This window comes from Gymnoscopelus microlampas, assembly GCF_963454915.1.
Source record: "Gymnoscopelus microlampas genome assembly, chromosome: 14".
NCBI classification, from domain to species: domain Eukaryota; kingdom Metazoa; phylum Chordata; class Actinopteri; order Myctophiformes; family Myctophidae; genus Gymnoscopelus; species Gymnoscopelus microlampas.
The window spans coordinates 46,797,937-46,858,884 of NC_139951.1; the positions used below are offsets into that span (position 1 = coordinate 46,797,937).

Here is a 60,948-nt window from a genome sequence, read left to right on the forward strand (position 1 = left end):
TCACGTTTTTCCCAGTTAGAATTGATACCAATGAATTGATTGTAAACAAAAAACTGTTTCAGACTTTATGGCCAATCAGTAAATTCTGCAATGAGCTTGTCTGATCACGACGTGGTATCTTTATATACAGGATGTGGTCTTTCATGACACTATACTGCAGTCAAAAACATTGGCACATTCATGCTCAAGCATTTTTCAGGCTGGGACTTTCCAAGGTATGTTCATCTTATAAATGTATAATATTGCCCATACTTGGATTTTTGTATTATGTTAATGCTGCAATCCAGAATTACTGTAATTAATAACATGTTATTTTAACTAATCAGTGATAGAGGATGTCATTTACATTACAATATTACTAGTATATGTCAAAAACAAATATTTAACTGGTTTTAAAATGGGGCATTGGCAACACTAATTTAGCCACCATTGAGCAATCAGAATTAAGCATACAACCAAGCTGTGTAATAATACCAATAAGCATGCCTTTTCCCCCAATATATATATATATATATATATATATATATATATATATATATATATATATATATATATATATATATATATATATATATATAAATAAAGTTATGAATAGTCACGCTAACTCAAATAGAATTTTTGATTGAGTGATATTTTGTGTGACAAAAATACATAGGCCTATTGGAGCACTGAAGATGGAGCATCAATCCCCCATGATCTCATAATAATATGAATACCATTTGATCGTTTGATCGTGTGGTGGATATATTTTCCCCACAAGTGCTGCATATTATTGCATTTGATGGACATAACGTTAGAAAGTAGGTCAGTGAGTGCCAATAAGTGAAGGGTACATTTTGCAGGTTGAAATCATGCATACTTTACATTATTTCATAGTTTTCCAAAGCATTATTTTATTTACTTTTTCATATTTTGGAAACAATTGCCAATTTCTAAATGCAACACATACACAATACATGTTTGGTGTATGGCTGAAGCATTGCATTTCCTTGTGACTATTATGGTATGAATAGGACTTGTTGTGTTTGTATTATTGTGTGTTATTATTATAACGGTTCAGAAATGCATAGATTTCTATGCATTTCATGGTTTTGGGGGGCTGGCTCCCTATTTTTTTTTTGGATTTCATAGATCTACATTTTTTATATAGACTTCATAGATTTATATATGCATTTAAGGGGTTTAGGGGGCTGGCTCCCCAAAATAGTTTTGGCCCATGCAGACGTAATAAGTGTCCCTTATTTCATTTTCTGAAAGGTGGCAACCCTAAACTTGAGGAATAATCCTGAATACAGTCCTGAGACAACCATATAGTAGGTTACGTAATAGCCTACTATATCACTGCAAATGTATGTAAATTTAGGCTTAGGCAACCACATTATCGTTCTCGCTCTTATTGTTAAACATAACAAATCAAAATAACAAATCAATAAGGAGGGTAAAGAAGGTAAACAGCGTACGTTTTTCACATGTATGTACCTTAACAGTGCATCTAAGTGACAATAAAGTGAATCTGAATCTGAAATGAAAAAATGCGCAAGGCCATGAATCCATGCATTTGCATTGACAAAGCATTGTCAGATTCCGCCCCAAAGGTCAAATAAAAGTGCGGTGGGACCGCGCCCTTAGTAGTATAGTAGTATAGTTTTACTGAGGTTAGGTTTAGGCATAGTTTTACTGAGGTTAGGTTTAGGCATAATTTTACTGAGGTTAGGTTTAGGCATAGTTTTACTGAGGTTAGGTTTAGGCATAGTTTTACTGAGGTTAGGTTTAGGCATAGTTTTACTGAGGTTAGGTTTAGGCATAGCTTAGGTTGCATAATTTTACTGAGGTTAGGTTTAGGTATAGTTTTACTGAGGTTAGGTTAAAGCATAATTTTACTGAGGTTAGGTTTAGGCATAGTTTTACTGACCGGCAGCTGCCAATGCTGGTCAGTAAAACTATGCCTAAATCTAACCTCAGTAAAACTATGCCTAAATCTAACCCTAACCTTAACCTCAGTAAAACTATGCTGCCTATAGGCAGCTGCGTGCATGCTCATGACTCATGAGGGCAAATAATATCGTATATGCACTCTTATTGACATTTTGTACTTTTTATTCTTTTTTTTTATTTACCACAAAAATAATATTTAAACCTGACAAATTATTTTAGATATTACTACTGTAATATTATTTTAAAATGATTAGTACATGGTGAGGGATAGACACCCCAAATTACTTTTTCTTCACAGGCCACGGGGGGGACTAGTTTGACTGACGGACCGGACCCTCATTTGAAATAGTCCTACTGATTCCGAAAACAAAAACAAAAACAAAATTAAAACAAGACATTGTAAATGTTGAATTAATCAATGTTGTGCAACTGCAAATCAGAGCAATTTGCTCCACCGGCAGCTACCGCTGCCTCCCCGCCGATCGGCCCGGCAGCTAGTGGCGGTGTCACCGTGGCAGATACCGCTGCCGGAAAATTTACTTGCTCTTTCTGTTCAGCTAAAGCTGGCGTTCAGTCGCATTAGGAGAATGAAGCTGAGGTATAAACATCCTCTGTTTGTAACAGGAATCAACCATGGAGTCATCTAGTATCCTGGACATTCTGAAAGAGCTGTTAAAAGAGGAGTTTCAAGAATTCCGATATCATCTGGCATGGACTAAACCCATTGAAGGCATCCAGCCACTCCCAAAATCCTGTGTAAAGAATGCCGACAGGACGGAAACCGCCACACTGATCATGCAGACCTACCACAATAATCAAGCTCAGGTCATGATTCATATTCTGAAGAAGCTCAAAAGGAATGATTTAGTGGAAAAGATACGTGAAGGTAGGTGAAGGCAGCATACAACTTCTCTATACACTATTAAACTATTTTTATTTGCGAGTGTCTGCCCCTAACGCTCGCACCAAAATGATGTACACACCCGAAATGTACCAGAAATGTATTTATTTATCCATTTTACAGTTAATAAATATAATTACTGACAACTTCTTGTTGCTTTCCAAAATATCCTCAGTATTAGTTTTTGAGTGCTACTTCTGTATAATAGACAACACTGTAATTACGATGTCGCCAGAAAGACTCCTAAAACGAATGTTACACAGTACGACTTCATTGTGGGCTCGATATATAAGGCATGCACACTACCGTTATCCTCACTATTTATTATCATTTAATATTCTGCCCGTTTTTTGTCCCAGTCCTTGCATTTGTATTTTTGACATCTTTAGTACTTTTTGAGATATTTAACTTGTAATCACAAACAAAACAACAACATTCATTTGAATGGGAAGCAGTGAAAACAAACTTTTACAAACTCACTATGTCCTTAATTGTTAGACTATATAAATGTTTTATACATCAGAACATTTGCATGAATCCCCTGAATAGATGTATCTAAGCTGTGCGTTGTATTTTCATCAATCAATGTACATACGTTCATGTTCAATGTCAATAATAATAAAATATGAGACTTGGCATAAGTCACACATGGCTTCAATACACATATTATATGGTAAGAATCTTCTGATCATAATTTATTGTTTCTTATGTCTGCTTAGGTTCTTCTACTCAAGCTGAACCTGGCCCAGCTACAGAGACAACCCAACCAGAACCATCATCACATTCCCAAGATGCTACTGCTACTGCTGGTGGTGAGGGAAAATGAAGGCCCAATCTCGTTCTCCCCTTCACCCTACCTGTGATTCCGTCATATAACAAATTAATAAGTCTCTGCTGTCGGGCAGAAACCAAATCCAAAATGTTAATTTTTCAGGAAATGAAAAAAAAAAAGAAGAAAAAAAAGTGGAGTTAGGAGGTTTTGTTCATCATTGATAAGGACAGCTGTATGGACCTCCACACACAATGAGGTTGGAGGTCAAAAGGGGGTGGAGCCTGGAATCATCAAAACCAGCTAACTCCACCCCCTTTGATGGAGACAGCTGGTTTAGCAGAAAGTTTGAGGATCCAATGGAGTTAGCTGCTTTTGTCAGAAGCACTTTTTAATACTTTTCATTGCTTCAATATTTGTTTTACCAACACACAGACGTAAAGGGGGTTCAATAGCACTGATTTATGGAATAAAATGCAAAAGCGTCAAAATGGAGTTTCTGCCAGACAGCAACGATATATTCATTCTCATACAGTAAAGATATAAAGTTACAATATAGTATTATTATAAGGTAACAGTTTTCTGGTTATTATTCATTGTGTATTATGCTGTATGTGTGCTTTGGTCCTTATACTGAAGCTGAGCCTGACCCAGCTAAAGTGACAACTGAATCAGAACCATCATCACATTCCCAAGTTGCTCCTACTACTAATGGTGAGGGGAAATAATAGTTTATATAACTGTGTTATTTTACATCATGTGTGAGAATCACTGTCAGTCCTTGTTCCTTTTATGCCCATATATCTCGAGGGCACTCGAATGATGATGATGGAGATCCCTAATGTGAAATTCTCTTCAAAGGCCTGAATAAACATAGCGTATCTACAATGCCCTGCTTAAATTCATGGCAGTACTCAGCCTCTGATTGGACAACAGACTCACGTGACAGCAAGAGTAGGAAGCGGAGTTGGCACTATAGGAAGTAAATAGAAGCCGTGAATGAATCTAGTTGGCAGCTCGCTCGCTCGCTCGCGTGTGTTTGTGCGTGTGCTTGTGTGTGGGTTTGTGCGTGCGAGCGTGACACACTTGCTTCCCTCTGGAAATTATAGATGTATAGCTTTATAGCGTTCCAGATGTATGCTTCTTTGAACGGTGTCCCGAGCAAATACAGCCGATCTATAAGCTCACAACGCGTCGGATCTGCGTCGGATCAATGAACCGTGCAGTTTTCTTTATAGGCGCAGTGGCCAATGTAACAACATATGACATTTTATTTTTCTAATTTTTTGCGCAGAAGAACACAACCTTTATTCTACCACTGCATAAATTGTAACATTATGGCTAAATATATTTACATTGCAATTCATTTACAACTTAGACATTCCAATTATAATAAACATTAAAATGATCTCCCAGGATCTACGATTTTCCTCTGGATTCCAAATTTTGATGTTCAATCTGGCCCAGAAAATCCTAGAGATAGTCCAAATGACTCAAGTTAGTTCCAAGACAATATCAGGAAAATAGTTATACTCACTACTGTCTTAAAAAAAACTACCAGTAAGGAGCCCCCACTGGGAGAACGTAAAGCCTTTGCCTTACTCCTCCCGCCCAACACTCCTTGCTGATGTAGCAGTAGTGGCTCAGAGCCTCTGGGCCCCATACTGGGCCGAACTACACCCGCACCCGCGGCCCATTAGCCGCGAATTTCTGCCCATTACCCGTGAAATACGGATAAGGGAGCTGGCTCTGTCCCTGAACGCTATTTTGCTCCTGCTATACCCGCTATGCATTATGACAACTCCATTATTTGCGCATGGAGGTGTGCTCGTGGGCGTGTTGTTGCATTATCGCCAAAATTGCTATTTTGGCCACACACCTTAGGGAAAGCACATAGCGGAATCTAAAACCACCCACAATGCCAACTTGGTTTGGTAGGGTGCGCCTGCAATGGACAGGCGGCCAGGGCGCACAGCGGCACAACATTCATATCCCTCTCTTCTCATTCTCAACAAATCTCTGTGATTCAAATTTTCCTACAACTCGGGTGTATGTTTTCCAATAGAACTGGTTGCTAGTTCCTCTCGCACAATCTGGAAACACTCTCATGTTCCGACATGAACTCTTCAGCCGCACCGTGGGGATTTAATATTGGAAAACATACACCAGACGTTTGCTTTTTATGACACAAGGAATTGACACTCTCACTTCTGCTGACAGTGGTTCTCAAAGTGGACAGGCTGTATAGGCGAGCACAGCCGGAAACAAAGCTGCTTTGCAAACCAATCATGTCCACCCCAATATGAAGAACTGTAAAGTTTATTTTTTTCTTTTTTTAACTCTCTAATAGTAACAGAAGAAAAAGCAAGAAAAACCATCATCATCATGGATTGTCAAAAGTGTTGTCGTCTGCTGTTTCAAATTGGCTGTTCTCAAGGCTGTACACTGAATCCAAAGAAACAGTCGATAGTAACTCGTTTCATGTACGCTCTCTACTTCCTGATGGTCACCGTCGTCTGTGTGGTCATGATGTCCCTGACTGTGGAAACGGCCATGAAGGACATTCCTTCCAACTACGGTAAACTATGTGAGCAGCTTTCTGCAGGAGAAAACTGTAAGACTCTGGTCGGATACTCTGCTGTGTACAAGGTGTGTTTTGGGATGGCCTGTTTCTTCCTGTTGTTCTGTATCTTCACCCTCGGGAACAAGACCAGCACAGGATGCAGAGCTGCTGTCCACAACGGTTTCTGGCTTTGGAAGTTCATTGCTCTGGCGTTGTGCTGCACTGGAGGCTTCTTCCTCCCATTCACTTCCTCCAAAACATTCATAGAAGTGTGGCGCTACGTTGGAACCGTGGGTAGTACTTTCTTCCTCCTCATTCAGATCACTTTACTGGTGGAGTTCGCTCACAGGTGGGACGCAAACTGGAGTTCTAGAGTTGAGGGCTCCCAGCGGTGGAAGGCAGCTTATGTGTTTGTTACATTTTTGTTAAATAGCATTGCCATGGGAGCTGTCGTGTTCATGGCTATAGTCTACACCAATCCTGAGCCCTGTCTGCAAAACAAAGTTTTCCTGGCACTCAACATCATTCTCTGCTTGGGTGTATTGATCTTCGCCATCTACGTCCACATACAGACTAAGCAACCCACCTTAGGTCTTTTGCAAACAGGAATAATCAGTGTGTGCGTCATGTTTCTGACCGTCTCAGCTTTCTCCAACAAACCCAAGGTAGTGATTAACATAGAAGGGACCAACATGACAAACATGACCAACATGACTGTGTGTGCGTTTCCTGTAAACTCCAGCTCAGAGATCAATAAGAACATTATGATCTTTGTGGTAATTGTTTTCCTGATCGGCTCTGTGCTGTACTCCAGTTTGACCTCTTCCACTAACAGTAGTTTAGCAGCTCTGATGGGGCCTTGGGACAGTGGAACAGAGCCTGGGGGAGATGGCTTGTGCTCTTGTTTTGGCAAGACACAGATTCACAGATTTCATGACACAGATGATCCCATTTACAGCTACTCTTACTTCCACTTCATGTTCTTCCTGGGATCTCTCATGGTCATGATGACCATCACCAACTGGTTCCACTACGAGAACCATAAGATAGAGAAAATTGTGGAAGAGAGCTTGTCTGAGTTCTGGATCAAGATGATATCCTGCTGGGCTTGCCTCTTCATCTACTACAGGAAACTAACGCAAACAGATAAATAATCGTGTGACTGCTGATGACAGTATACGTTTTTTTCTTTCTGTTTTCATAGTAACAAAGTTCAAATTTTGAAAAACCTTGTCAAACAGTTCATTTTTACAGTAAATGTAATTTGTTTTTTGTTTTTTGTTAATACATTAGTATACAACAGGTAGTTCTGACCAAGCAATCTGTTTGGTTATACAATTCCTATAAGATCTGAGGCCATACAATTTGAAACATTTTTGAAAAGGCCTGTTGGTAGAATATCAAGGCAACAGGAGGAAGATGTATGATGTCTTCAAAGCGATTGATCAGATTAAATTGTGTCACTATAATTGAGTTAGTTTGACGAGGACACACACAGCCTGTACCCTTTCTTTTAATTATTTTCCTGTCAAGTTATTCTCTCTCTCTCTCCCAAGGGAACAATAAAGGTCTATCTATTCATCTCATATCGTCACCTTATTAAACTAATGGCCTAAGTCATTTTTTGAGGAAATAATATTTTTGCCTAAATCAGCTCCTCATGACACTGGCCACCTCTGGTAAAATCGCCCAACTCCTAATTGAAAAGGATCATGCTGTTCATGCCCCTTTTAGTATAAAACACGCCCCTTTTAGTATAATGGCCTAACTCCCTAGTGTGACTTAGGACAAAATAGGCCTTTTGTTTGGCCTAAGTCACATGTTTTTGTGACTTAAGCCAAATTATTTACTGATTTAGGCCATTTTGTAATTTGTTTTGCTTTTTATTTTGTCCTAAGTCAGATTTAATCCTATTTAAACCTATTTCAATCTCTTATGTTACATAACTGACAGTCAGTGTTATTTCTATTTAAATAGGCATAATTTGTTATAAACATTTTGGGTGAAATGATTAAGAAATATCATATAGTTTTGTTCTGGATCAGTTTTTTATTTTTCCTGAAAACCTTGAAAAAATGACTTAGGCCATTAGTTTGATAAGGTGACGATATGCGTAATGCAATGTGAATACTGAGTGAATCTGAGTAACATGGAGGACTAAGTTAAAGTGAATGCTGTGAAACTCTAGCAATATGTAAGGTGGAATGTGGAGTTACAATATGCTGTAAAATAGATCATGTTGTTCCCAGTTAGAATTGATACCAATGATTTGATTGTAAACAAAAACTGTTTCAGACTTCATGGCCAATCAGTCAATTCTGCAATGAGCTTATCTGATTACCACGTGGTATCTTTATATACAGGATGTGGTCTTTCATGACACTACTGCAGTCAAAAACATTACTTCCTAGGTATGATCTTATAAATGCATAATATTGCCCATACTTTGCCTATCTGTACTTTTCCTATGTTAATGCTGCAATTTCCTTGACCTCTAGGGAGTGTGCATACAAAGTTTTACACAGATCGGTGCAGTTATAGTTAAAAACACGAATCGGCCTGTTATAGCGCCACCATGAGGCTGATTTGAAAAAAATCAAATGGTAGTTCTTCCTCGGCCTAACGGGAATGTGCGTGCAAAATTTCACGGAAATTGCATGCTGTGTTCATGATTTGAGGCATTTTGTTCAAAACGGAGCACTCCTGCAAACTTTGGAAGACATTTTTAGCCAATCAGGATGGAATATGAGAAATCTGAAAGACCCGTTTTGTTTAATGACTACCGATTTGCGTGATTTTTGGATGAAATCTGTAGGAGTACTGTCAAAAAATATGCTTTGCACAAATCGGCCTCCTGGTGGCGCTATAAAAGGCCCATGAGAGGAATTTGGGGCAAAGGTTCTGAATTGGCATCCAGGGAGTGTGTGTGCACAGTTTTGCTGCGATCAAGACAACGGTGCCGGATATTAGCTGGTCACAGACGGACGGACGGACGGACGGACACACGGACGGACACACGGACGGACGGACAGGGGGAAAAACATACTCTCTCGCCATGCCTTTCGGCCTGGCGGAGACAATAATAACTAAATATATGAGCTCTACTGTACCTCTCTCTATCCTCTTCCTTCTCATGAAAACTACAAATGATGGAGCTTACACGAATGAAAGACTTTCACCCACTTTGACACAATAGGGTGTGATATTTACACCTGTGATAAAACAGACAGACAGACAGACACTATGGGCAGTTACTGCATGAGTAACATGAGCACCTCCTTCGACACCACCATAGACTTTTTTTAATTACATTTCTTTTTTCTATTAATGTATAATGTCAGAAGATCCAGCTTCCATCCAACATATAGCCAGTCTGGAGCTGTTGCTGTTGTGTGAGATGTTGGGGTGATTTGACCTGAAGAGCTACATCAGATCAGGCTTGGTGTGTGGGTTCTACTCCTTTAACGTTAGAGGTTGTGGTCAGTGAAAACAAGCCCAAAAGTAGCGACTAACACATGAGAAATTTCAACATATTCTGTACATCGGCTATTTGAAAATAGCAGATATACAAGCTCACAACGTGTTGTGAGCTAGCAGATCTATTTTGATATAAATCTAGATTTGTGTTTTAACAACATAAATCTGGTACGGGGGTCCCTGGCACAAGATGTTTTTAGATGTGGATACGTGGACAATTACATAGGCCTATTAATTTGGGGGTCCTTGACATGAAAATGTTTGAGAACCACTGGTTTAAACAACATCATAGGAAACAAGCCCAAATAAGCAACTACACTAGAAACAAGCCCAAAAAACACAACCGCAACAACCAATATTTACAAGCAACTTTACAGAAAAACAAGCCCAAAGTCGTTTGTAATAAGACATGGCAACACTGGTTTCAGTGACAATAACAGCAGCTCCAAATGAGACTGGCTTCAGTTCAAACAGTTTGGTGTCGGGGCCATAATTTTGCATTGAAAAGCCATTTGGTGAATGGTGGTAGTTCCTGCATCATTGAGCACCACGACAATCATTATTTGAATGTCACACACAGGTGTTGAAAACTAGCACTCGTGCTATACACTTTAAACAATGCATCTGGTTCGTCCAATGTGAATGTGATGTCCATGTCAAATAAATGAACACAATATTTCATGGGGAAAAAAACTAGAGCCTAGACTGCATATATAATGTCGGTTTAGTGTTTTCTTCAGAACAGATCATCTGAACCTAGAGGAAGCAGCAGAAGAAACACAACTCAACAAACACAATGACTACATTCCTTCGAAGGCTTAGGCTCTTCGGAGTCAGTTGAAATATTATGTTGACTTTTTATAGGGCCAGTATTGAGTCCATCTTAAGATACGGAATATCCAGTTGGTTCGGAAACCTGACGGTTGTGTACAAATCACAAATTACAAGACTAGTGAATATGGCGGGGAAGATTATGGGGATGTCTACCCCCCCCGATCAGGCCCCAGGTCATCTTTGAGCAAGCAGTAATAAGGCAGGCCCAGAATACTATGTCTGATCCCTTGCATGTACTGAACCCAGAGTATGATCTACTACCATCGGGTAGAAGGTATAGGACGTCAAGGTGGGAATATAATCGATATAAGTATTCTTTCATTCCTATGTCAATCCAAATGCTGAATCTAAGACTACAAAGAAGACTTTGAAATGTCTAGACGCACCTCGTTAAGGGAATATGTGCAATATATCTTGTCTATGTGTTTACTGTTGTATTGTTGTTTTTTGTATTCTTTTCTTTGATCTGTTGAATGTTATATGTATGCAGTGGGACTCTAACTCCAAGACAAATTTCTCCCTCGAAAGACAAAATAAAATGAACCTTGAACCTTGAACATTAATGACCAGGAGACAACAGGTGAGCAAAACATTGAAAGTCAAAGTAGGAGGCCTGAAAAAGCATCCATACCAGTGCTCTTCAAGGACATGTACATGTAGGGTCAATGACCAAAAATGCAAGCAGACACATGCAAACTCTGAACTTACAAGCAAACATTAATCATTCTAATAATATTGCAAACGTGCACACTGCAAGCATTTTTTCATACTCAACTGAGCGTAAGCTAATTTATTAGTGTGGCTTGAGTCGCCTAAACATGTTTGGATGTCTGTATTTTGTGATTTCAAAATGCTAATGCTAAGTTATTTATAATTTGTATTAGACCCTTGAGTGATTGGCAAATAAATAGCTAAATGTGAATTCAAAATGTCTATTTTATCGTTTAGTTTAGTAAATAAGCAGCGATTAAAGAGGCTGCTAGCTAAACTAACGTGGAGATACAGTATATCTTAAAGATGCAGAGACCTGCCTCTCCGTATGTTAGTAGTGGTGGTGGTGATAATTCACCACTAGGTGGTGGTACTGTCACATGCTATGACACCACCACCATAATTGAAATCTGATGGACTAAGGGCATATTTGCACTGAACGGACCACACTGGAATAAGCTCTCAATCTTTTTTAAAGATTTTTTTTAAAGCAGATTCCTCACGCTTAGTTCTGATTCTGGGGCCAAAAAGCAGGCCTGACGACCTCAGCTGTCTGGATGGTTCATGATGTTATAAATGTATTTTTGGCCCTAAACCATTCAGTGCCTTATAACAATAGTATATAGAAATACATTCTTTGACGGACAGGGAGCCAGTAAAGATCTAAGAACTGGAGTGATATAGCCTGCTCCCCTTTCTTGGCAGGACTCAATCAACAACAGCTTTCTGTTACAATAGTAGAGTCTGTACCGATGATGAACGAATGGACATGTTTATCTAAATCTTGCAGACATAAGACCTTTAATCCTAGATATATTCTTATGGCCACATTAACCCATTGAGACCTGAAGCCGATTTTACATGTCTCCTAAATCTCAACAGTTTTCTGAAAAACGTCAGTGGTGCTCAATCTTTTTCATGTCAAGGACCCCAAAATGATATGTATTTGGCCGCGGACCCCCATCAAAATATTTTGTTCCAGGGACCCCCCCAGAAGCAAAGATTTGAGTTAAAAATGTCCGCTTTAAAAAATATATATATTCAAAATTTTGCACACATTTTCACGATTTTTCAAAAATAGCAGATCTACAAGCTCGTAGTGCGGCACTCGGTGCCGCGCTATGAGCTTGTATATCTGCTATTTTTGAATAGCCAAAAGTGTAAAATAATGCTTTTTAGCTCAAATCTAAAAATGAGACAGTTCCAGGTCTTAAAGGACGACTTCACCACTTTTCAACATATCTTCATAGAATAGGTCCTCACTAATGCTCATGATAAAATGGTACCATTTCTTTCTACTCAGTCTGTGTCTCAGAGGAGGGCTGTAGACAGTTCAGAAACCCGTCTACCAGTGACATCATCGATGGGGAATTCAAGCTAATAGAAACAGCAGGTTTTGTATTCCTGGAAAGTTGCAATGCAATAATAGATCCCATTGTTCTCGCCTTAATAAAAATCTGAATAAAACAATTGTAATCTATTTGGAAAAAAAAAATCCTGCCTAACAATGATGTACCTGGTAGACGGGTTTCTGGACTGTCCACAGCCCTCCCATGAGACAAAGACCAAGTAGAAAAAAATGGTATCATTTTATCATGAGCATTAGTGAGGACCAATTATATGAAGATATGTTGAAAAGTGGTGAAGTCGTCCTTTAATGATAACCAAAATAGGTTTTCAAAACGCTAGGGGGCGGCAATTGCCATCCCCTGGCACCACGAATGACCCCCCTGCATCTGTTGTCTGTGTAGCAGGTAAGCAGACTGGGTTGTTCTTTTGTAGAATGACTTATGATGAGGATCAATCAAAGCATGTTGAAATGCCATCCAACGGGCAATCGTGTGATATATATGCAGCTATGTTTATTTTATTTGTCTCCTTAACGGAAGGTTTTAATAAAATGTATGAACACTTTGACTCTGAGGCCTGTTGTGAAAAGTGATTTGGACATGGGTTTGATACTATGCTGACAGGTGACACCACAGTAATAAAAACTATAAAGACGCGGTATATACCAGTATTTCAGGGGTCATCAACAACGTGTCCGTGGCAAGACTTGGCACATCTTGTATTTTGGTTATAATGTGTACATAATCCTAAATCTTAAATATTCATAATATGTTTTTTATATAATTTGCTTTAATGATTTTGGTGACTCGTAAAGTGTCGGGATGACTTGCTCATTAATTATGTTGCAGGAGATTTGTTGTGTTGGTACCCGTACATGATTGCATCAGGTGAGGATGCAAGACAAGACAGACAGCTAGAAGTAATGTTTACTAATAGCTGCCTTCATGCTTTCATTGTTTCACTGGCATACCTTGGCTTACATCATACCACCTACGCACGGTCTGAGACTTTCTCATCAACATCGAATACTTGTTCACCTTAATGGAAACCACAACCCTTGAAACTAACAAATGAGTGGGGCAGTGTGAATTAACACAGGATTGACCCTGGCAGCATATCAATGGTACACGTTTGTTACCTGTTTATTAAGCTACTACTATTTTTCAACTACATCTAATGAGACAAGACATCAGTTGAATGAATGAGTTTGGGAACTGACCTCATGAGACAAAAGACATAGTTTACAACACATTATTTTTGCAGGGAAAATGAATTGCAACAACTATGCAGGGGCGTCAATTGGGTATGGCAGGCTATTGCAGCTGCCATACCCTGGCTCTAGGGGAGAAAAAAAAAGAAGTACTTTTTTGATAATAAATCGGGAAAATCAGGCAAAAATAAGAATTAAATAACATAACCCTAACCCGAATCCTAACCCTAAAACCGAAATAAAGTAACCAAAAACTGGAAAAAAAACGAACCCAACCTGCCCAGAACCGCACAAAAATTTCGCGCATGAGGTCACGTGCATGCTGCCATACCCTAGCTTTTGCTGAACTGACGCCACTGCAACTATGCAGTAAGTGAAGAAAGGGAACTTGGAAAGACACTTTCTGACAAACCATAAATCATTTGACGAGACCTTTCCAGCAGACAGAGGACAGAGAAAAAGGAACTGAAATCTCAGCCATATGTATTTGTGTACCATACATGGAACTGGATAGAGCTCTCTCATCATTATTCTACTGTAAGTATTTGTCTCATCAGCAAGAACTGCACGTGATGTGAAGAAAGGAGAATGTGGAGAGACACTTGCGGACAAACCACACATCATTTGACTCGACATTTCCAGCAGACAGAGAACTGAGAAAAATAAATATATTAAGGAACTGAAAGATCTCATGCCCAATGAAACTGTTGGGGCACAGAGGGGGCCCTTCTATTATAACCTTCTTGAATTAGCACTCACTCACGACAAATGTGTTTTGTTGTAAGCTTGTAGATAATTTTTCTAAAAATATATACTCACACACATATATATACTATATACATTAGTTTACATTTAGCACTAGTCATTTGGGTTTCTGATAAAAATTATTGACCAGTTATTTTGTATGTCCGTGACAAAAAATCAAATATTGATCAAAATGTCTGTCACGAGCTGGCATGGTGATGAACCCTGCAGTATCTAACTTGTCCATGTGTCACACACACACACACACACACACACACACACACACACACACACACACACACACACACACACACACACACACACACACACACACACACACACACACACACCTTCACTGTGATGAAGGATGTAGATATGAGTTAGATTTTTTTACTCCATTCATGTTGTGACACCCCAAGTTCTTTGTGTACCAGTGACTTGATTGTATTCAAAAAGCTGTTTCAGACTTTATGGCCAATCAGTAAATTCTGCAATGAGCTTATCTGATCACCACGTGGTATCTTTATATACAGGATGTGGTCTTTCATGACTATACTGCAGTCAAAAACATTGGCACATTCATACTCAAGCGTTTTTCAGGCTGGGACTTTCCAAGGTATGCTCTTATAAATGCATATTATTGTCCATACTTTGCCTATTTGTATTATCTTAATGCAGAAATCCAGAACTTACTGTAATGCATATAATCGTATTTTAACTAATCAGAGGATAGAGGATGTCAGCTACATTACAATATTACTAGTATATGTCAACAAAGAATATTTAACTGATTTTAAAATGGGGCATTGGCAACACTTATTTAGCCACCAATGAGGAATCAGAATTAGCATTCAACCAAGCTGTGTAATAATACCAATTAAGCATGACTTTTCCCCTACATATACATAAATATATAAGTTATTAATAGGCACGCTAACTCAAATAGAATTTCTGATTGAGTGATATTTTGTGTGACAAAAATACATAGGCCTATAAAATGGAGAACTGAAGATGGAGCATCAATCCCCCATGATCTCATAATAATATGAATACTATTTGATCGTTTTATCGTGTGGTGGATATACTTTCCCCACAAGGGCTGCATATTATTGCATTTGATGAACATAAGGTTAGAAAGTAGGTCAGTGAGTGTCAGATGTATGAGCACTGTCAGATGTATGAGCACTCAGGGTCCCCAGTTCAAATATGATTATTTTTGGGGGTCACGGCCTGAAAAGGTTGAGAACCACTGACTTAGGGCCTGGTAGTGCATGTCTGCAAAGACTTCTGACCCCAGGACTGCTTCACAACTTCACTCATATTTGAAAGTGTGTCAATCCCTTTGAATTGGGCAGTTTTCCCCTCATATTTCAGAACTAAATGTCTATGATATTTTCATCTATAATACATTCTCTAATAAAGATTGTTTTTTTTTGAACTGTGAGAAATATATATATATATATAACAGATTCTAAAAGGGTTCACTTATTTTTAAAAATGACTGTATTTCCTAATTGAAATAGAACAGAGTCCGACACTGGATCAAGCTTAACAGTTATTCGTTATTGAGATTGTTCCACCCAGGTGACGTTGGTTGTCTGGTAGCTCTTCCTTAGAGCATGATCCAGTGTGACACTATTCTATTTTGATGTTTGTTTCTGCCCATAGCACCTGGAATTTTGAACTTTGGATGTGAGTGCTTCATTTACTTGTTTGCTGTATTTCCTAATTACTTACAGTATATTGGTAATATAATAGTTTTAAGATTTGTATTAGCAATTATTTTTGGTCAGATAGATACATGTATATTGTGGGCTTGTATGGTTGAAATCCTGTATCCATGAATTGCATTATTAGTTTGATTTTATTTTTTTCTCCTTTGGGGTGGGGAGGGGGGGGGGTTGTACATCCAACCTAAAAAATGTAACCCCCATCTTTGATCAAAGTTAGGAATCCTTGCATAATGTATACCAGTGGTTCTCAAAGTGAACAGGCTTCCTTGAGGGATTTCCAAGTGTACCCATAGTGGTCTGTATATACAAATCCACAGACGTGCTGGCTGTAGGCGATCATAACTGTGTCACAATGCGGAGAGGCAGCCGCTTGACTCCACAGTTATGATCGCCTACAGGCAGCGCGTCTGTGGATTCGTCTATAGGCGAGCACAGCCGGAAACAAAGCTGTTTTGCAAACCAATCATGTCCACCCCAATATGAAGAACTACCCAAAAACTGTAAAGTTATTTTTTTCTTTTTTAACTCTAATTATTTCCACCCAAAACAGAAGCAAAATCAAGAAAAACCTTCATCATCATGGATTGTCAAAAGTGTTGTCGCCTGCTGTTTCACATTTGCTGTTGTGAATGCTGTAAATTTAATACAAAGATACAGTCCATAGTGACTCGCTTCATGTACGCTCTCTACTTCCTGATGGTCACCGTCGTCTGCGTGGTCATGATGTCCCTGACTGTGGAAACGGCCATGAAGGACATTCCCAACTACAGCAGAATGTGTGAGCAGCTGTCTGCAGGAGAAAACTGTAAGACTCTGGTCGGATACTCTGCTGTGTACAAGGTGTGTTTTGGGATGGCCTGCTTCTTCCTGTTGTTCTGTATCTTCACCCTCGGGAACAAGACCAGCACAGGATGCAGAGCTGCTGTCCACAATGGTTTCTGGCTTTGGAAGTTCATTGCTCTGGCACTGTGCTGCACTGGAAGCTTCTTCCTCCCCAATGAGGAAACCTTTATGGAAGTGTGGCGCTACGTTGGAACCGTGGGTAGTACTTTCTTCCTCCTCATTCAGATCATGTTACTGGTGGAGTTCGCTCACAGGTGGGACGCAAACTGGAGTTCTAGAGTTAAGGGCTCCCAGCGGTGGAAGGCAGCTTATGTGTTTGTTACATTTCTGTTAATCAGCATTGCAGTGGGAGCTGTCGTGTTCATGGCTATAGTCTACACCAATCCTGAGCCCTGTCTGCAAAACAAAGTTTTCCTGGCACTCAACATCATTCTCTGCCTGGCTGTGTGGATCTTCGCCATCTACGTCCACAAACCGACTAATCAACCCATCGGTCTTTTGCAGACAGGAATAATCAGTGTGTATGTCATGTTTCTGACCGCCTTAGCTTTCTTCAAGAAACCCATGGTAGTGATTAACAAAAAAGGGACCAACATGACCAACATGACTGTGTGTGCGTTCCCAGTAAACTCCAGCTCAGAGATCAATAAGAACATTATGATCTTCGTGGTAATTGTTATCCTGATCGGCTCTGTGCTGTACTCCCGTTTGTCCTCTTCCACTAACAGTAGTTTAGCAGCTCTGATGGGGCCTTGGGACAGAGGAACAGGGCCAGGGGGAGCTAATGTGATAGACGACGATCCTATTTACAGCTACTCTTTCTTCCACTTCATGTTCTTCCTGGGATCTCTCTATGTCATGATGACCATCACCAACTGGTTCCACTATGAGAACCATAACATAGAGAAACGTGAGGAAGGGAGCTTGGCTGAGTTCTGGATTCAGATGATTTCCTGCTGGGCTTGCCTCCTCGTCTACTACGTGAAACTAACCCTAACACCTCGAGAGGAAGTTACCGGGGTCATCCCTATGTTCCCCGGGTTCTATGTTCCCCCACTAAGGTTAGGGTTAGTGACGCAGAGCAATCACAGCAGGATGGGTTTGCACTGTATGTAGTAAACAGCAGCAGGCCTCATTATGACAGGTTAATTATTCATGTTTAACATGCATTACAGTCTGGTGTTTGTTTGTCTTATTGTTATGTATTGTTGATGTCATGTCTTTAAAAAAACTGATAAAAACTAATACTATATTCAAAAAAAGTAAACAGCAGTAGACAGCAGGAGACTGAATGTAGTTTAATAATGCTAAGGCTGCAGAGCTAGTCCAGGCTGCTGCTGCTCTGCTACTGCTTTATGCTCTATATTTATTTTCACTACCACCCCAGGGGTCTAGCTATTTCATTACCCGTTTTATATATTTGGCATCTATTTGACATTTTCATATAATAATATTTGTATAATTATAGGGAATTAATTGAGACATAGCCTTGACACCAAACTATATATACTTATGCTTATAGATATGTATGCTCAATAGATTTATGCTCAATAAATACATGTATTTCAATCCAAGACTCAAATGTGTAGTTAACTTAGTTTAACACAGGTGCACTTTTGAGATATCAATCTAGATCACTTACATATTGTGTTTGCAGCAGAGATGTCCACGAGTCTCTGAGCTCGAGTCCAAGTCGAGTCTTTGGCCTCGAGTCCGAGTCAAGTCTCGAGTGTTTGAGGGTCGAGTCTGAGTCGAGTCTCTCGCCACGAGTCCAAGTCTCTTAAATGTCTTCTTTTTTTTTTTAAATAAGGTGTTTTTTTGTAGGGGTTATTTATTTATACGATGTAGCGGCAGCCTAAGGCTGAAAACAGTAATGATGGTCCACAAACCCAACCCGAAAATGAAAAAATGCACAGAATGAATGTTTATCAAAATAGTAGGATACATCAATTTAGCAAGCAGCATTAGTAAGCACAGGCTCACACACAGCCTGACCAAGGCTACTGCTGCTAGTTAGTCTACATATGTTTTATTAAGGAAGATTGACGACGTGTTTGGGTATACATCTAGTGCGCACTGCTGTGCGTAACAAGCTGTACTGCTGCGCGTAACGAGAACGCTCCTACAGTGTGGAGATATATCTCAAAGATGCAGAGACCTGCCTCTCTGTACGTTATTTTAGTGGTGATGGTGACAATTCACCACTAGGTGGTGGAATAAACCTACCCACAACAGATCATTTCACATACCTAGGCAGCGTTGTCAGTGCATCACAAGCAGACTCATCAGCAAGGCCAGAAACACTTTACAGAGGCTTAACAACGTCTGGAAGTCGGCCCAGTACAGCACCAACACCAAGCTGAGACTGTACCAGAGCTGCGTCCTGTCTACCCTGCTATATGGTTCTGAATGTTGGAGATCGACAGAAAATGATCTCCACAAACTGTCAACCTTCCATACCAAAAGCCTAAGGAAAATCCAGTAATCCAATAACAATAGTATATAGAAATTTGACAGACAGGGAGCCAGTAAAGATCTAAGAACTGGAGTGATACGGTCTACTCCAAGCCTGGTTCCAGACCATAGACCCCGCCCACTCTCTGAGTGGACTCTTGGTCTGGTGTTGTAAATGTGAACTAATAAGGATTTATTCGGAATAAAATGTATTGTCCAATGAGAGTCGGAGGTGGTGTTGGGGATCCCTTAGGATTGGTTTAGGGAAATTCTAATCGCCTCCCCCTTGTAATCACTTAATTACACTGGAGCCAATGTCAGACTGAAGCTCCACGCAGCTTCAGTCTGATAATCAGGCTAGTCTACTCCCCTTTCTTGGTAGGACTCAATCAACAACAGCTTTTTGTTACATTAGTACAGTGGTTCTCAACCAGTGGTCCGGGGACCACCAGTGGTCCTTGGGGGGGTTACCAGGGGGTCCCCAGCGAAATTAGTTAACATAGCGTCAGAATCATTTTAACCGCTTAGCTTTGGCTATTCAAAAATAGCAGATCTACAAGCCCATAGCGCGGCACTCTTGTAGATCTGCTGTTTTTGAAAAATCTTGAAAATGTGTGCATATCTTTTAATATATATATATATTCTTTAAATACATTTTTATTTTATTTTATCTAAATCTCATAAGACCTTTAATCCTAGATGTAATCTTAAGGTTGAAACAGCCACATTAATACGCTATGATGAGATGACCAAAAATAGGGACACCAGGTTCAACGTGGCTAATGGATGTACTGTATGGTCGCATACAAGAGAACACATGTCTATAACGTGTTACATGTAGATGGATGGAGAAAATATGCATAAAAATATACCGCTAGGGGGCGGAAATTGCCATCCCCTGGCACCACAAATAACTCCCCTGCCTGCTGTCTCTGTAGCAGGTAAGCAGACTGGGTTGTTATTTTGTAGAATGACTTATGATGAGGACCAATTAAAGCATGTTGAGATACCACCCTGTTGTATTTTATATTCATTATTACAACGGGCACTTTTGTGTGATATATATGCAGTTATGTGTATTTTCAGGCTGAAATGCATGGCGAGAGTATGTTTTACCCCCTGTCTGTCCGTCCGTCCGTCCGTCTGTCCGCGTGTCCGTGTGTGAACAGCTAATCTCCGGCACTGTTGGCCCGGCCGCTGCGAAACTGTGCACACGCAAAGCGAAACATCACGCAAAACGGTACATAGTATATCTATAGTCATTAAAACGAAATAGGTCTTTGAGATTTTTCATACTCCATCCTGATTGGATAGAAATGGTTTCCAGCGTTTGCAGGAGTGTCCTGTTTTGAACAAAATGCCTCAAATCCTGAACACAGCATGCAATTTCCGTGAGATTTTGAACGCAAATTCCCATTTGGCCGAGGAAAAAATGCCACAAATGTTCAAATCATTCTCATGGTGGCGCTATAACAGGACGATTTGTGTTTTTACCTATAACTGCACCGATCTGTGCAAAACTTTGTATGCCATTCCCTAAAGGTCAAGGAAAAACCATCGCCCTGCATTTTTCCTTTTATAGCGCCACCATGAGGCTGACTTATGTAAAACTCTTTTTTTGATATGACTCCTTCCGATTTTATCCAAATTTCACGCAAATCGGTACACATGATCTCTATAGTAATGTGATCAAGACGGATCTGTTAGAATTTTCATATTCCATCCTGATTGGTTGGGATTCACATCCAAGGTTTGCAGTAGTGGCTTGTTTTGAACAAAATGCTGCAAATCATGAACGCAGCGTCTGATTTTCAGCTGTTACAATTCCAAACATGCAATCATGACCCGCTTTAATTACTATAGTATAGTTATATTATTAGTTTAATTACTTTTTTTATGTCCAATGTATTTGTGTTTAAGTTCATAAAGTTAACTTAAGTATAACTAAATGCATTTGAAATTAAATAAAACATTTACTTTTCAGAATTCCAATTCCAAAATACCCCCAAAAAAATCCAATTCCAAAATAGTAAAAACTAGAAAATGTGCTCCACGGAGCACAAGTCTCCGCCAGCAGACTTGTGTTCTTCCAGAGAATGTAGCAATCTTTGCTGTGTCATGTTGTCAGCATTTGTGGCTCGTCTTTGTTTTTTGTCATTTAGGGATTCAAGTGGTCTTTGTCTCTGTTTCTTAGCTTTGGCTTTCTGCTGTCGGCATTGCGCCTTTGCTTCTTCATGAGGTTTCAGACGATAATGTCCTGCTTCTTCAGTTTGCGTAATGAGAGTTAGTTGCATTGTGTGATCTCAGCTGTGATCTCACTTTGTACTGGTGTGCTCCTCTATTCTCGGTGTACGCTCCTCTCTTCTCACTGTTCGCTCCTCTCTTCTCGCTGTACGCTCCTCTCCTCTCGGTACGCACTCCTCTCTTCTTGGTATGTGCTCCTTGTACTGGAAATTACTGGAAAGTACTGTTCCTTGGTATGTGCTCCTTGTACTGGAAAGTACTGTTCCTGACTGTTCCTGAGCACAAGTCTCCGCCAGCAGCAGGATTTTTGGTAAGGAATTTATTCCAAGATTGGAACTTTTTCTGCTAATATCTCCTGACTAAATGTTAGCTTGGCTGATAGCACTGATGTCACTTCGAAACATGCACCGCAATGTTTCGAAGTGACTCACCTATTTATAGGTATGTATTTCGCCATGCGTCTCGCTAGCCAATCAAAGCACACCCTTTCAACATATTGTCACGTGTCACGTGAAGCTTGACCAATGTTAGCTTGGCTAGGGGGGGGACACAGCGAAAATCAAACGAAAACATACTCTCCACCATGCCTTCGGCCTGGCGGAGACAATAAAAAAAAATGCAAAAATCTACAAGCTCAAAACGTGTTGCGACGTGTCTTGAGCTTGTAGATAAGCTATTTTTGCTACTTTTGTGTGACATACTAGAATGACGAAGTACGGCATTATTTTACAAAAAATGTTAAAATATGGAGATAAGAGGTTTCTGCCCAAAATGTCCAGCCTCGATGTACAGAACTTGATTATTGGCCTCATCACCACACACCCTCCAGCACATACAATCAATAAAACAATTAACCACATGAACCCCTATTCTGGGCATGGCATAACAGGCAAACACTTAAATTGTATAATATTCTATAGGAAAATTAAAGAAAAAAAAAACACATTATAATAAAACTATATAAAAACACGGCCCCCTCACGTATTAGAAGGACAATATCAGTCACCAGAACCAAGGACATGAGTTTTCAGTGAATCTATCATGGTTAAAATGGAGTTTGCAGTTACAATGGGTTTGTATAGGACTGATAGAGGTCTGATAGAAATTCATATCAAATGAATCAAGCAACTTAAAAACTGTCTGGGGTGCTCACACACAGTGGTGGTAAAAGTACTCACATTCTTTACTTAAGTAAAAGTATCAGTACTGCAATATATAAATACTCTGTTACAAGTAAAAGTCCGGAATTCAAAATGTACTTGAGTAAAAGTACAAAAGTATTGGTATCAAAAGAAAGTAGAAAGTAAGTTGGAAAATATTTTGAAAATAGCAGATCTAGCAGATAGATCGGCTATTTTCAAATGGCCGAAATGAATATAGGGCTGAAGTGGTTAATGTATGTTTTGTAATAATAATTAAAATCTACAAAGTAACTAGTAACTAAAGTTTTCAAATAATTGTAGTGGAGCAAAAGTACAATATTTGCCTCTGAGATGTAGTGGAGTAGAAGTAAAAGTACTGACTATTGGAAATACTCCAGTCACTTGAGTAACTGTACTTAGTTACTTTCCACCACTTCTCACACAAGAGTAGACGTTAAAATCTTTCTTTCTTTTTCCTTTATTTATTCAGGGAAACCCATTGAGAGCAAGCTCTCTTTTTCAAGGACGCCCTGATAACAAACATTTATGTCACAACTTGACAATAAAGCAAAAAAGAAAAGAAGAAGCATAAAACAACATTAAAATAATCGCAAAAGGCGGTGAATCAGACAATACAGTGAGGACATGGATAACAACACAGAGATTTAAAAATCAGATGCAAGATAAACAGTGTTAAATGAAACAGGTATAGTCACTATGTAGTGTGTCCTCAAGAAGCACCCTGAATGTCTCTATTGAGACCAATCGCACCAGTTTCAGAGAGTCCTGAAGTTTGTTCCATTTGTGTGGAGCTACATGAATGCAGTTTTTCCTTGTTCACTGCTCTTACGTGGACTGGTATATCTAATGTGTGTTTGTGAATGTGTTAAGTGACCATTAACCTTTGGTTCCAAAAAGCGAGGTTAGGTATAACCTCGCTTTTTATAATGACCCCAAACATGTTTGAAAGTGTAATAATATCCCTTTAAGTGTTTAAACAGTATAGACACATTTTGCTGGGGACCCCCTGGAACCCCCTAAAGGAACCCACTTTGAGAGCCACTATTCCAGGTAATCCTACAAACAGTAGGCCTGCCGTTACCTGTCGGCCCGGCCTATCCTCACAGCACCTCTGAGGGAGGGATGATCCTGGGCAGAGTGCCATATGCACTTTACTGTTTTCCCTCTTTGGGCTTTCTGTTACTTTCTCTTTCACTGCGTACAGTCTTGGATTTTACTGTTACTGTATGGACAGTGAATGTGTAGCTGCAGAGAGACTGAGGATTCTATAAAAAGACACTTATTTGTATGTGTAGGGTTGGTCTTCTTGACAGAGGACCAGCTCTGCTATTCTCATACACAGTCATCAGTTGAGTCAGCTCAATCGGTCCGTCTTTGGCATGGGGCCTGGGAAGGTGTTACTGATTATGGGTAAGTCTATATCCACACTGGTAGAACTAAGTAACTATAAGTACTTTTACTCAAGTTATGCACTTCAGAGCAATGTCAAAGTACTTTTACTTTACTTGAGTATTGATGTGTTTGAATATTTTATGCTTTTAATCCATTATATCTCAGAGGCAAATATTGTACTTTTTACTCCAGTACAATTATTTGAATACTTTGCGGATTTAGATTATTATTACAAAACCTACATGAACCTTTTAAGCCTATTTTATACTTGGCGATTTGAATATGGCAGATCTACAAGCTCACATTGTAACACATGAGCTTGTAGATCCTTTACTTTTTTTTATCGCTAAATTTTGCGAAACATTTGTGAAATGGGACATTCTGCATGAGGAGCCTACTTTTACGTTAAATACAGTATATTTGATGCCAATACTGTTGTACTTGTGTTCAAGTAACATTTTGAATGTAGGCCCTTTACTTGTATTTCTACATTGTGGTATTGCTACTTTTACTTAGGCCTAAGTAAAACTAATTATCTGAGTACTCTTCCACCATACAGTCTATCAGTGATTATCAGTGATCAGTGATTATTAGTCCAATTTAGCTCCCTATTTTACTGTGAATGTTGTATCCTACACAGTATAAGTCAGTTTATGAAGGGTTAAAAGAGGAGATATCTTCAGAGCTCAAAAGCTGAGGATAAAAGGCGGGGTGATAACTAAAGCCCAGTTCAGATTAAGCTGGCCTTAACCCTTTAAGACCGGGAACGCATCTGTGTTATTTTAAGATTTCTTTGGCTATAAAAAAAAATAGCAGATATACAAGCTCATAGAGTGCCGCGCTTTGAGCTTGTAGATCTGCTGTTTTTTTTAATGTATTTTTTTTTAAAGCAAACACATTTAACTCAAATATCTATATATATTATATTTATATATATATATTTTGAGATGGTGGTCCGTGGCCAAATACATATAATTTTGGGTGGTCCTTGACATCATGACATGAAAAAGGTTTTAAGCACCACTGATATTCTTCGCGGCCCTCACATCTAGGCCCGATCCGAGCATGGTCCAGAGGTTGGTCCAGACTGGCCTAGTCACTCTGCACACACGTCATGCTAAGTCCGGCCCCTCTGGCCCCTCCTCTCCTCTCGGCTCCTCTCCTCTCCTCCCTCCCCGCTTTGCTTTGCGGCCCTAACCTCTAGTCCCAACCTCCCAACCTCGGTCATTAGGCCGCCTGTACTGTGGGTAACCATGGCCATCATGAGGCAGTCGAGTGTTGTCACAGAAGTCTTTAGGGAAGCTGTTGTTGACCATGCAGGGGCTGTTAGGGTTGGCTGTCCCACAGGGTCCATGTAGCATGGATTGACGCAGAGTGACGCAGAGTGGCTCCTTCTGTGGGTCAGGTATGTCTGCTAGTACACCGCCACTCTTTGAGTTTGCCGTAATTGTGATAAAGAGGTCAAACTTCCTGTATATGGTTGCTATGGCAACCTGCCATATCAGGCTGAGGGTCTGATAGGCAAATCAGAGAATCAATCAAGCCGAGAGATCGAGGTGGGGTAAGATGCCTAAAACATAGTCATAGCTCTGATCAACAGTCTGTGGCAAGTTTTGGGGCAAATGGAGTGATCCTGTGCTTGCTTACCCCGGGCATAGACAGGTTTCTGCACGTCTAGGGATGAACACAGCACTCTTTACATAATCTGGAATGCATCCTTCTAACTATTAACAAATCCGTCAGTCATAACTGTGGTGTTGTGGTGTCGCAGCTATGACTGCCTACATGCAGCGCGTCTGTGGATTGGTCTATACAGGTCTTATCTAGTTTGAGACGCTTAAGGTGACGTGATCACCATCACACACTGCAGCTCATGGCTCTAGCTGACTCTAATCAATACGTTTATTAATATCAGCTGTGCACGTTTGTTTTAGAGTGGTTTTGCACCCTGAATGTGCACATGCCCAGTTATGTTTGTAAACAAGAAACCTGTCTATACTGTACATCATCTGTGTTGCCCACAGAGAGTGAAAAACCAAGAAGGTAGAACACAGTAAAAACAAATCCTCAGTCTTAATTTAACTCCGCAACTGACAAAGTGACAGCTGAGCCGCGGAGAGGTCAGATATGCATGGCTGGGCGAAACAAAAAAACTCATGAAAGAGAGGGGTGCACCTAACTTTTAGTTTTCCAAATACTTAAAATGTACAAATTCGGGAGTTCTTTTTGATATTTTGTGTTCTATAAACAATACAAAAATATGTACAATATATATATTTTTTTTTAATGGATTTAAGAACTATTAAATATATATAGATATAAAATAATATCATGTATATATAAAGATATGTCATCATCAGTCAGTCAATCTGATCCACCAAAGCTGCACCTGATCCATGTCCATGCTATATGAACAACCTGATGGTATGAACCATAGGTATGAACAGAGTGTGTGTGTGTGTGTGTGTGTGTGTGTGTGTGTGTGTGTGTGTGTGTGTGTGTGTGTGTGTGTGTGTGTGTGTGTGTGTGTGTGTGTGTGTGTGTCTTAACACACAGTCCCCAACTGTGCTGTGCAGTAGCGATCCAGATAAATATGAAACGTGTTTGAAAATGGTCAGAGCAGCACCGACCGTCCTGTGAGCAACTCGGGAGAGTTAAGATTGGATCTTTGAACCCTCACACTAGACGATATTTATGCCTGAGATTCGCCCCCGATCTAGGCTGGGGTACACACGCCCCCCCCTAATACTCGGGAGGGTTGTTTCAGACGCAGTGTAAGGCCACCTTGAGGGTTAGTACATAATGCTGGATATGTGCTCCGATTATGCTGTCGGGGCCCTTTTTTGGTGCTCGCCGACAAAACCCCAGATCTGACGCAGATCGAGAGAGAGAGTGCGTGCGTGCGTGCGTGCGTGCGTGCGTGCGTGCGTGCGTGCGTGCGTGCGTGCGTGCGTGCGTGCGTGCGTGCGTGCATTTCAGCAGAAGGATAGTTTGCAAAAAAACTGCACAATGGCACAGATTCAAACAAAATAATGCTAAAAGGATAACCCAGGTAGGCCCTCAGGGCTTGTTTCCATGAATTAGGTCTTGTGTAATCGAGAGAGAGAGAGAGAGAGAGAGAGAGAGAGAGAGAGAGAGAGAGAGAGAGAGAGAGAATGAGAGAGAGAGAGAGAGAGAGAGAGAGAGAGAGAGAGAGAGAGAGAGAGAGAGAGAGAGAGACATACAGAGAAATAGAAAATTATATAATGACAATATAGCGTCCTGTCTCGGTCTCGTGCATATAACACGGGAGCCTTGCACGTTTTTGTGAGACAAATGTAACTCTTGCAGTGTGATCCCATGTCGGCGATCAATCGTGTAGTAAAAAGCAAAACAATATATGACAGCCGATTTCAAGACAGAGACTTGTGTTGTGTGAAATGCTTAACGGTCAGATATCTAACACGCTAATAAATAATCCTTGTGAAAATATAACATTTTATAAACTCATTTAAACAATCTGCTTTAACAGTCATTCAGATAAGATTGCAGATCTGGCTGCATTGGTTATTTGAAAATAGCAGATCTACAAGCTCACAACGTGTCAATGTGACACGCGTTGTGAGCTTGTAGATCTGCTATTTTCAAAATATACGAGCACTTATGCGAGAGCATTTTCGGGAGATTGGACCGGCGCAGCGGCGCCGCTGTTATCTTTTCATGGCCACCGGGAGATCGGACATTTAACCCACGGTCCAACAAACACCAGCCTTCATCCATTAATGTCTCTTCTCAAGGCTATCTATCTCTCATTAACGCGGCACGGGAGTCGCCCGTCCGAGTCTCACTGGGAAATGGGAATAGCCTACATGAGATGACTGCTTTATTTTAGTGTAACTCGAACGCGCACTGCTCGGTATGGGTTAAATAAATTAATATTCAAACGTATTCCATTTATGGCGATCTCATAATCTGTCATTCATTTAAGCTACAAGCCTACTTGATTGACAAAGATTGTACCGTTACGCAGTTGGGCTTGCAAGTAGGTCCGTGTGTGCGTGTGTGCGTGCGCGCGTGTGCACGTGCGTGACTTGACAGGCAGCGAGGCCCGGCGGATCTCTTTCTTATTGGGTTTCCATGCTTGGTTTGGTCGTATTATGGTTCTTCATGTCGTAAAATCTGTGCGTTTCGAGAATATTTAAGGGCGTGTTATTTAAATGACACTCGTTTTCAGACGTCACCAAATGTACGCTAGGATTGGCTCTATAGGATCGCTTCATAAATGTGACTTTGACGTTGCCCTATGGCCAAATTTAAGGCAAAAAATACGCAGTTCTTTACGCTCCATTGATAAATGAGGGCCACAGCATTTTTGCGTAGCCTACTGCTGTGCTTTGGAGATGATCGATTGGTATAGGAATTGAGAGTTGAGATTGAGAATATGGTATCTAGTTCAAATGTGCGATGGGCAAATGTCTCTGGATTATTTAGGCTGGTTTCTGCACAAAGTCTAAGCTTATCACCAGAAATGACCCCCCCCCCCCCAACTGTTTACTGTACATATTTGCCAAACTGTTAATAATGTATTCAATCAATCAATCAATCACGGAGCATAACAAACACATTATAAAAGGACATTTACATTCAATTAAAATAAAAGAAGTATAAATAAAGCAGAAAGAGTAAAATGGTGGTGTAGAATAAAGAAGTGGTGGGTTTCAGATGTTATAACATTAGCGGTTCTTAGCATCACTTTGTGATTAGAATGTGTGTGGATATACTGCACTGTGACTGCTTGTCATGTGGTGTGAAAGACATCACAAATTCATAAAGTCTTGTCTTATTCCACAGGGTTACTGTGTGTGCTGAAAACATGTGACTGTACAGGTACTATGTTTTATCTATTGGGCCTTCTGTGCCTTTTATACATATGAAGCTTTTCTTTAGAAACGTTACTGTGGTAAACATGTGTAAATTAAAGCATGAACAGTACATAATAATAGTTGTTGTTGTTGTTGTTGTTGTTGTTGTTACATACAGTATAGCATGTTACAATATCTTTTAACTTTATATTTCTATCCTCAGGTTCTCCACAGGTAAAACTTGTGAATGGTCCTGATAGATGCTCTGGTAGAGTGGAGGTTTATCATGAAGGCCAGTGGGGAACAATATGTGCTTATTATCACTGGGATCTCCATGATGCTCAAGTAGTGTGTAGACAGGTGGGCTGTGGAACAGCTCTGACAGCCAAAATGAGGGCGTTCTTTGGTGAAGGCCTTGGTAAAATCTGGTTGTATGGTATGGAGTGTTTGGGCCATGAGAGGTTCCTTGATGACTGCAATCACATTGGATATGGAGGTCATGATCTCTGCTCCCATGCTATGGATGCTGGTGTGATCTGTTCAAGTAAGCTCCATGTTTTATTGTCTGTCATGGATTATTTATGTTGGTCCCTTCTGTTTATGTTTCATGTGATTCACTTGTCGACCAGTGGTGGAAGAAGTACGCAAATTCTTAACTTAAGTAAAACAGTGGTGGAAAGTAACTAAGTATATGTACTCAAGTACTGTACTTAAGTACAATTGTGAGGTATTTGTAATTTACTTGAGTATTTCCAATTTCCAATATTTTTACTTCTACTCCACTACATCTCGGTGGCAAATATTGTACTTTTACTCCACTACAATTATTTGAAAACTTTAGTAACTAGTTACTTTGCAGATATAAATGATCACATTATAAAACATACATTAACTACTTTAGCCCTATTTTATACCTTGGCTATTTGAAAATAGCAGATCTACAAGCTCACAACGCATCGCATGGCGACGCGTTTTGAGCTTGTAGATCTGATATTTTTAAATATTCTAGTACTTTTACTTTTGGTACTTTAAGTACCTTTTCATACCAATACTTTTGTACTTTTACTCAAGTAAATTTTGAATTCTGGACTTTTACTTGTACCAGAGTACTTTTACATTGCAGTATGCTTTTACTTAAGTAAAACATTTGAGTACTTTTTCCACCACTGGAGTTAATGAATGATATTATTCTACACACAGTAAGTTTGCTGTTGGAGTTTCAGTCTCAACCGTTTTCAAAGCAAAGTACACTTCATCATGAAGTCATGTGCTGTTAACCCATTCAGACCGGGAGTGTCATTTTTTGACTTCTTTGGTCTATTCAAAAATCACACCTGTGTGAAGGTAGCGGCGCCTTTGATATATTTTGTCATAGATATGTGTTTCTACTAGAGAAACAATATTAAAAGGCTTCCAGTGGCACTAAATAGTGCCATTGGAAGCGAATCACCAAATGCATTCCAAGGTAAGTGGCAAAAACTGATCTGTCATAGCTGATAGAGTGGGTACCTAAAAAATAAACTTTAGGTACCCACTCTATCAGCTTCTATCTTCGTAGCTTTTTGTAGCAGATATACAAACTTCGCGCTCTATACCTTTAGGTATAGAGCGGATATTAGCCCTCTATACCTGGCTTTTGCGTCAACGTTCTGATTGGTCAGGCTCGCCAAGGTTCTGATTGGTCAGGTCCGTCAACGTTCTGATTGGTCAGGTCCGTCAACGTTCTGATTGGTCACTATTCATGACATCACTATGTTACTATTCATGACATCACTATGATGTCATGAATAGTGACCAATCAGAACGTTGACGGACCTGACCAATCAGAACGTTGACGGACCTGACCAATCAGAACCTTGGCGAGCCTGACCAATCAGAACGTTGACGGACCTGACCAATCAGAACCTTGGCGAGCCTGACCAATCAGAACGTTGACGCAAAAGCCAGGTATAGAGGGCTAATATCCGCTCTATACCCAAAGGTATAGAGCGGCTAGCGCCGCTAAAAATAGCAGATATACAAGCTCATAGCGTGGCACTGAGTGCCGCGCTATGAGCTTGTATATCTGCAATTTCTTTGAAAAATCATGGGATTTTTTTGCAAATCTTTGAATATATATATTTTTAAAGCGAAATTTCTACAATTGTCTTCTAAATCGTAACAAAAAATCAAAGAAAAAACTTGTTGTTGCTATAATATCAGTGGTTTTCATGTCAAGGACCACAAAATGATGTATTTGGCCGTGGACCCCCATCTCAAAATATGTTGTTCCAGGGACTCCCCAGAAACAAAAATTTGAGTAAAAAAAAAAAAGAAAATGTATTCAAAGGTTGACAAACATATTCAAGACTTTTCTAAAATAGCAGATCTACAAGCTCATAGCACGGCACTCTGTGCCACGCTATGAGCTTGTAGATCTGCTATTTTTGAATAGCCAAAGGAATCTTAAAGTGACACAGACGCATTGCTGGATTGAATGGGTTAAATTATACTGCTCCATTTTTCTAGCCACTACTGGACCCTGAAAACATATTTTCAGCTAAAGTCATGTAAACATTCCTTCATTCCTTGAACGTTTGCATTTCTGACACTTTTTAATGTGTTTTTTACTGATTTCCAGGCAAAGCCAGGCTGGTCAACGGCACTGACCGCTGCTCTGGTCGAGTGGAAGTCTTCCACAACGATGAGTGGGTGAAACTGTGTAGTAATGGCTGGAGCTCAAGCAAGGCTGTGTTGACGTGTAGAGAGCTAGAATGTGGAGATCCAGTCAGTCCCCAAGTAAAACCTTACTTTGGTGAAAGCAAAGGGCTGAGAGGGTTTACAAGCAGGTGTTTGGGTAATGAGACCTCTATCGCAGACTGCTCACTTCAGACCCACCCTGCAGCATGTGACAATGTTGCTCTGGAGTGTACAGGTAGGGTTAATCATTTCATCTGTTGGGCCTTCTGTGCCTTTTATAAACATGCAGCTGTTCTTTAGGAAGGTTACTGTGGTAATCATTTGTAAATTAAATCATAAACAGTACATAATAATAATAATAATAATAATAATAAGGGTAATAATAATAATAACTAGAAAAAGTGCTCCTCGGAGCACAAGTCTCCGCCAGCAGACTTGTGTTGGGAATGTTGGGAACACAAGTGTCCTATCCGTCTGTATAACTGTCCTATCCGTCCTGTCTGTATAAGTGTCCTATCCGTCCTGTCTGTCCTGTCTATGTAAGTGTCCTATCCGTCCTGTCTGTGTAAGTGTCCTATCCAATTGTTACAGTATCCGCCATTTCTCAGCCATTTCGTGATTATTCCTGTCTTACCTCACTTTGAAAGAGGCACAGACTCTTTCAAAGTGACACATGTATTTATAGGCCGCTATACGTCACTAGCCAATCAGATCACACTATTTCACCATATTGTCACGTGTCACGTGAGGCTTGACCAATGTTAGTCCCAGTTTCAGAAAGTGAAAACAAACTCTCCTGGCGGAGACAATAATAACTAGAAAAAGTGCTCCTCGGAGCACAACTCTCCGCCAGAAGACTTGTGTTGGGAATGTTGGGAATTTTCTAATTCTTATGTTCTAACTGTCCTATCCGTCCTGTCTGTATAAGTGTCCGATCCGTCCTGTCTGTATAAGTGTCCCATCCGTCCTGTCTGTTTTTTTTAACAAAGACGAGTGTTCTTCGTCTTTGTTTCTCAGCTTGGTCCTTCTCCTGTTGGCGTTGCGCCTTTGGTTCTTCATCGGTTTGCACATAATGATTAGCTTCTTCAGTTTTCATAATAAGAGTTAATTGCACTGTGTCATTAACTGTGATCTCAGTTTGTACTGAAATGTATTGTTCTCGATTAATCCTGTCTAAGCTATTTATAATACATATTGTGATGACACCAGTGTGTCTACATGTTGTAATGCTCCGCCATTTCTCAGCCATTTAGTGATTATTCCTGTCTTACCTCACCGTATTGTCAAGTGTCACGTGAGGCTCGACCAATGTTTGCTTGGTTGACGGAAAGTGAAAACAAACTCTCTTGGCGGAAAAAGTGACTTGTGCTCCTCGGAGCTCCTCGGAGCACAAGTCTCCGCCAGCAGACTTGTGTTGGGAATGTTGGGAATGTTCTAATTCTTATGTTCTAACTGTCCTATCCATCCTGTCTGTATAAGTGTCCGATCCGTCCTGTCTGTATAAGTGTCCTATCCGTCCTGTCTGTATAAGTGTCCTATCCGTCTTGTCTGTATAAGTGTCCTATCCGTCCTGTCTATGTAAGTGTCCTATCCCTCCTGTCTGTGTAAGTGTCCTATCTGTCCATTTCTCAGCCATGTCAACTCGAAATCATGCTCGCTGGCTTGGGCGCTTAGCTGTTAACTAAGCATTTGTAGGATCGAGGCCTTCCCATCTAGAGAGGCTTTAGCTTAATTAAAGTATCTGCTTTGCATGCAGGATTGTTGGAACTGTCTTACCTCACTTTGAAAGAGGCACAGACTCGTTCAAAGTGACGCATGTATTTTATAGGCCGCTATACGTCACTAGCCAATCGGATCACACTATTTCACCGTACTGTCACGTGTCACGTGAAGCTTGACCAATGTTAGTCCCAGTTTCAGAAAGTGAAAACAAACTCTCCTGGCGGAGAGAATAAGGGCAATAATATTATTATTATTATTAATATTATTATTATTATTATTGTACATGTCATGTTTTAATATCTTTTAACTTTATATTTCTGTCCTCAGGTTCTCCACAGGTAAAACTTGTGAATGGTACTGATGGATGCTCTGGTAGAGTGGAGGTTTATCATGAAGGCCAGTGGGGAACAATATGTCATAATGACTGGGATCTCAATGATGCTCAAGTAGTGTGTAGACAGGTGGGCTGTGGAACAGCTCTGACAGCCAAAACGAAGGCGTTCTTTGGTGAAGGCCTTGGTAAAGTCTGGTTGGATGATATGGAGTGTTTGGGCCATGAGAGGTTCCTTGATGCCTGCAGTCACTATGGATATGGAGTAGATTACTGCTTCCATGCTAAAGATGCTGGTGTGATCTGTTCAAGTAAGCTCCATGTTTTATTGTCTGCCATGGATTATTTATGTTGTTCACTTCTGTTTATGTTTCATGTAATTTACTTGAATTAACAAGTTATCCACTTGGATTACAGTTTATCTGAAATTGTAAAATATGTTTTCAAAAGACATCAGATCTCTTTGGATGACTATAGGTATTAAACCATCATAGAGGCTTTTGGAGTACTATATCCTAACTTTTAGACACTAAATTGGTCAATTTGAACAGGAGTTAATGAATGATATTATTCTACACACAGTAACCAGTTTGCTGTTGGAGTTTGTCTCAACCGTTTTCAAAGCAAAGTACACTTCATCATGAAGTCATGTGCTGTTAACCCATTCAGACCGGGAGTGTCATTTTTTGATTCCTTTGGGCTATGCGAGTGCCGTGCTATGAGCTTGTTGACTTTTTTACAAATCTTTGAATATATATAATCATTTTGAAAGCGAAAATGTTTAACTCAAATCTTTGCTTCTGGGGGATTCTACAATTTTATTCTAAATCCTAACAAAAAATCTAAGAAGAAACTTGTTGTTGCTATAACATCAGTGGTTTTCACGTCAAGGACCACAAAATTATATGTATTTGGCCGCGGACCCCCATCTCAAAATATGTTGTTCCAGGACCCCCCAGAAGCAAAGATTTGAGTATTGTTTTTTAATTTCAAAATAATGTATTCAAAGATTGGCAAACATATTCAAGATTTTTCAAAAATAGGAGATCTACAAGCTCATAGCACGGCACTCGGTGCCGCGCTATCAAATCCCACATGAATGCAGAAAATGCTCCAAAAGGTCGGAGTGTCTAATGTGAGCTTTGCCATGATAGACCATGACTGTGTTTAAATAATGTTCTCTGTCTCCAACCCCCACCACACACTACCTCCACTCACTCCTGCACCATCCAGATAAAGATGAATGTCTGGAAGATGGAGACATTTGTGGCGTGAAGGGGACTTGTGAAAACCATGAAGGGAGCTACTGGTGCAATTGTTCAGCTGGGTACAGTAACTACGGCAACGAAAGGACCCCATGCTCAGGTGAGATCCATGACACCATTAGGATTTATAAAACTTAAACCCTTGTTGACTGGAGTCCCCCAGGGCTCTATACTAGGTGCCCTCCTTTTTGTCTCCGCCAGATCAAAGGCGTGGCCGAGACTATGTTTTGCACCCTTTCTGTTTGTCCATCCGTCCGTCCGTCAATCCGTGTGTGTGGTTTAGGCTTGGGTGTGCCTGTATGTGTGTGAGTGAGTGATGGGATTCAGGTGTGCCTGTCTGTCACACACACACACACACACACACACACACACACACACACACACACACACACACACTTGCTGCAGTTAATTGTAGGAACATATCTTCCGCATAGCGCAGAGCGTTAAGTAATTTAACAACTGCGTCGGGGGGGACGATACCGAATGCACCTTGTACCCGGCTTTAAGGGGCATTGCGCCACATTGCACCGGGCAGAAGATAGGACCCCAGAGTTAAATGAACACTCCTGAACCCTGACTCTCTCCATCTCCCCACCAACATTTGACCCTGTCCATGATACCACTACTTCCTATCCTCTCCAGTAGGGTTTAGTGTTATAGCTAATCTATCTCACATGAATCAAATCCCACATGAATGCCGCAAATGCACCAACAGGTCTGAGTGTCTAATGTGAGCTTTACCATGATAGACCATGACTGTGTTTAAGTAATGTTCTCTGTCTCCAACCCCCACCACGCACTACCTCCACACCATCCAGATAAAGATGAATGTCTGGAAGATGGAGACATTTGTGGCGTGAAGGGGACTTGTGAAAACCATGAAGGGAGCTACTGGTGCAATTGTTCAGCTGGGTACAGTAACTACGGCAACGAAAGGACCCCATGCTCAGGTGAGATCCATGACACCATTAGGATTTAAAAAAACGTAAACCCTTGTTGACTGGAGTCCCCCAGGGCTCTATACTACCCTCCTTTGTGTCCCCCAGGCCAAAGGCGAAAAACTAGTTCTGAGCAACTATGTAATGTCATAGTCATATAGTGATGTGTTACTGTATAGCTCTGATCAGTTTAATGTCTTCCATGCAGAGGTACAGTGTGACCAGTTCAAAGCAGTCAGTACACAGGTGAGTTATATCTACAGTATATTCAATCATTAGATACAGAATCACCATATGCATGTATGTGCGTGCATGCGTGCATACATATGTATGTATGTTTGTTTGTACGTATGTACGTACAAACATGTTTACTTTCTGTGTCTGTCTGTCTGTCTGTCTGTCTGTCTGTCTACAGTCTTCATCAGGTCTGTCTCATATCTTGTCCCTGATGTGGAACAGCTGCACTGACCTGTCTGAAGGAAAGCCAAGTCATGGAGATGTACTACTAAAGGTAGCAATCAGGAATGACACACACACGCACGACACACACACACACACACACACACACACACACACACACACACACACACACACACACACACACACACACACACACACACACACACACACACACACACACACACACACACACACACACACACACACACACACACTCCTTGTATGCCATCTCCTCTCATCGTGTTGTGTAGATGTTTACAGCAGTGCTGGAGTCCCCCGCTCACCTCGACAACAGTGACAACAGTGACAACAGTGACAACAGTGACAACAGTGACAAGGTGACTGGGTTGCTTCAGATAGTGGAGGATGCTGTGAGGCTAATCGGACCTCAGCTCCAAGACAACTACACCCATATAGAGACAAACCAGACAGGTACACACACACACACACACACACACACACACACACACACACACACACACACACAAACACACACGTACACACGTACACACACACGCACGCATGCACACACGCACGCACACACGCACGTGCCTGTCTTAGGTGCAATGGGAGTTTATTCCAAGCCGTAGGCCCGTAGAAGCAGAATGCTTCTTCACCGTGCTTTCTATATGACATTTCAGGCACTTCGAGTAGGCCAGCATAGATGTAATACATTATAATAATGTCATAATGTATTATAATCACTGTTATTATCAGGGGTGCACATAACTGGTGCGCAGGTGCGCATGCGTCGTCAAAATGCATGCTGCGCGGCACATCAAACGAAGGGAGGCGTTTTCGCGTACCAACAGCTGAGACCGCTGAGACCGCTGGGACAGGAATTTACTTCCTGAAGCCACACTCACACATTCACTGTGACGCACGCGTCCGCCCCATACACACCCATGGGTGGAGGCGGAGGGGATGCATGCTGCACGTGTGTGAGTGTGTGTGTGTGAATCCTCGAATCCTGACACAGCCAGTCACACACAGAAAGCTGCTGGCAGCGTTACACGCACTCATCACCGATGATGAACGCACCGTGATGTGGTGCAAAATATGCCGTGAACATCCCAATCTGGCGGATACAAGCAGCGCCTTTTCTACAGGGACAAAGAATTTCAGTCACCCAGCTTTTGATAAGCATGCGAAGAGCACATCAACATAGTGCAAAGTCTGCAAACAATTGATAACAGGAGCAGCCAGGATGGGAGTCGCACTCTTGACAAGGCTTGGAGTTAATGTCGAGAGTGCCTATCATTCACGAGAAGCAGGGTCCCGCATCACACAGACCATTGCACAGACAAGTTATCCATGTATCCCTCTTTTATCCATCCTGCGAGACGTGTCGCGGCAAAATGTATTTATTTATTTATTTGTTTTGTGCGCACCAAGTAACACATCCAGGCGCTCATCTGAGAACTACACCAAAAAAGTTATGTGGTTATAATGCATTATAGTGTTAAGGACTATAAGTGGTCCCTGGTAATGTAAAGTAATGACATTCTTGGAGGTGTAGGTAGAAACGTTTTGTGTTGTTCTTTAACACTTTAATTAAAGCAACCAATGACCACTTATAGTGACTTATAATCACACTATAATGCATTATAAGTATGAGAACCATAATACACTTGATCCTGGCCAAAATAACATGTCTGTGAGTGAGCACTGCAGTAATTATGAAGTCATTATGATTCTTGATCTTCATATGTCATTATAGAAGGCTTTATAATGTGTTATGATTGCATTATGTGTTCTTATTCTTCCTTTGACCTCATACTGTAAGTCATGATGAAATGTTTAATAATGTGTTATGATTATAGTTATAAACTCTAATACGGTTTATAATGCGTTCTAGAGATTTCATAGGTTTCATAGACTCACTGAAATGGGTTTTGTGTTTGAATAGAGGCGGAGCTTGCTGTGAGGAAGGGAAAGACTCCGCCCACTGGACCAATTCATCTGAGCAGTCACAGTCACAGTGCTACTCTAAACACTGACTGGCAGACATTCATTTGGAATGGAACATACGCTGGTAACCTCTCCTCTCCTCTCCTCTCCCCTCTGATGTCACGCTCATGTCACCATGACTCAGCCATAACCATATAAGGAGTTTCCAATACAGCTAGGCCCAAATATGGAGTGTGTTGTCTAACCTCAATGTGTCGTCATGGCATCAGGCGCAGACAAACATATCACTCAGCTCCATATATGGGCACAAAAGTGTGCTTGCCCATATATGGGAATATGCTGCATACATACATACATCATTCTTATCAACAGAGACTTGCTGATTTCTCACAGGTTTTGCGCTCGCTGGGTTGGTGAGCTACACGAGTCTGGAGAAGTCCGTTAACCACTCCTTTCAGCTTCTCAGAGAACACCAGGAGGATGGTGTGGATCCTAACTACCAGGTCTACTCCAAAGTGGTGTCAGTGGTAGTGTCCACAGAGCTCCTGGACAAGCCTGTCATTCTCACTATGAGACACCTGCAGGTGGGCCAATAGCAGCAATCTAGGTGGAGATGTTGTTACCAGTGGTATAAAGTAACTAAGTACATTTACTCAAGTACTACAGTACTTAAATACACCTTTGAGGAATTTGTACTGTACTGGGGTATTTCCCATTTTCAATAATTTTACTTATTGTTCCAGACTTTTACTTGTAACAGAGTATTTCTACATTGCAGTAACGATACTTTTACTTAAATAAAAAATTGTGAGTACTTTTTCTACCACTGGTTGTCACCTTGTCATCATCCTGTCAGTGGTTTAAAAAAATAAAATAATAATAACACTGCTAATAATAATAATAATACTAATGGGTGTTTATTGTGTATTAGGAGGAGAAGAATACTTCTAAGGTGAAGTTCATCTGTGCATACTGGAAGTCTGGACCACAAGGACAGGATGGGGAGGAAGGGGCCTGGGCCACGGATGGCTGCACTCAACAATCTACCAACGCCACACACACCGTGTGTCGTTCTAAACACCTCAAAGGCTTTGCTGTGCTCATGGCCCTCTACCACCTGGAGGTTAGGCACAGGGGTGGATATTTGCACTAGGCAGACTAGGCACTTGCGTGGAGCCCCCACGCAAAAAAATATTAAAATAAATATATATATTATCTCATGAAATTACATTACAACGTGAAATCGCAGAAAGGCACACCCGGCTTCATGTTTTGAGGGCAAAAATTATAATGAATTAATAAAAAAAAAAAATATATATATATATGTTTTTTTTCCGCGCGCGCGCGCGCGCACACACACACACACACACACACACACACACACACACACACACACACACACACACACACACACACACACACACACACACACACACACACACACACACACACACACACACACACACACACACACACACACACACACACACACAGTAAACCTGCTCTCTTTCCCTGTGCAGGAGCTCTTTGAGCTGGAGGTGCTGACCATGTTGGGTCTTGTCGTCTCTCTGCTGTGTCTGGCAGTGTGCATCTTCACCTTCAGCTTCTGTCGCTCCATTAAGGGAACCCGCACCACCATCCACCTCCACCTCTGCATCTGCCTCTTTGTCGCTGACTTGATCTTCCTCGCTGGCGTTTCACAGACTGAATCTGAGGTTTGTATAGGGACTAAGTGTCCTATTTACTCGATCTGTCTCTAACGCAGGACGGATACATTTTGTCGGGGTGTGTCCAACTCCGATTGTGGTAGATAGACGGTCCATGACCTTAAGAGTCTAGACAAAAGTTATTTTTGATATAATATTTCACTGGTACATTATTCACAACTAGAAAAAGTGCTCCTCGGAGCACAAGTCTCCGCCAGGTCAGGTAGGTTATTTTGGCCTCCTGGTGGCGCTATAATAGGCCAATGGGAAAAGGGTGCCATTTCTTCCTAGGCCGTGCACGGCAATCGGACACTGCATTCATGATTTGAGGCATTTTGTTCTAAAAATGTGTTTTGCTAAATTCGACCTGCTGGTGGCGCTATAACAGGCCAATGTGAAAAGGGTGGCATTTGTTCCTCAACGTAGTGCAAATGTGCGTTCAAAGTTTCACCGCAATCGGAGGCTGCGTTCATGATTTGCGGCATTTTGTTCAAAACGGGCCACTCCTGCAAACTTTAGATGTCAATCTTAGCCAATCAGGATGGAATATGAAAAATCAAACAGATCGGCCTAATGGGAATGTGTGTGCAAAATTTCACAGAAATTGCATGCTGTGTTCATGATTTGAGGCATTGTGTTCGAAACGGAGTACTCCTGCAAACTTTGAAAGACAATTTTTGCCAATCAGGATGGAATATGAAAAATCTGAAATCAGCCGTTTCTTTTAATGACTATAGAGATACTGTGTACCGATTTGTGGGATTTTTGGCCAAAATCTGTAGGAGTACTGTCCAAAAATGTGTTTTGCACAAATCGGCCTCCTGGTGGCGCTATAAAAGGCCCATGAGAAACATTTGGGGCAGAGCTTCTGCTCTGGCATCCAGGGAGTGTGTGTGCACAGTTTCGCTGCGGGCTAGCCAACGGTGCCAGAGATTAGCTGTACACAGACAAGACAGAATGACACACACACGGACACACGGACGGACGGACAGACGGACGGACAGACGGACAGGGGGCAAAACATACTCTCTCGCCATGCCTTTCAGCCTGGCGGAGACAATAACCATTCCACATAAATGTGTTTTGTACAACTTCTCTAAACACTATTAAACACTATTTTAATGCACACACCAAAATGACATAGGCACTAGAAATGTATCAGAAACGTATGTAGTTTGACGTTAATGAATACCACTTCTGAAGTTGACGTGTACGTGATGTTTACGTTCCTAAATCATCGACCATCTGCAGAAACAGCATTAACTAGAAAAAGTGCTCCTCGAAGCAAAGGTCACCGCCAGGTCAGGTAGGTTATTGTGGGCCAGCTATGTTGGGAATGTGCCAATGAGGATGGAATCTGTAGGAGTACTGTAAAAAATCACACCCAGTGTGAAGTGGGCGGTGTGGTCACAGTGGTCATCACAGTGATGGAAGTGATTCACTTAAAAAAAAACCAAAGTGTTTTTTTAAGTCCATACTGCTATTCATAGGGCTGCACATGTGTCATGTGTTTCGCTAGCCAATCACAGTCCTGAATTTGCAAAGTCAGCCAATCACATTACAGCTAGTGGTGATGACACTAGGTGTAATGTGATTGGCTGACTTTGCAAAAGTATAGATTTGCGTTGACTGTGAAAGGGTTAGCGTTGCAGACTGCGTTGTAGACTATTGGCCAATCACGGTGCAGGATTGGTCAGTGTCCAAACCTCACTTATAGGGGGAGGTTACACCGCCCCAAAAAGTACTGTATGATGCTATAACCCATATAACCAATTTGAAACAATTGGGGCAGAGGTTCTGCTCTGGAATCCAGAGAGTGTTAATTTTGCTGTTGAAAACGTGGGTGAAATAATGTTGTCTTTCAGGTTGGTTGTAAGCTTGTGGCGGCCTTGCTCCATTACTTCTTCTTGGGGACATTTTGCTGGATGCTGTTAGAAGGGGTCTTGCTCTACAAAATGGTGGAGGTGGTCTTCGCTCCCACCATTCGACATCGGTACATGTACAGTGTGGGGTATGGAACACCCCTGGTCATAGTGGTGATATCTGCCATCAGCAGGCCTATGGGATATGGCACTGAACGACAGTAAGCGTATGTGTATGTGTGTGTGTGTGTGTGTGTGTGTGTGTGTGTGTGTGTGTGTGTGTGTGTGTGTGTGTGTGTGTGTGTGTGTGTGTGTGTGTGTGTGTGTGTGTGTGTGTGTGTGTGTGTGTGTGTGTGTGTGTGTGTGTGTGCGCGCATGTGTGTGTGTGTACCTACAGTATGTCTGTATCTCTTACAGTAAGAGTGAACATTCCTATAGTGTTTGAATCCACATTTAAACAGGTAAAACTCAAATATTGTGATATCTTGATGCCTTGACTTCAACTAAAGGACCTGCAACCGTGCCTTCATTGTAAAACACTAAATGTCCTCTGCAATGGCAGCGGTTATCCGCGGCAACCGCAGCTAAAACCACGATCCCCGCATCTATAAGATTAGATAGATAGATAGATAGATGTGACACACACACACACACACACACACACACACACACACACACACATACACACACACACACACACACACACACAGTATGATGATACACAATCCTCTGTCATTTACAGTCATTGTCATTGTGTTTCCTTTGTTAAATGTGGGCCTGTGTGTAAACCACTTTGAGACTTTGTGCAAATTGACGTGAATGTGTTCTTTCTTAGCCGCCCTAACATGAACCCCTGTGTCGTCTCCTCCCTGTTAGCTGCTGGCTGTCACTGGAACACGGCTTCATCTGGAGTTTCCTTGGTCCCGTGTTTGCCATCATCGTCCTTAACGTGTTCTTCTTCATCGTCACCGTCCGGAAGCTGGTTCAGAAACTACCGCGCTGTTCTGGTTCTGACACACCACGACACACACCCAACCAAGACCACTCCAACCTGCACGACATTAAGTCAGTCTGTGTGTGTGCGGGTGTATGTGCTCGTGTGCGTGCGTGCACATATAGAACCATTTGTACACTCTCAGACTTACAGACCTGTAAGGGTTCCTTTAGAACCCCCTGGACCCCACTTTGAGAACCACTGATCGAAAATAGAATTATTTTCGCCCCAGTCAGGGGGCGGGATTAATGGACTGTGACATCAAAGTCCACGGGCCAATCACAGCACTTATCTGAGCCTAATTATTGAGAAAACCCCAGACCACAGAAAATACTATGAATGTTCAAAGTTAATTTAAAAAAAATAAAATAATAATATAATTTTATGACATGAAACCTTTAAGTAAAGTAAAGTATACATGATTAGAACATGCATAAACATTTGACAATTAAGGTCTAATACTGTATATACAGTTATTTTGGGGTATAAACAAGAAGTTGAAGGATAAAATGAAGTCTTATAATGATGTACTGTGCATGTTCACATCATGTATACTTTACATTACTATAATATTAAAAATGTTTACATTTTGGACAAAATAGCCAATTTGACATCGAAGTGCCCAGATGTCCCTAGTGCCCACCCACCTATCCTGTATCCTTAGAGCCTTGTTGGGGCAGCCTGATAAGGAATTGTATTATACCGTACATGGACTAGTTTTAATGCATCTTTTTGGGAGAGGATGAGCCTGATTGTTACAAAGGAGAATTTCACCCAACCGTTTCCTTACCTTTATTATGATGTTATGATATCCTAGGACGAGTGGTACAGTACAGAAATGTCATAACGGGTCCGCCGCAGTAAGCCGCGCTTACGGTGAGGAACATTCAAGAGCGACACGTTGTATAGTGTTGTGTCACTATAAACATCAGATCTCTCGCGAAAAAAACTAAAACTATTAAAATACGCAATTTAAAATAAGCACCGTAGGCTGCAGGTTTTTAACTGCGGTGGACCCGTTATGGAGTTATGACATTTCTGTACCGTACCACTCGTTCTAATCTAGGATATCTTAACATCATAGTAAAACGTAAGAAAACGGTCGGGTGAAATTCTCCTTTAAATATGGTTGTTTCATCTCCTCTCCCTTGCTTCCCCACTAGGAACTTCACAGGGTCAGCTATAGCTCTGCTGTGTGTGCTGGGTCTGACGTGGGTGTTTGGGGCGTTCCTGTTTGAGGACGGGACAGTGACAGTGGTCTACATCTTCACCATCCTCAATAGTCTACAGGGGGCGCTGATATTTGTCTTTCACTGCCTACTGTGTAAGCAGGTAATGGGTTTTGTTTGGTACAAACACGCACGCACGCACGCACACACACACACACACACACACACACACACACACACACACACACACACACACACACACACACACACACACACACACACACACACACACACACACACAAATCACTTGTATGTTATTGTTTAGTAATCACTTGCATGTGTGTGCATATACTGTATACCAGGGGTTTTCAGGCCAAGGACCCCCTAGCTGAGAGAGATGAAGCAGGGACCCCCTACTCTATATTGTATGAAATTGTGTTTCAGATGAAAGTTTTTTTGTATTACTTAGTCTGCTCTTTTTTCCCCTCTACACCTCTAGCCTCTTTGCCAAAAATAGCAGATCTACAAGCTCTCAACGCCTCGCGCTGCGAGGCGTTGAGAGCTTGTAGATCTGCTATTTTCGGCTAATGTTCCCCTCAGAAAAGGAATTCTAGGGTTCAAGTGGCTAATTTAAAAAAACTAAATCCTATCACACAAAGATTTGGTGGACCCCCTATAGTAGCCCTGAGGACCCCCTAGGGGTCCCGGACCACCTGTTGAAGACCCCTGCTGTATACAAGCGATTACTAAACCAGAGATAGATATAGAGGGGACATTCTACCAGAAAATAAATTCTGGACAAATTGAAAGAATGGACCTCATACTTTCCCAAACTTATGGGGACCGTTTTAAACTACTATTTTGTCAAATGTATGCATAATGTAATGTTTTTTTGAATCAACTGATGTGAATGACAACAACTTAAACTTGGAGTGCTGGTGAGATTGCTCTTCATCAATGATCTTACGCTGCCCTCTACAGGTAAGAGAGTGGTACATCATCTGTACACGAAAGGGGAACCATTCTTCCAGTCGATCACAAGTAAGCAGTAGTGGTGGAAAAAGTACTCACATTTTTCACTTAAGTAAATACTGCAATATAGAAATACTCTGATACAAGTAAAAGTCTGGAATTCAAAATGTATTTGAGTAAAAGTACAAAAGTATTGGTATCGAAATGTACTTAAAGTACCAAAAGTAGAAAGTACTCATTATGCAGAATGTCCCATTTCACAACTTTTCAAATGTATAAATCTTTTGAAAAAAAAAGCAGATCTATAAGCTCGATTTGACACATTGTGAGCTTGTAGATCGGCTATTTTCAAATGGCCAACATGCATATAGGGCTGAAGTCGTTAATGTGTGTTTTGTAATAATAATCAAAATCTACAAAGTAACTAGTAACCAAAGTTTTCAAATATTACAGTGGAGTAAAACATTTGCCTCTGAGATGTTGTGGAGTAGAAGTAAAAGTATTGAAAACTGGGAAATACTCCAGTAAAGTAAGAAATATAGAAAAAATTGAGTAAATGTACTTTCCAGTACTTTCGACCACTGGTAAGCATTAATACAGTGGAATATCCTGTACCCTCAAATATTCACACACATGCACCCACACAATTTAGCTTGACTATCTCTCTGTGTGTGTGTGTGTGTGTGTGTGTGTGTGTGTGTGTGTGTGTGTGTGTGTGTGTGTGTGTGTGTGTGTGTGTGTGTGTGTGTGTGTGTGTGTGTGTGTGTGTGTGTGTGTGTGTGTGTGTGTGTGTGTCTCTTATTTTAGGAGAGTCGGAGTGATACGACAACAAGAGAATCAATCCCTCTTGCCCAACGTTAGCGATCGAAGGCACTTGAATGTTGGAACCCTGTTCTGCTGGTGTCTAATCTACGGTAATCTGATCTAGGGTTCAGTTCAGTTCATTTTTATTTTCGGATATTTGGACACATGACATAAAAGTGTAATATATTTGTCCAATAGCCTGTGATTCACATGCTGCTACTGCAGCATTGTCCAAGTGTCAGACATAGACATGGGCTATACATATTCAGTGACAAAAAACACCCCAAAGAGTAGGGACTACATTTAAAAATATATTATTATTATTTGTATTATTATTATTACAATAATATATGAATATTTGATGTAATGATTATGGATGAAATATCAACCCATTACAATATAGTGTAGAATAATATGACATACAATAACTGGTGTAAATAAATTGATAATATGTATATATTACGATCATATTAATTATCTGGATCAGCGCTACTAAACCTCTATTTTATGACAGCTGCATTTTTTATTTTAATGATATGGTTTTTGGTTGTTGAACAAAGTAAATGACATTTCACTTACTCTTTTACTGGCTCTTACATTATGTTATATACAGTAGGTAATCTGTGACTAAGGATATCGTATAGGTTCATTCTACAGTATAGTATCGTAGTGTAGTCAGTCATGGATCCTCCACTGTGGATGTCTGTGTCTTTTGTCTCCCTGTCACCTACAATAAAACTTTTTCTTTTGCAATTATTTAGCCTGTTTTTGCAATGAAAGTCCTGTATTCAGCCTGTGTTGTGCTTGTGTGACGATGATTTCATAGTTTACAGAATGTCATAAAATCCTCACCGTCATAATGGCTTGTATAGTAGCTTACCTGTTTAAGTGTGATAAATACCTAAGTTGGATGAGCAGGATGGCCCAGAAATGTTTGGGTAATATCACATATCACAATGTATTTTGGCCACTTAAGAGCGTCTGTTAAATGCCTGAATAGTAAATTGTTGACCTGGCATCCTATAGTTTGTATACTGTAAGTGGCTCTGGATAAAGAGCCTCCGCTTGGGTGGCAGAGTGGTAAAGTGCATAGTGTCTGCCCAGTGCCCACCACAGCGGAGGCTGGGGGTTTGAATCCACCCCATGGTGCGTCCGGCATTGTCGAGTGTCTACACACAATTGACCCGTGTCCGGGGGAGGGTAGCCGGGTGGGGACGGTGATATTTGTCACTGCATGTACTTCTACGGGCTGGGGGTCCCTGCATTTGTCAGCAGGGACCGTTAGACCATTAGGCCGGGGGGGGAAATGGGTGGCAGTTCTTCCTTGGCCCAGAGGGAGTGCAGAATTGTTCATGATTTGTGGCATTTTGTGTTGATCTGACATGACTACAGACACAATATATAATTTGGCTTTGATGAAGCAATTTCTACATTTAAGGATTTTAGCATTAATGGATGTATCAGACGCTTTTTATCCAGAGCGACTTACAGTAAGTTAAATGTCAGTGTAGCTCACTTTCTGTGTGCAATCTTGCACTTACCATTATGCCCATTAGCCACTTAAACCCCATATGGGGACCCACAGTCCCATATGACTCAAAATGAGTGTCTTGGGTTATTGTGGGTAAAGCTTTCGCTGAAAAAAAGCCGATCGACAAGCTCACGGCTTGTGAGCTTGTCGATCGGCTATTTTCTGTGAAAGCCTTCCCCTCAATAAGGACGCTGGGGTTTAAGTGGTTAAGTAAGTGGGCCTCTGTTATCATACGTTTATTACACTGACCATGACTACAATGATATGTATTCTGCCCTGCCCTCCTCTATCATGAACCAGAGTCGGGACTAGAAACTGTTGATTTAAAAAAAGCAGCAACAGATACAATTTAGCTCAGAGGAGAAACACACACATCTCTCCACACACAAGTTATAATGTTTGTTCATTTCACTTTCCTTCTCATCTTCACAGGTAAGAGACATTTATGAATAACATAATGTATGTATGCACTGTCTTGTGAATGTGTGTCCCTGTGTTTTTTTTGTATTGCATGCTAAAACACTTTCCCAAACATAAGTGATGAGTGAAGTCTATATAGCTTGGTCAAATCAATCTGCTTTGCATTTTCTGTGTATTGACTAATCTAGAACTTAAACCCTCTACACACTTAGGAAATTAATCCTTTATTCAACAGGGTTGGTTATGTACTTGGTCCGCTCTTTTGTTTCTATTTTCGGCATTCAACAAGATTTCTTCTGAAGGACCACAACAAATTAGTTTGCTGAAAATAGCTCACAATGCCTTGCGCTACGACAGACTGTGAGCTTGCTTGTTAATCGGCTATTTTCAGTGAATGTAATCTGTGTCATTTTAAGATTTCTTTGGCTATTCACAAAATAGCAGATCCACAAGCTCATAGCACGAGTGCCGCACTACAAGCTTGATGTAGATAAGTCTTTGAATATATATATATATATATATATATTTTTTTTTTAACAGAACATTTTAACTCCAATATGTGCTTCTGGGGGTCCCTGGAACAAAATATTTTGAGATGGGGGTCTACGGCCAAATACATATCGTTTTGGTGGTTAGTTAAAAATGTTTGCTTTGAAAATATATATTTAAAGATTTGCACAAAATGTCACTATTTTTTTTTTTTAAATAAATAGCAGATCTACATTTTCTACTATTTTTGAATAGCCAAAGAAATCTAAAAATGACAGATGGTAAAAAAAAAATGAATAAAATAAAAAGCACTTTCACAGGAAACCAGGTTCAAATCTGGAGTAGAAGAGGACAGTTAGTATTACATTTAAGCAGCTCTAGAGGAAACTGTGAAATGATCTCACATCTAGTACTCAATCTTTCCAACATATTCAACATATTCATAGTATGAAGAATGTTTTGCTCTTTTTCTGTCAAAATGTAATCAATACAGGCTAAATTGTGACCAGCTAGTATCCATACTAAACTAAACTGTCCCTAGTGCTAGGCTCAGCAGATGCATTAACTGCAGCACCCATGATGCCAAGCCAGACCCCACCCACTAACCTGATGCCAACCAACCACAGCCCACCCACTGACCTGATGCCAACCCAGACCCCACCCACTGACCTGATGCCAACCAACCACAGCCCACCCACTGACCTGATGCCAACCCAGACCCCACCCACTGACCTGATGCCAACCAACCACAGCCCACCCACTAACCTGATTCCAACCCAGAGCCTACCCACTGACCTGATGCCAACCAACCACAGCCCACCCACTGACCTGATGCCAACCCAGACCCCACCCACTGACCTGATGCCAACCAACCACAGCCCACCCACTAACCTGATTCCAACCCAGAGCCTACCCACTGACCTGATGCCAACTGAAGGAGGTGAGTAGAATTGTGTTGACTTAAATCATGAAAAGATTGAGCATATCTTTGAATATATCCACAAGTTTCCTAGGGCGTTGTGGGCATCACTTCCTGTCAATTTGATCCAATCAAATCCCATCAAATCCAGTCCAATCAAATCGACAGGAAGTGATGCCCACAACCCCTAGGAAACTTGTGGATATATTTTTAAAGCAAACTTTTTTTTACTCAAATCTTTGCTTCTGAGGAATCTACAAATGTCTTCTAAATCCTAACAGGTTTTTTTTAAATGTTGCTATAGTATCAGTGGTTCTCAAACTTTTTCATGTCAAGGACCCCCAAAATGATATCTATTTGGACCCCCATCTCCAAATATGTTGTTCCAGGGACCGCCCAGAAGCAAAGATTTGAGTTACAAATGTTCGCTTAAAAATGTATATATATTCAAAGATTTGCAGAAAAAATAGATTTGCAGAAGACATTTTTCAAAAAAAGCATACAAGCTCATAGGAGCTTGTAGATCTGCTATTTTTGAATAGCCAAAGAAATCTCAAAATGACACAGATGCGTTCCCGGTCTTATAATGGATTAATTTGCTCTACTACGGAGGGCACCGATCTCCTCGGGAACTTGTGTTGATGTCACCCCCCCCAAAAGAAAAGGGTTCTGTTCTACAGGGAGGCCCTGTCACATGTCATTATGTGTGCCAACGCCCATGCTCTTACAATGCATAATGGCCTCTCCATGACCACAGCTAATGGACAGTTAGTTGTCCCCGGTGTGTGGTGCATGGCTTTGCAGACTTAAGGGCCGTTCACACAGAGCACTATAACTATGTGAGAGTGTGGTCTAGGTCAACTCAGGACTCCTGGTTCGCTGCCCTCCACACTCTCCTATGTAGCATCAGGGTCTTGAGCTCTACAGTGTTGTTAGCTAAACTGTCACCATAACAATAACTATAACTATTAAAATACAGTTTTAAAAGTCAAGTGGATGGCAGAGTTCACACCAACTATTATTTTAAAAAAAAGAGTTATAGTGCTCAGTGAGAACGGACCTTTATTTTTAGAAGCTTTTACACTGAAAGTGTCCCATATGTGTGAAATTTAGGTGTGTGTGTGTGTGTGTGTGTGTGTGTGTGTGTGTGTGTGTGTGTGTGTGTGTGTGTGTGTGTGTGTGTGTGTGTGTGTGTGTGTGTGTGTGTGTGTGTGTGTGTGTGTGTATGTATGTATGTATGTGAGTGAGAGAGTGTCTGTCTGTGTGTCTTTTCTAATGGCAGACCCCTGAACAGCATTTGTGCCAGGTTTGGTGATAATTGGGACAACAGTGTGCCCTGTGGCTGCTGGGGGCCCCTGACGTGGCCCCTATAGTGTGACTATTCTCATGGTCGACCCCTGAACAGCGTTTGTCCCAACTTTGGTGCGGATCGGAGCGACGGTGCGCCTCGCAAGTCCGGTTGTTACGTTTGTGGCGTCCACCGTCCGCCAAACCCTCTGGACAATTCTAATATAGGAACTAAAGATACTTCCTCTCATTCATAGTTGTTCTACTCTGTTTCTGCAGCTGGTGTTTCCTCTGAGAAGGGCTGTAGTTACCGTGATGTTCTAACCCACCTGGACCTCGACAGCCAGCTGTACACGGCAACACGACCCGTTCTGCACCACAAAAGACCCACCGAGGTTTACTTGATCGTCGCCGTTGAAGCTATTTTAGACGTGGTAAGTGAACGTCGTGTTTTCAAGGCATCTTGGTAATTTCCCCTGCCATAACTGTACACATTGCAATGCCATGATTAAGAGTGAGTCATTTTTACATCCGCATTCTGGTAAAACATATTCTGTCAAAGGTAGGATTTAATGCAAAAACAAAACATGTTGTGTATCTTTTGAAATGCACCCCTGGGTTAAGTTATGTAGGGAAAAAACGGGTGCATTTCGCCTTTCCGACATGTCGCCTTTCCGACGTTAACGAACCCTATACCTAACCCTAACCGCACACGGAAGCCACTAGTCGGAGTGGCGAGATGTCGGAATGGAAGGAGCACCCCGGAAAAACCATTAGAGAAATGTTTAGAACACAAGAGCTCCATCCGGAACAATGATGAGAAATCCTCGGGGGTAAGGCATTTCAAGGCTGCGGGACAGGTCATGATGTCTGCACTCTGAGCTTTCAGGGGAGAGAGACGGTCGGGTCAGCTAATTAAAGAGAGGTGGTGATAAGGACAACGTATTACTCCAGAGGGATAGGCCTATACTGGATCCACACACCAACAGATGAGGAGCTTCATTTGAGCAATTTTTTTGTGAATGTCAAATTGGCACAATCAAAATGAATAGAATTGACACATTTCAAACACGTCCATAGGGGGGCGTGTGTTAATAGTACAGTGTGTCTAAAGCAGGGGTCATCACCATGCTGTCTTGTAGTGGACATTTTGGTCAAAATGTAATTTTTGCCACGGACATACAAAATGAGTGGACAATAATATTACCAGAAACACACAAAGAGCTAGCCCTGAATGACCATATAACAGGTCTGTAACTCTGAGAGTACACAAATGGAACTCTGAGAGAGTACAAATGGAACCAAATGGACCCATTTACGGGTCCATTTGGTTCCATTTGTGTACTCTCAAGAGTTATGGTGGTCCTTGACTCCTTACTAATAAAACATTTGAGAACCACTAGTACTAGTATAGGACTCCTAATGTGCCATAGCCTACATATAGTGTCATATAAATCAGAGTCATACATATTCTGAAGAAGACCTGGAGACTTGACATTCAGTAATTGGGTCTTGTGATCAAAATAAGAACATTATAATGGTGTGTAAATCAAAGATTTGCCACGGACAAGACCAAGTCTTTTCCACGGACACATTTGTCTGTGTACGGACATATTGATGACCTCTGGTCTAAAGGCCTCCTTCCCATGTTTGTATGCGTAATGTTGCACTTTTTATAATGTTGTATTTGTCATCATGTACTTTTCAATCTCATGAGTCACTTGCCTGCTAGGTTGTCTAACCTTTCAGGCAACTAACAGGCCCTGCAGTGGCCTGTATAGAGTGGGCTCTGTGTGATCATCTTACAATGTTGTATCTGTAATTGCGTTGGTATTTCACATGGCATCTGTCCTTTCCTGGCACCCTATGAACAATATCCAGTCTTCATTGTTAGCTTTCAAGGTGATGACAGTTGGCACCTGTATTAATTTGGACCTGATTGCATCATACACTATCTATACCTCACTTCCTGTTGTCTTGAGGAAGACCTGTTAGGTTGAAACTAGTCTCGCGTGGCCAGACTGTTGCCTCCCACAATTTACAAATGTATCATATATGATACATATATGAATATAATGATAAACAATCCTCGCACAAATAACATGAATCTACCTATGACTCTATGCTTCCGCCTCGGTTCTGTTTCCACTGGGACTACAGGTCCGCGGGCACCGCGTCTTGATTGGTCGAATGTTTTTCCGGTCTGAGTAGCTTCCGTTAAGCAGCTTTCGGGAAATGGAGTTCCAGACTCTATATAGCATTCAGAGATTGTGGAATAGTTGTCTGGTGACGCGAGACTAGGTTGAAACACATCCGTTGCTCTGTCCATGGAGAGGTAAATACATGTAAAAAGCCTTTCACTGTATTGGCTGTTTTCTCAGTATCCTGCTGACATTGAACAATGAAGATGGAAGAAAGTGATGCTATGTCACCCCAGGGCTCTATACTTCATGTTCCCCTCTACACCGGCATTATCTTTGCCAAATATACCTGATCTACAAGCTCACAATGTGTTGACGTGTTGCAACATGTGAGCTAATGTTCGCTCCATAATAGGGATGCTATGGGTTCATTTGGTTAATCACCCCCAGCAAAATAGTAGATCTAGTAGATTGTGAGCTTGTAGATCTGCTATTTTTGGCAAAGAGATTTGGGGCCCTATTCTTGCCAGTACCTTACCAACTATCCCTAAACTTCTTTGCCATTTTTTTTTTTACTATTTTTAACAACATGTTCAAATAGTTCATATACAGTAGTTCAATAGTTTCAAATGTGTGTGCATGTGTGATGCCTCGTCTGGCTTCATCATTTATATGTGCATCTGCTTATATCTGTGTATTCTGCTATTTTCAGTTATGAGTTGTGATTGTTGACTGGACAATCTAAATATGTAAATATGTTCATTCGTAGGTCGAGAAAGAGCAGAAATTGATGTCACGCGTCTTTATTAAAATGGTGAGTTCTATTATGTACGTATATTACATCTCCACAGTCTTTCCTTCCATGTCGTCACCTTTCCCCTTCAGGTTTTCCAGCCACGGTATAGTTTGAGGTGCAGTTAGGGGAGCAGTTAGTGGTTAAGGGTCTTGCTCAAGGACACTTTGACCACAGGAGGAGCCAGGGATCAAACCGGGAACCTTCAGAGTACAATGGACCACAAAGGGCTTTTTGTAACATCCTTTTAGCATCCTGCAGCTGTTTTAGTTTTTTAAACTGTACTACTGTACTGTTTCCAAACATGCTAATAAACTATTCAATCAATCCATCAATTGTTTCCATACAACGGTACCATGATAAATGATTCCTTTTTTCTCGCTTTATATAATTGTAATCAATAAATAATGTATTAATGATATAATAGGTTCCAAGGGGCTTTGTCTCCACTGATGTGATGCCATCATAAACAGTACTGTAGCTTGTAACAGTGGACCCACAATGGCAGCATCTCTATTCACCTCATTATTAGCTCAGATACACCTCTCTATTTAACATTATTCCTGATGATTTGTTTGTGATTTTCATTCTAATGCAGAGATGGAAAGATGAGTTCATATCCTGGGATCCCTCTGAGTTCTGTGGGATTCAGCGTGTCTCTGTACCCAGTGAATGGCTGTGGAAACCTGATATCACCATCGATGAGAGGTGGGAATACACGTGTACTGTAGGCCATGCTGTACACGCCACAATCAGACTATGACTAAAACTTCATCAAAAAAAACTGCTGTCAAAATCAACACTTTCTATGGAGGTCAGAATGATCTCAAATGAAGCATAGCGTTAGTTCATGCAGGACACGGAAGTCTTGCACGCCTCAGCTGTAATCGTCTGTCGATGTGAACATCAGCCTCCCACTCCCCATTCACAGCTCTGCTGGTCATTACGCCACACATTCATAAACTCCAATCAGAGCTCACGCCTTAACAAAGAGGTTCCTTAGACCTGGAGACAATTCTAAAAACGGCTTCTAAAACCTAACCTAAGTTTTTTGAAAACTCTACTCAAATTCTTACTCAAAAAATAAATAAAACATTATTTTGCTACATGTATAGGAACAACTAATGAGACACAGAGGTGGCTCCCGGATTGAAAGGTATAACAACGTATAGGTTACAACAGGTCTAAATGGGTTAAATAAGTCTTTGCATACACTAGGTCTCTGCTTGTCTTGCTGCCAGCTTCACTGCTGCTTAGCTGCCTCCTCCAACCCCAGCCTCCACCTTTTGATCAGAGTGTGGCATAGGCTCAAATACACGTGATATTATAACTGCAAATTCAAGCTAATATGTCAATGTATTGCTTATTGTTTGATATTGTATCCCTATGGGGGTTTTGCTTAGCATGATGCTTGGACAAAATTCCACTTAAACCCTATACTGACCGGGGTAAGGGACCATGTAAACACCACCCCCTCCTTTTTCCCTCTGCCCCCCTCTCTCTCAAAAAAGCTGATCTATGAGGATCAGGATGCACATTGATAATGTTATTGATGTTACACAAATGTGAAATATGTGTGTGTGTGTGTGTGTGTGTGTGTGTGTGTGTGTGTGTGTGTGTGTGTGTGTGTGTGTGTGTGTGTGTGTGTGTGTGTGTGTGTGTGTGTTCCAGGTTAGAGGATTATGCTGCTCTAGAACCCTATGTCCGCCTTTACTCTGATGGGAGAGTCTTTGTTAAGAAGGCGGAAATGATCGTCAGCACCTGCAGGATGAACGTCTACAAGTTCCCCTTCGACACTCAGTCCTGCAACCTCACGTTTGCCTCTGGGATATACAGATGTGAGGGAGTCTACTGTTTCATTGTCATCTAGTGTGTGTGTGTGTGTGTGTGTGTGTGTGTGTGTGTGTGTGTGTGTGTGTGTGTGTGTGTGTGTGTGTGTGTGTGTGTGTGTGTGTGTGTGTGTGTGTGTGTGTGTGTGTGTGCGTGCGTTAGAGGATTGATTTTATTTTATTAAGGATCCCCATTAGCTGGTGCAAACCAGCTAGTCTTGCTGGGGTCCACAGAAAAATGTAGTACAGTTGCAAATACAAAATTATGAATATATATATATATATATATATATATATATATATATATATATATATATATATATATATATATATATATGTTAGTGTTAAATACAATTTAAGATATTTTTTTAAAGTTAATGCAATGTAAATGCAGCAGAGGTTTCGAGACAGGTTATTCCAAAGAGTCAATAATCTAAAAAATAAAAGATCTCCTTAAAGCGTTGTTTTTTGGACCAGGCAATTCAAGCTGCCCATTACTGGAACCTCTAGTGTAATCATGCACAGTATTACTATAAACAATCTGTTTATGTATAAAAACAGGAATTTTACAGCTCATGACAAGACAACCTATTCACAACTGTAAGCCAAGAGACAGGCATGCATACGGCTCACATCACATTAGACCTTAGTGAGCAGCCCAGTACTAACCGTGCTGCCCTGTTCTGGACAACCTGGAGCTTCCTGAGGTCACCACTGGCAGCATCACACCAAGGAGTTTAGTACTTTCAACTTGTTGAACTGCCAAATTACACAAGTCTAAATGAAGATTTGGGCTTGTAGAACCTGCGCCTTGTTCCCAGCAAAGGTGGATGATTGAATTATGTATCTTTAAGGTAATATTCCTTTGACTGCCTGGAGTCTGGATTACCTCTGTGTTTCCTTCTGTTCCTTTACCAGCCGATGAACTGGAGCTCAAATCAATCTATAGCGCAGATTTCACCAGAAACCGATCCATGAGCGTGATGTGGGGCGAGTATGAGTGGGAGTTTGAAGACTTTACATACGTCCTACTCAACCAGACCGACTACAAACACCAGCAGATTGTCTACACAGTAGGTCTTGTTCATAAAGGCTAGGACCTTTTCTTTGTTTTAATGCGAACTGGTACCGCTGCATTTGTCAAATCTGAACTGTCTCTAAGCTGACCTTCTAACATCTCCTCCTAGATCACTGTGAAGAGAAAGGCCGTCCTCTACATTGTCAACTTCCTGTTGCCTGTCTTGTTCTTCTTGTGTCTAGACATGGCGTCTTTCCTGATCCCAGAAAGCAGCGGAGAGAAGCTGAGCTACAAGGTCACCGTGCTGCTGGCCGTCACAGTTTTACAACTAATTCTCAACGACATCCTGCCCGCCACGTCCAACAGAATGCCAATCATAGGTAACACTCATGGGATACGTTTTTATCTCTGTTGGATTATCATTCATATACAGTATGAGTGGATAATAATGTATTTAGAAGATCATGGTTGCAATCATCAACTTGTGTCCTAATCACAGCGATGTACTGCATGGGGACGTTTTCTCTGATGCTGCTAAGTCTGTTTGAGACGGTTGTGGTGACGTATCTGTTGGAAAAAGACTCTGTCCTCCAGAAGACAGAGACAGACAAAGACCACAACCTGAAGGAGGACAAAACCAAAGGCTACTGCTGTGACAGAGGTGAGACATTACAACACAGAGACAAAAACAATTATGATTTTAGGCATTTAGGCTAGCTGACACTCTTATCCGGAGTGACTTACAAAGTCCAAGATCAAAGTAAATTACATGAACCGTGGTCACCAAATAACAGGGCAAATGATCACATGAGTAAAGTGCAAAGTACAAAATGTATCGCTTCAAGGAAACTAGGATAAGGTTAACGTTAGACTTAGCATAAGTCTAAACCACATGCTATCTAATTAACTTATAATGTGGCATACTCATCAATCCTCTGTATGTGTCATTTCAGAGAAGAGAAGCAAGGGGAGTCTGTGCTTTTACAATGTCCCTGATAATGATGGTGAAAGAGAGACGATGCATGAGCTTCAGAGTGTGGCTGAAGAGGTTAGCATGATGTCACCATTGTATATGTACACTTCACCATGTATGTAATGTGTTTGTAGAATAATATGCACTTTAATACATTTATGAATCGTCGTGTGTCCCAAAAATATACTCTAAATAATCTAATCTCATCTAATTTAATCTTAATGTGTGTTTCAGGACAAAAGTCTCACAGGGGAATCTCATGGATTCCAGGTGATCCTTGATGAGTTGAGAGATCTGGAGAAGAACCTGCATTTGTTCTTTAAGAGCAAGGAAGATGGAGGCAGGCCTGGTTACTGGACCAGAATGGCCACAAGAATCAACAAAGCGTTCTCCATTTTCTATGTGACAACAGTCATCGTGTTTCTGACCCTCATCTTTAGAGCATGGAGTCCTGAATACTAAAACAAGATTCTCTGTTAAATGTTGAACACTTTTAACTGCATAAAAAGGTTGAACACAGGACTGCAGCCTGCTTATAGTCTTTCCTACAGTATGCAGCATGTACATGTTTGCAAATCTTTGAATATAGTTTTTTTGAAGCGAACATTTTTAACTAGAATCTTTGCTTCTGGGGGTTTTTAATTGTTAGGATTTAGAAGACATTTGTCCCCAGAAGCAAAGATTCGATATAAAATGTTCGCTATAATAAATATATATTCAAAGATTTGCACAAATGTTCATGATGGAAAAAAAAATAGCAGATTTACAAGTAGTCCAGTACCTGGCCTGTAGACCTGTTCGCAATTTGGTGTTAGGGGAATTTCTCACCTGAACTTTGTCAGTGGGTCCCTAGACATGAAAAATCACGGAGGTGCTTGTCCGCCAGAGTGGCACGAATGGCGCAATGGCCAAATCAAAAATGGCCACCATCGGCTATGATGAAAATCCAACTCATTTGTTTTTGAGTGGATATACACATGTAATACCTCCATTTTGACTAATTGGGGTGTGTGGAATTCATTTTTGATATTGTTATGATCATTTTGGGTGATTTTGACCTTTAAAAGGTCATGGTCATGGTCATTTTGCTATTCCAAAGACATTGGCCATAACTTGGCCATTGTTAGGAGTAAAAACACGTGCAATAAGTCTATTTCAACTAATTCTGACATTTAGAATTCCTTTCTGATATTGTTTTCACCATTAAGGATCATCTTGTCATTGAAATATCAATATCAATGTCATTATTCAATAACTCGATTTGTTTCTTTAGTCACTTTTATTGTATTTCTTTCATAATTATTAGTTTTATTTATAACAAAAGACATGAACATGTAAAATATAACAATTCTAAATATCCCCCTTTAACTTTAATTTGATTTGGGTGCTTTATTAGAAAATAAGACAAGATAAGAAAATAAAAGTGATATACAAATAAAATCATATATATTTTTTTTACAATTTCTCTTACAGTGCACCATATATGTGTGCATGCTGGTTAGTGTGATGGGTTTTTACATGAAGGATTTTCCAGTTTTCCATGGCAGAATATGATGCACGGAACTCCAGCAGCACGGCAGCCACAACGCCGAGTGTCGCACTTGCCTGCACACTTGCATACTCGGTGGTAAGGGCTTCAGTAATTTTGATGGCAGTAGCGTACCAAACTGCTCCTCCCATCCATGTTCCACTGGCTCTAATCTTGCCTCAGGTTCCTTGGCTGTCGCAAGCAGGTGGCAAGCCCTATGCACCAGAAAAGCACCATGTTTGATGTGACCTCTGATCACACTACTTGTGGGAGGGATAGCATCAATTCCAGCGCTGGCACTGGTATAGCTTTCCCTGAGGTCATCAAACATCTCAGCAGTTGTACTTGACCTGTCCGGACACATACCAAGTACTTCTCTGCCAACAATGTGTCTTGTTCTGTCAAGGTGTCTGCCTCTCCAAAGTTTGTTAAATATTGTACTGGGTCAGAAGCCATAGCTGCATGTTTGGTCCCCACCTTGCTCATGCAGTCTTCCCCAGTCTGGCTAGTGGTGCTCCACGATGAGATGCAGTGGAAGCATGCGCCGCTTCTCACCGGTGCCATACTGCTGCCAGATCTCCTTCACCCGCAGTGCTTGGAAGTATGGGGAGTATTATAGCAGTAATGCGAAGGTGTGTTAGTATCATTGGAGACTATGACAACTCTCTTGCTCTGTTTCACACAAACACACCACTCCAAATGCACCACCAATCTGGTCTCAGCCTCCTCAATCCAGTTCAAGAGGTCTGGGATCTTTTCACCACCAGCCGCCTTTGCTGGGAGCACCTCATCTTCAGAGACAACAAAGCTGACAATGATGGTAGCATTGCCACAGGCTTGACTGGCTTGACTGCACACCATATCCCAAACTAGCAGTTGGAGATTCCGCTTGTTCTCCTCAGACGCCCAGAACTTGTCAAGTTGCTGAGAAATGGGTGTATCTCTGTTCATGCCAATGATGTCGATTCCTGTTCTTGAGTCTGTGTGCCGCATGCGCTCCCCTTCCTTTAGAGACATCTCAATGTAGGAATCGAGTATGAGATGGATGAACCCTGGCTCTTGGCAGAGGGATAATGTTGAGCTGATGATGGCGTTGATGACAGCACCTAAAGTAGGGAATCGTGCAAGTGGCATCTGCCGCATTTTCGACATGAAATCTACCACAACATGAGTGGCAAGAGTAGACTTTGAACTCCATTGGGTGAGGTCAAGTTCAGGCTCAATCTCACTGACAAGTTTTGACTTGTTGACATGAGCTGGAAGGTCACCATCAAACAGGGGAGATGCTGAGAGCATATCATGAGTAAGTATCTGCCGGATGCTCATGCCCCGCTCCTTAGCAATGTCCATACTCCTATGTGCCTCGGCCATGTCTGTGGATGAGACTAACTTCTGCTCCTTCAGAATGGTTGATGGTGTCTTCTGCGGTTGCTCGTTGAACTGAGGTAACTTCCGCTTTGGTATGGTTGTGCTCATTTTCTTGGTCTTCTCAACTAACCTCTCCTGTCTGTATGAGCAGTAGACACGCTCCCCATTTTTTAGACAATTGAGCAGGCGTGGAGTGACCCCTCGGTCAACAGCTTGCTTTGTGAGCAGATTGTGCTGTGGCACAGGCACACTGACCATTATTGACGCTCTAGCACAAAGTCCAGCAGCTTCGCCACATTACGGTTGAATGTAAGGCGGCGAGTGGTACTCAGTGCATGCTGGAGATGGCATTCTGTATCTTTCATGGTGTGAAAGTTGAGGACATTGGTGATTGACCCAATCTTGTGGAACAAGAGCTCGAACTCTGCCACAGAATTTGCATTGTGTGTGGCTCCTACTACAGAGTGACCTCCTGGACCTTTCGACACTCGCTGAATGGTCTGCTCAACCTTCATGTCACCTCCTACAGCCCAGACCCAGCCTGGGCGATCCCGAATAACCCACTGGCCTATAGAGAAGCGCCGGTAGAGCTCAGGATGTGTGAACTCTAGCACCTTGATGTGTTCAAGATGCCATGAGCCATGACGCAGGGAGTTTATGCAATCACATTCTGCAA

The 60,948-nt window shown here is 41.2% G+C and overlaps 4 protein-coding genes across 5 annotated transcripts; all 4 read left to right on the forward strand.

The window, feature by feature from the left end:
- Positions 1–5,990: 5,990 nt before the first annotated feature.
- Positions 5,991–7,322, forward strand: LOC311060263 (serine incorporator 5-like; the record flags this gene model as incomplete). Its single annotated transcript, XM_084078399.1, has 1 exon — positions 5,991–7,322. The coding sequence occupies one exon, from the start codon at positions 5,991–5,993 to the stop codon at positions 7,320–7,322; it is 1,332 nt and encodes a 443-aa protein (XP_083934525.1).
- Positions 7,323–16,806: 9,484 nt separating this feature from the next.
- Positions 16,807–18,820, forward strand: LOC311060264 (serine incorporator 5-like; the record flags this gene model as incomplete). Its single annotated transcript, XM_084078400.1, has 2 exons — positions 16,807–18,051; positions 18,728–18,820. 2 exons carry the CDS (start codon positions 16,807–16,809, stop codon positions 18,818–18,820), a joined length of 1,338 nt encoding a protein of 445 aa, XP_083934526.1.
- A 5,474-nt stretch (positions 18,821–24,294) lies between these two features.
- LOC311060424 (uncharacterized protein) lies at positions 24,295–46,764 on the forward strand. 2 transcript variants are annotated; one of them, XM_084078602.1, is made up of 19 exons: positions 24,295–24,341; positions 29,154–29,189; positions 29,388–29,708; positions 31,785–32,078; positions 33,893–34,207; positions 35,130–35,261; positions 35,980–36,111; positions 36,308–36,345; positions 36,515–36,610; positions 36,810–36,990; positions 38,468–38,593; positions 38,863–39,053; positions 39,401–39,592; positions 39,990–40,184; positions 42,041–42,258; positions 42,914–43,102; positions 44,195–44,375; positions 45,191–45,241; positions 45,980–46,764. In XM_084078602.1, exons 1-19 carry the CDS (start codon positions 24,311–24,313, stop codon positions 46,031–46,033), a joined length of 2,973 nt encoding a protein of 990 aa, XP_083934728.1. In that variant the 5' UTR covers positions 24,295–24,310; the 3' UTR covers positions 46,034–46,764. The 2 variants fall into 2 exon arrangements, with proteins under 2 accessions (XP_083934728.1, XP_083934729.1); XM_084078603.1 differs by having other exon boundaries at positions 44,195–44,363; positions 45,182–45,241.
- A 2,231-nt stretch (positions 46,765–48,995) lies between these two features.
- LOC311060265 (5-hydroxytryptamine receptor 3B-like) lies at positions 48,996–58,002 on the forward strand (the record flags this gene model as incomplete). Its single annotated transcript, XM_084078401.1, has 10 exons — positions 48,996–49,356; positions 50,902–51,056; positions 53,533–53,577; positions 54,155–54,264; positions 55,282–55,394; positions 56,304–56,458; positions 56,573–56,783; positions 56,903–57,064; positions 57,357–57,451; positions 57,611–58,002. 10 exons carry the CDS (start codon positions 48,996–48,998, stop codon positions 57,836–57,838), a joined length of 1,635 nt encoding a protein of 544 aa, XP_083934527.1. The 3' UTR covers positions 57,839–58,002.
- Between the last annotated feature and the right edge of the window lie 2,946 nt (positions 58,003–60,948).

Bases quoted from the DNA above. Each gene is read 5' to 3' on its own strand.
- LOC311060424 (XM_084078602.1), top strand. From the start codon at position 24,311: ATGGGGCCTGGGAAGGTGTTACTGATTATGG. The intron at 29,709-31,784 runs GTAAGCTCCATG...ACTGATTTCCAG, and splicing joins TGCTGGTGTGATCTGTTCAA to GCAAAGCCAGGCTGGTCAAC. The intron at 42,259-42,913 runs GTAAGCGTATGT...CCTCCCTGTTAG, and splicing joins GGATATGGCACTGAACGACA to CTGCTGGCTGTCACTGGAAC.